General features: G+C 44.7%; 1 protein-coding gene across 1 annotated transcript; it reads left to right on the top strand.

Moving 5' to 3' along the window:
* The first annotated feature begins 48788 nt into the window (after positions 1-48788).
* LOC120686585 lies at positions 48789-50103 on the top strand. The gene is made up of 8 exons (XM_039968796.1): positions 48789-48863; positions 48939-49013; positions 49084-49155; positions 49316-49372; positions 49450-49494; positions 49586-49633; positions 49711-49950; positions 50027-50103. The coding sequence occupies exons 1-8, from the start codon at positions 48822-48824 to the stop codon at positions 50045-50047; spliced, it is 600 nt and encodes a 199-aa protein (XP_039824730.1). The 5' UTR covers positions 48789-48821; the 3' UTR covers positions 50048-50103.
* The last annotated feature ends 21986 nt before the right edge of the window (positions 50104-72089 follow it).

The raw sequence follows: 72089 nt of genomic DNA, 5'->3' as shown, positions 1-72089 counted from the left end.
AGGGGGAGCCTCCCCGGAAGAGAGTTCCTGCGAAGGTCATGTGGTATTCGCCTATAATACCACGTTTGAAGCGTCTGTTTAGAAATAAATATAATGCTAAGTTGATGCGATGGCACAAAGAGGAACGCAAGAAAGACTCGATGTTGAGACACCCCGCTGATGGGTCGTAGTGGAGAAAAATAGATAGAACGTACCCTGAATTTGATTTGGATGCGAGAAACATAAGGTTCGGTTTGAGTACGAATGGCATGAATCCTTTTGGTGAGATGAGCAGTGGTCATAGCACTTGGCCTGTGACTTTTTGTATGTACAATCTTCCACCATGGCTCTGAATGAAATGAAAGTTCATCATGATGCCAGTGCTTATCCCAGGTCCAAAGCATCACGGAAATGACATTGATGTGTACCTAAGACCATTGGTCGAATAACTCTTATTGCTCTGGGGCGATGAAGGTGTACGGATATGGGATGAATACAAACAGGAAAACTTCAACCTACGAGCATTGCTGTTCGTAACGATCAATTACTAGCCTGCTCTTGTAACTTGTCAGGACATTCGAACAAGGGATACAAAGCATGCACACACTGTTTAGATGATACCGATAATATATGGTTGACTCACTGTAAGAAGGTTGTATACATGGGTCATTGTCGGTTTCTTCCCATTAGGCATGCGGTACGAAAGAAGTGAAAGCATTTCAAAGGCCAAGCGGACCACCGAACAAAACCGATGCACCGTAGTGTTAAAGACGTCTTCAACATGGTAAAAGATCTAGAAGTTATTTTTGGAATGGGATCTGGTAGCCAACCTGTTCCGAACGAAAACGGAATGGCACCCATGTGGAAGAAGAAATCTATATTTTGTGAGCTACCATATTGGGAAGTCTTAGATGTTCGTCATGCAATTGATGTGATGCATCTCACGAAGAATTTTTGCGTCAACCTGATAGCATTCTTGGGAGTATACAGAAGAACGAGATGCCTTACATCCACAACAGCGAGATAATGGACGACAATACTTAAGTCCTGCCAGCTATACTCTTAGCATGGAAGAGAAAGAAACCATGTTTGACTGCTTGAGCAGTATAAAAGTTCCATTTGGATACTCATCAAATATAAAAGGAATCTTAAATTTCGTAGAGAAGAAATTTACAAATCTCAAGTCCCATGACTGCCATGTGCTTATGACCGAACTTCTTCTGGTTGTGCTGCGGGAGATTCTGCCTGATAGCGTCCGGTTAACCATCGTGAAGCTATGTACCTTCCTCATCGCAGTTTCTTAGAAGATAATTGACCCGGAGAATTTGATAAAGCTGCAAAACGATGTGGTGCAATGTCTTGTTGGCTTTGAGCTAATATTTCCACCATCTTTCTTTAACATCATGACACATCTTCTAGTGCACCTTGTGAAACAGATTGATATCCTCAGACCAGTATTTCTACACAACATGTTCCCATTCGAAAGATTCATGGGGGTACTCAAGAAATGTGTTCGTAATCGAGCTCGTCCAGAAGGAAGCATCGCAGTGCTTACGGAACTGAGGAGGTCATTGACTTTTGTGTTGACTTTATTGATGACCTTAAACCGATTGGAGTCCCTGAATCACGAAATGAGGGGAGACTGACTGGAAAGGGTACATTAGGAAAGAAATCTTATGTCTGCACATATGATTTCTCATTCAAGAAAGCGTATTACGGTTCTTCAACAATCATCCTTGGTTGACCCATATATCGAGGAACACAAGAAAATTCTGCTCTCCAATTTCCCGGAAAAGTCTGAGGCATGGATTACACGTGAGCACATGAACACTTTCTGCAGCTGGTTGCGGAAGCATCTAATGCATAACATGGATATAAGTGAACAACTGTTCTTATTGGTTAGGGGACCATCTTGGAATATCTTAACATTCCAAGGGTACGGGATAAATGGAAACACATTTTATATGATAGCCCAAGATAAAAAGAGTACCAACCAAAACATCGGTGTTCGTATGGATGCCACGGACAATAATGGAAAAAAGGACACATATTACGGCTACATTAAAGAGATATGGGAGCTGGATTACGGTCCCAATTTCAAGGTGCCTCTATTTCGTTGCCAATGGGTTAAGCTATCTAGAGGAGGGGTAACAAAAGATGAGTATGGGATGACAATAGTTGATCTCAACAATCTTGGGTATAGAGACGAGCCATTTGTCCTGGCCCAGGATGTCGCTCAGGTTTTCTACATTAAGAACATGTCCAGCAAGTCAAAGAAGGGGATAAACAAGCAAAAGAATGAGCCTAAGCGACACATAGTTCTATCAGGAAAGAGAAACATCGTTGGAGTAGAGGACAAGACAGACTTGTTAGAAGAATATAATAATTTTGTTGCCATTCCACCTTTCGAAGTAAATGCTGATCCATGCATCCTGCTAGCCAATGATGATGCTCCATACTTGCGCCGTGATCATAATCGAGGGACATTTGTGAAGAGAAAGTCTGTTACCGCTAATCCTTCATGTACTTGAATCATTTTATATTATTGTATAAAAATGAAATCGCATTTCGAATACTTTTATTATATATGTACTGTACAATTATACTTTATGTGTTATATATATCATTTTTTATATTTTTCACTTAATTACCAGACTCAATTATAATTTTCATTCAATAAAGGATTACTCAACTAATTTTATTTATTTCATGAAATTACGTTCACATTAATACACTATACTCTCTCACTAACACACACAATCTCACTAACACACACACTATCTCTCAAACTCACACACTATTCATTAATATCATGAAATTACTTAATTTTATGTAAAATTCACTTTTTAAACGTTACTATCGTGATAGAATCCACTTTCTGTCGAAAAGCAACAGTTTGAAAAAATTTGTTAACCTAATATATTTTTGCATGGTCAAAATAACAAATAAGATTTCAAAAAGGTTAGATATTTCGTTGACCCAATAACTTGAATGAAAATTAATTATTTTTTTTGCGTGTATCAAGTTTACATAGAGATGAGAAATTTTGTTCCATAATTTTTTGGAATGAAAGCCTATTTTAAAAGAGAAGTAAAAAGAAAAAAAACAAACATAAGATTTGGCGGGAATGAGGGAAAACGGGACCCTTTTGTCCCGGGTGGTAGATCCACCCGGGACTAAAGGTGGGCCGCGGGCTAGGAAATTTCCCGGCCCGCCTAAAAACACCTTTTATCCCGGGTGGAACCACGACAAAAGACCGGGTCGTGGCTTCACCCGGGATAAAAGACAACCCCCCCCAAATATATCTCCCTTCTTCCTCCGCCTTCCCCCAACACTGTCAGTTCTTGATCTGCGCCCTTTGCCGCCGCCGTCCCCTACTCCCATAGCCTCCTGCTCGCCGCCGTCGTCGTCCTCGAACGCCGCCTACCTCGGCCGCAAGAGGAAGCGCCACCCGAGCTCCGCTGCCCCACCGCGCGGCGTCGTCCCCGTTCGAGCTCCTCCCCGCGAGCGCCGTCGTCCACCATCGCCGGCCCCGGCCCGCGAGCCCCGTGCCCTCCCCGGGCGCGCCATCGTCCTCATCCTCCACGTCCCGACGCCGCACGCCGCCACGTCGTCGTCCTCCTCCCCGACCTCCGCCTCCGGCCGGGCTGCCTGGCGCGCGCCTCGATCGTCGCCTGTGCGCCTCCGGGCCGCCCCGCCGTCGCCTGTGCGCACTCTCGCTGTATGTGCGCAGCGCGCCGCCCTGGCCCTGCTGGCAGCCCGGCCGTGCGCTGCGGGCCGGCGCCGCCCTCCTAACCCTAATGTCTATTTTTTAGTGAAATTTGTAAATATGGATTATATGAGTTCAAATTTGTTTACAAATTATGTTGTAACATATTGATTATTTGTTAATTTATTTAATTGTGATGACAATTAGAGTGAAATCATAATTATTGATGGCAACTAGAGTGAAATCACAATTGTTTAAAATATAGATTATTTGTTAACTTGTTAATTACTTTAGAAATTATATTATTTAGAGTGACATCATAATTTGTTGTGTAAATTTGAAAACATATTGGTGTATGAATGTGAATATGAGTTCATGTTATTTAGAATGAAATCAAAATTTGTATATTTAATTTTTAAATGTATGAATGTGTATGTATGTTTGTATGTGTGCGTAAAGTGTATTTAAATTTATGTAGGCACGGATGTCCGATCGATCATTACCCAGCACTAAACCATCCGCCCCCCTTCTGGACCTCGTTCATCGACCTTCAACCCTCGCCGACATCTAAATGTAACATATATTTGATAGAACATTACTTAGTGAAATTATTGATAGAATTTCATGTATTTCATGGACTGTGAAATTTTGTGTACATATATTTGAATTACTTATTGAAATGTCTATAATATTTCATGTATACTTTTTGAACATTGTTACTCATTGAATATTGTGACTTATACATTTCATATATATTACATAGTGACTACAAAATATTTCATGTATATTTCTTGAATTACTTTGAGAATATTTCTCGACCTCGCCCATCTATAGGCAATTAGTGATTTTTCTTATATGTTTTAGTCAAGATGGACCCACGAATTCCGATCAAATGCTCGCAAATATGTGGATTATTTAGAGAATTTTTTAAAGGGTTTTATTTGTATTCATATTTTAATTACGATGGACCCGCGACACACAGACGCGGAAGACGAATAGTTCCTGTTCAATATGATTGCCGAAGTTCAAGGTGATGTCCCTGAACAAGCTGATGATGGCAGCAATACCGACATATATTTGAATATGTCCAGTGATAGAATTGAGCCACCATCTATTCAGGATGACGCTGCTGGTGAACAAAGTGCTAATGCACATATCACAACTATACTTATTTGTAGTGAAAATCATATTTTCATATGAATCTATATGAATACTATGAATGCTTTTTTATAGCCGTCTGGATCATCATCGCAGCAGAAACAGACGAAGCGAGGCCCGACAAAAAAACTGGAAGGGCGGTTCATTGTAACAGAAGTTGGTCCAGATGGCGAACCGATCACTCCAGAAGCTGCCGCCAAAAAATTCATAAGACAATCCGGATGTATTGTCAGGGACCACATCCCGATCAGCTTCAGGCTCTGGAAAGCTTCCAATCCAAGCGAGGAACGGGATGCGGTACCCGAAAGAGAAAAATAATGGTGCTGACGGGAGCTTAAGAAAAAACTTCACGGTTCCAGCTGAATCCGAAGAGATATGCAAGCGCTGGACCCTGAGTAAGATGGCCGAACAGCTGCAATCATTCAAGAAAATTTTGACGAAGAAATATATCAAGACCGGGACCACACCCGTATTTACCGGCGAGCTCGAAAAACTCAGGGGTCAATGGGATGCATTTGTGGAATACAAGTCTTCAAAGCTTGGGCTTTAGAAGGTGCAGAAAGCCAAAGACAATGCCTCGAAGAAATTGTACCATCACACTCTAGGCCAAGGAGGCTACAAGCTTGCAATACCCAAATGGGAGAAGATGGAGCAGGATCTGTTTGACAGAGGCATCCAACCTGCGACCATGAACTATCCTGAAAGGTCAAGGACCTAGTTTTATGGTCACGGGGGAAGCTTGGTCCCATTGACTGGGGACTGCATCTATGGGCCAAAGATCCAGCTAGCAGCCCAGAGACTACAGGAGGCCATACAAGCAGCGGCCGAGGGAACATTCCAGCCGGATAGAGAGAGGGACGAGCTGACTTACGCCCTTGGGAATCCTGAGCATCCGGGCCGCACAAGAGGCAAAGGCGTGGTTCCGTGGAAGTATGGGTTCAGGGATTACATTGAATCATATAGAAGCCGGCAAAGAAGAAAGAATGATGAGCGGGAGCACTTGCGAAGGCTAGAGGAACGACTCATGTCACACGATCAAAGACTGGAGGAAGAGGTTCAATGCCAAGTGGCCATAGCAATGAGCCAGCAACAGCAAGCGCAGATGGTGCCTCCAGAGCCTAATGTCGCAGCCGATCATATGTCTCAGTGGAAAAGCAGCTGCGCTTCCACAGACGTCGCCATCGAGCCAACGGGGATCCAGGCCGCAGTTGAAGCGAGGGCCCCGCAGCAATTTCCAGTGGATGAGATCACCCAGCGGACACCTTGTGACATGCAGACTGCCATTAAGAACTTAATGTTCACTGTTGCGTACGGTACCACCATGCCAACCTATTGGCGCTTCTTAAGTATCCATTTTATCCCCTGTTTAACTTTGATAATGGCATGAATTTAATATCAAAATCATTAACCATCCTAACCTCGGCCCAATTATTGGTCGTTTTCACGTTTGCACATATATTTTGGAGGTACTTCGTTTTTGAAGGTTTTTGACCAATTTTGGAACATGAAATGGCGAGGCCCACGATCACGCGATGACACGAAGAATGACGAAGGCCAAAGCCCGAACAAAGGATCGAAGGCCATGATGATTAGAGGCCCGTTCATGCATATCCACCCTCCAATGAAGCCCAAAAGACAAAGCCCACAAGATAAGATCAAGATACTTCGGGGCTAAGCAAAGCAAAGAGATATTTAAGGAAGGATTTTCCATCCTATCCTTCTCCTTGAAGAAATCTCGAAGATAACGACGTCTAATGGTGTGCAATCATTAAAGACATAAACTCTAGAAGATTCCAGGAGACTTGGGGAGAAAGATGAACACGAGCCGGCGAAGGAAAGACCCAGGCCGGCCCGGCCTTTTTTTAGGTTGGTTCGACCTCCCCTTTGACCGAGGGTTCCCTGAGGCTATTTAAAGACCCCTCCCCAAGGTTAACGAAGAGATCAATTCGGGAGACGACGCCAAGGAGTAGAGAAGATAGAGGGACACCTCTCGGAGAGCCGAGGGTCGTGCTAGTTGTCTAGGGTTTGCCCTAGCCGACGTGGGAGCCTTGCAAGGAAGACCACGTCGGAGTTCTGGAGCTAGGATCATCAAGATCAAGGTAGGGCCCCGGTTGTGATCTTGTGATGTACTATCATTCATGGTGAAGTTATTTGTGATTCCGAATGTTTAGCGACTATGTTCTCTCTTTCGATTTCGTTCTTTTCTTTGGGTTCGCTTCATCCTAGATCTATTATCGAGATAGATGACTTAGCATGATCTTGTAGTCATGGTGGCTAGAGGTTCATGGTGGAACTACCAAAAGGGGTTCGACTTGCTTCAGGGTATCTTGTTGAAAGGGGTGGCGTCGTGACAGGCCGTTGCCACTTAGTAGGTGGGGTATCGATGGATCGGATTGGAGATTTTGAGTTTAAAGATGCTTTTCATTGAGATTCACATCTATCTTACTTCACTTTATCTAGCTAGAACTACAACATATGCATGATCTATGTGATCTAGATTGGTTATCTCTAACTTTCTCTCACTACCTTCGGTGTTTGTCGTTTTTAGTAGATTAGATTCATTTTACACCACATCAACACAAAGGAATCTCTATGCTAGTAGATTGTTTCTTGTCTCTTTGGTTCCGTGGATTGATAAACCTTGGGGGAATACACTAAGGGAAAAGCTACACGAAACCGTGCACTTGCGGTATATAAATCGGGGGCGCTAAGGAGTGTCAACAAGCTTTTCTGGCGCCGTTGCCGCGGAGCCATCAATTTAAGATCCAATCTTACTTGCATTCGTAAATATTTCTTTTTCTTGATTTTTCTTTTTGACCTTTTTAGATCTCTTATTTTTCTGAGCTAACTAAAAACTAAAAAAACGGATCTATTCCACGAAAATCAATCTAATCTAGAGTTTTCTTTATTTTGCTTTATTTTTCTTTTATGTTTTAGATCTTGTATATTCATCTTTTAGATCTCGTATATATTTTTCTTTTTTTTCACTAACCCCTAACAGGAGATGGACAGGAGCCTCTCCAACAAACCCGAAAATTTTGTGGATGATCCAGAAAAAATTTACAGGCAAAGGAGATGAGAAGCACGATCAAGGAAGCCGGAACTAGTAGATCCAAAAGTTGAAGCCGACGATTCATCGTCTTCACCTCAAGCAACTCCACCAACAAGTCCAAAGGAGGCGCCACTTCACCAAGGGATGGCGCTACCGGAGCCAAAGCGTACGATCGGAGAGCTATGCACTCCGGACATTCGGGACTTGCCGATCCAAAATCTCGACAACATCGGAGTTCCATTCGAGATCAAGACTTCAATTATAAGGATGGTGCAAAGCTCGCCCTTCACTGGAAAAGAAGACGCTAATCTACATCTTCAAGCGTTCCTCCAACTATGCCGCACCTTCGACATGCAAGGGATGACTCAAGATCAAATAAGAGCGAGGCTCTTTCCGTTCTCTCTACTTGGGAGAGCGCTACAATGGTTTCATTCTCTACCACCGCGCACGGTGCAAAATTGGGAGTCCTTGATGAAAGAATTCATGACGGAGTTCTACTCGTCGGGCAAGACCCAGATTCTGCGCAACAAGATTGCAACATTCGCGCAAGCCCCGACGGAGACTATTGCAGAAGCCTATGAGCGCTTTAATGACTACATCCGCGCCGTACCTCATCACAAGTTTTCAAGGGAGGATGTGGTCCAGAAGTTCTATCAAGGCCTCACTACTGCATCAAGGGGGATCATTGACGCATTGGCCGGAGGTTCTATCATTGAGCTCACGCCTACTCAAGTTTTCAAGCTATTCAAGAAGGTGGCGGACAATGACGCATGGGCATCATCGGGGCGCCTACAACCACTCCAAGCCGTGGGCGCCGCGAAGAGTGTATTACAAGTGGAACGCGAAGAAGTGCTAGAAGGGAAGATCGACTCGCTCATGAGAAGGTTGGAGAAGATGGAAGTGGAAAAGAGAGAAACCCAAGCTATTGATTTAAAGGCGGCCGAAGCAAGGTCTACATGTGAAGAATGTGGAGAGTACGGCCATGTCCAAAAGAATTGCCCGGAGGAAGCCAAGATGCTCGACTACATGAAGAAGGGAGAATGGATTCCGCCAACCAACTTCCGCTACGGGCAAGGTAGACCCCAATTTAATGCAAGCTCTTCCATTCAAAACTCGGTACCTCTTCGTATACAATTGAAGGAGTTCATGGAGGAGCAAGGAAAGATCAATAAGGACACCGTCACCAAGTTCAAGGCTATGGACAAGATTTTGGAGAACATTGATGGCAAGGTGACGGAGGTCGGGAGCTCTAACCTTCAAGTACTCAACATGATGAAGATGCTAGAAACACAAGTAGCCCAGCTCGCCGGACGCCTATCTAGCAACGAAGGAAAATTGCCCGGACAACCTCGAAGTCCGGAGATGGCAAAGGCAATTCAAACTCGCTCGGGAAAGGAGACCGAAGAACCCGAACATGCGGCAGGAGCAAGGAAGCCTAAGCCAAGAGCTGAAGTGGAGACCATCATCAAGGAGAAGGCACCTACTCCTATGCCAAAGATAGTCACCAAAGAGCCGGAGTTTGAGCTAGATGATTTAGACACCAAGATTCTACCACCAAGGCCACGATACCGCAAAGGTAAACATGAAGATGAGCAGTTCAACAAATTTGTTGACATGGTACGCAGGTTGAGCATCAATATGCCGCTCTTGGATGCTCTACAAGTTTCGACTTATTCTCGCTACTTCAAAGACATCATGGGAAACAAGCGTGAGATACCGCCAAGCACTGTCAAGCTAACCGAGGAATGTAGCGCGGCAATCGCTAATGAAGCTCCTGAAAAGAAGAGGGACCCCGGATGTCCTACCATCCCGTGTTCCATTGGATCTCTTATGTTCGAAAGAGCACTTTGTGATCTCGGTGCAAGTGTGAGCGTCATGCCAAAGAATGTGTTCGAGAAGCTACGCTTACCGGAGCCGGAGCCCACCGCCATGTGCCTAGAGTTAGCGGACAATTCCGTTCGCTATCCTTTGGGAATCGCCGAAGACGTGCCCGTGAAGATTGGAGAACACTTAGTCCCCGTTGACTTTGTGATTCTCGATATGGGAGAAGGGAGCAAGGTGCCTCTCATACTTGGGAGGCCTTTCCTCAAGACCACAAGGGCGAACATCGACGTTGGCAAGGGGGAGATAACGTTCGACATCAATGGCACCACAAGCGAATTCAAGTTTCGTCCACGCCTCGAAGTATGCAACATGATCAATGTCAAATATGTTCCGCCTCACCGCCGTGTCACAAAGGAGAAGCCAAAGAAAGAAGAGGAGCCAAACAAGAAGGAAGCGAAGAAGGAGATAGAAGTCGTCGCGTCCATCGCGACAAAGAAGATCGTTGCACCCGTCAAGAAGAAAGCTAAAAGCCCGCCTGTGAAGACCAAAAAGAAGACTAACGTAGAAGACAAACCCGCACCAAGGATTGTGCGGAAGTGGGTACCCAAGACTGCAACGCCATCACCGAGCGTTGGTCCGAAGTGAAGAAGAAGAAAGTCTAGCTATAGACTATAAACGAAGCGCTTTGCGGGAGGCAACCCGTTCGTCGAGTCAAGAATAAAGCTGCCGGGAGTGCAACCCGTTCGTCGAGTCAAGAATAAGCTGCCAGGAGGACAACCCGTGAAAAGTTTAGGTAAGTGAGTCGAGAATTTTGCTACGCAAGAACATGATACACTTTTGAACAATTGGTAGTTCGGTCAAACAATTCGATTTGGATTTTATTCGCTCAGTCATTCCGATGTTATCTCTTATTTTAAACCAATGACATGAGCCATCCTATGATTTATTTGCCTCTTCTTGAGAAAGCCACATACAAAATTCCATACCTATTTTTGGCGACCGTCCTGTCCATGACGGCCGGACCAAGTTGAGATAAAACACACGAGTAGAGCCGCGCTATATTTATATTACTTAAATTCTTGATGCGTAGGTTCGCACAAACATAGAGAGAATTTTCAGTTTTCATCACCATAGGACTAGATTTTTCCAAACTTTAATTATTCTCTTTTTCAAAATTCTCTCCCTCATTTTGGCAAAAATTAGAACCTAAACCCAAGACCCACGGTTGAATTCGAGATTGTTCACTATCAATTCTTGAAAGTGAACGGTTCCGGTGCAATCAAAATTAATGTAGTCAGGAAATATTTTTTTCGACTTACAAATGTAAAGATGTTTCAATTCCCCTCTAATTATTCATTTAAACTCATTGCATGCTTTGAGTCAATTCTGAAATTTCGAAGTTAGAGAAGGATTAAACATCTAAGCATGATTTGGAAAGGGTTTATGTGCTTGATTAACATCCATTGATCAAAGTGAGTTCACGGGAAAGAGTTGTGCTCTCTACCTACCACCACATGCAAATAATTCAAAGGAGAGAGCAGCCATGCATGGGAAGGACATGTGATTTTCAGCAAAGGTGGCACCATGTGATGCATGATGAAGCATGGGACAAGGTGAATGACACAAAGTGGAGAAATAATATTGCAAGTGGACATCAAAGGCAAAGAAGGAGTGGTTCACAGGATTTTGGATGGTGCAAAGCATGCAAGATGTACTGGACAGAAGCGAATAATTGCACCAGGAAGCCACTAGAGAAAATTGAAGTGGAGAGGAGCCAGGAATCCCCTAGGCCGGCCGGCCCCAAGGCCCTAGGCTGGCTGGCCTGGCACCTATTTAACCCCTCTGGTGCTCCCATTTGGCAGGTATACTCCTCACTCAGTTCCTTGCTTATGTTCTTCAAGTTCTTCGCCCAGAAACATCAGTTAGAGCCCTGAAAAAATCGTCCACCAAAATCTACTCCAAAAATCTCAGAAAATTCACCACAATTCTTAGTTTGTTCCACCCTTCGATATATTGTTCTTCCGCCGGCAAGAAACCCCCGGTGTGTTTGTTTTTGAGTGTGTGCAGCAAGGAGTCACCATGAGTGGCCTCATGACATTCATCGCCATTAGGAGAAGGATGCGTTCATCAACATCCGACGCATCGGCAAGTTCTTCGCGGAGGCACTCGGTCTCCAAGTCTCCGCGGAGCATGGAGGAAGACAACCCCACACCGAGGAGCGACATGTTGCTCCTTGGTGGGATGAGAGACCCGAGAAGCTCCTCCATGAGATTCACCGAAGGGATGCCACCTCCTCAACGACGTTCGACAAGGTCATCTGCACCACCACCATACAAGCCCAAGAATTCAGAATATGGGTTTATTATCTTGTCGAAGAAAGAAGAAGAAAGGCTCAAGTTCATGAAGGGAAGACTACGAGCAAATTATGATTTTGATGATGAAGTATTGGTGAAGCTGGGATTTCATCATGACATCTATGAGCTATTGGAGAACATCGGTTGGAAGTTATTTTCCGACGGTGTCACGGTTGATATGCAAGAAGAAGTGGCTCTTGAGATGTTCATGACATTAGAAAAATCAACGGAAGTGGTGGATGATGAAGAAGTTCCATGTCTGAAATTTAGGCTCAAGAATGAAGAGAAAGTAATCACCTATGGAGAAATAGGAAGCTTGCTCGGATTCAAAAATAATGCATATGAAATGGTGCAAGTTGAAGATGGTGAGCTTGATGAATTTTGGACAAAAATAGCAAAAGATGTCAACCGCCAAAGAAAAAATATAAGCAATGTGACCCTCCAAATATTCCACTCTTGGTTGAATAAGAGAATTCTCGGGAGGATGAGAGAATCGAAGGTCACCGACCAAGAAGTAAATTAGATGTATGCTGCATTGGTGAAGAAGCAAGTAATTGATCCCACCTACATCATGGTTGAAAGGTGGCTTTGTGAAGCATCACCCGGCACGGGAGAAGTTGGTTCGGGATGTTATCTCACAATTATAGCCTGAGCCATGAATCCGAGGTTACGAGTGATCCAAAAATTTTATGTCCCGGGAAGAGATATTGGGATTGATCATTTGAGGCAAGGCCATTATATCGGAGGGGATGAAAAGAAGGGATTTACTATTTTTGAGATGGATATTTCCCTCCCCGATCAAAGGCTGAAATTATTTGCAAGAGGGAGGACTGATTGACGAGTTGAAAATATTGGAAAAAAGGTGAAGAAATCCAAAAGAGGAAGGTTAATTGAAGGGACATCGGCATCGGCACAACAAGAAGACTTGCAAGTAAATCTTCCACCGCCAAGTTCCGCTTATTGGAGGAATGAATTTCAAGGTGCATCAAGTGGACAGGGATACCCACAAGGATGGACGAGTCAATGGGAAGGAAGCCAAGAACAAGCATGGGGGCACGCTGCGGCAGCACCCCCACCATTTAGCAACTACGGCTACCCACCCTCGTCATACCAAGGAGAGATGCCCGACCCGTCATTTGGAGCACAATATTTTGACCTCCCTCAACCGGAACAAGGAATGAGAATCATGGGTGCCTATGTGAGAAGAAACATGGAAGATATAGACGCCATCCGGAGGTATACAACCCAACTTGAAGATGGAACTGCGGGAATTGCATATCAAATGAGACTTTTAGGCCTGGCGCCACCGGAACAATTTAATGGAGGAGCATTTCAACAGTATTATGATCAAGGATACAACGCAAGAGCCAATCAAGGAGATTGATCAACGGCATGACCATGAATAAAATGCTCGCACGTGTGGTTTGGATTTTTCTATTTCCTTTCATCTATTTTCAGCATGTGTGCAAGCTTGTGTGTGCGTAGCAATTTTCTGTTTTATTTATTTAAGCATGTGTGCAATTTGCTTTCTTTTGTCTTCATCACCATGATAAATAAATGCATCACCTACGCTTTAATGTTATGGTTAGTAATGATGACAGAAAGTTTATGCCATGATAAAATATGATGATCGTTGCCGCTTTGTCTACTTTCTTGTGCTTGGTTTATGCATGATTAAACTAATGCTCTCTCTAACATGATCTAAAAATTAATTAAATGCCGGCTAATTCAATTGTGGAGGTTATAATAAATTAAGACCCATATCTTTTATTCTTGCTCTCTTACTTAAGCTAATCAAGGAAAATTTAATTTGGATTTAATTTTGAGCTCACCTTGTCAATGATATCTTTTGCAATTGCTCTACCCTTCTACAAGACTAAATGATATATCATAACAAACCATAGAGCAAGAATTATTTTCAGGTGAATTAATTCAGGATTTATCTTTTTTGGTACGAGACTAAGAAGCTGACCATTCCGTATTTTTGCGTACCTCTCTTTTGCTTGCCATTCTATCCATGCATTGTGAGTTTCTATACCGGGAACATCGCAAACCTCGCTGGATATCCACCCTTAACCAAAAACATCCTTTTGTGAAACACCTCCTTGACCACAACCTATATATTGAGTATATATTTATTTCGACGGAAAAACAGTGGAATCAAGAGCAAAATTCAGTAAAACATAAGTTTGGGAAGCATCAAAGAGTTCGCAGAAGAAAAATCCGAAGAAGTGGAGGCCTTTTTCCTCCTCTGTTGGCTTCAATCTTTCACGAGGAGATGCTCCATTAAATTCTAAAGTTGAGTCCAAAGAATTAATAAAGGTTTTGTGCACTCACTCCATCAAGTTATCATCACTTCATTGCTTGAGAACAAGCAAACGTTCAAGCATGGGGGGGAGGTGGAGTAAGTGCATTGTGTTGCCAATGGTTCTGAGGAGCAAAAAGAAAGAAAGAAAAAAAAGAGGAAGAGAGAAAAGAAAAAAAATGAATGATGATGAAAAGCTCCTCGGTTCCTTTAGCTTCATTAAACTCCAGGTACTTTGAAGATTATTCTATACTCAATTATTCCAACTATGTGCAATCCGATAACAAGGACTTCAGTTGTGCCTTGGGATCAATCGTTGCCATTTGTACAAGTCCACCATCTAAAGTGTGTGTTCCATTCTCTCCCTCTCCACAAAGAAATTATTTTCCAATAGTCTTTTTGACGAGTCTCGGTAAATCCATAAGAAGTGTTTCTTGTTTTGATAATATCTTGATTATAATATCTTTTGTTAGGACTAACCTTTCCAGAGCTCCAGATAAAGCCTCACACATACATATGAGAGAAAGAAAGGAGAGAGATCTAGCAAGATTGAGAGACAAGATGAGCTGAGAGTTTCCATGAGCAAATTGCAATGAGGTTTGAATTATTGATCTTGGTTTAGCTTTACTTATGGAACTTACTTTCTTAATTCTGAGACTTGTTTAATTTTGAGAGCATGTGCTTAATAATTGTGGGGAAGCATTTAACTTGTATCTATCTTCCACATTGGAAAAGTTGGTTACAACTTGAACTATTAACAGCAAAAAAAAATTTTTGGGAGCATTTTGTTTTCTCATGTATGATCAAGTGCAGGGATTGGACACTGAAAGGCAGCGCTGATTTTTATCAAAGACTTACTCGAGGACGAGCAAGGTTTAAGCATGGGGGGAATGTTGGCGCTCCTTAAGTATCCATTTTATCCCCTGTTTAACTTTGATAATGGCATGAATTTAATATCAAAATCACTAACCATCCTAACCTCGGCCCAATTATTGGTCGTTTTCACATTTGCACATATATTTTGGAGGTACTTCGTTTTTGCAGGTTTTTGACCAATTTTGGAGCATGAAATGGCGAGGCCCACGATCACGCGATGACACGAAGAATGACGAAGGCCAAAGCTCGAACAAAGGATCGAAGGCCATGATGATTAGAGGCCCGTTCATGCATATCCACCCTCCAATGAAGCCCAAAAGACAAAGCCCACAAGATAAGATCAAGATACTTCGGGGCTAAGCAAAGCAAAGAGATATTTAAGGAAGGATTTTCCATCCTATCCTTCTCCTCGAAGAAATCTCGAAGATAACGATGTCTAATGGTGTGCAATCGTGAAAGACATAAACTCTAGAAGATTCCAGGAGACTTGGGGAGAAAGATGAACACGAGCTGGCGAAGGAAAGACCCAGGCCGGCTGGCCTAGGCTCATTGGGCCGGCCGGCCCAAACTTTTTTTAGGTCGGTTCGACCTCCCTTTTGACCGAGGGTTCTCTGAGGCTATTTAAAGACCCCTCCCCAAGGTTCACGGAGAGATCAATTCGGGAGACGACGCCAAGGAGCAGAGAAGATAGAGGGACACCTCTCGGAGAGCCGAGGGTCGTGCTAGTTGTCTAGGGTTTGCCCTAGCCGACGTGGGAACCTTGCAAGGAAGACCACGTCGGAGTTCTGGAGCTAGGATCATCAAGATCAAGGTAGGGCCCCAGTTGTGATCTTGTGATGTACTATCATTCATGGTGAAGTTATTTATGATTCCGAATGTTTAGCGACCATGTTCTCTCTTTCGATTTCGTTCTTTTCTTTGGGTTCGCTTCATCCTAGATCTATTATCGAGATAGATCACTTAGCATGATCTTGTAGTCATGGTGGCTAGAGGCTCATGGTGGAACTACCAAAGGGGATTCGACTTGCTTCAGGGTATCTTGTTCAAAGGGGTGGCGTCGTGACAGGCCGTTGCCACTTAGTAGGTGGGATATCGAGGGATCGGATTGGAGATTTTGAGTTTAAAGATGTTTTTCATTGAGATTCATATCTATCTTACTTCACTTTATCTAGCTAGAACTACAACATATGCATGATCTAGGTGATCTAGATTGGTTATCTCTAACTTTCTCTCGCTACCTTCGGTGTTTGTCGTTTTTAGTAGATTAGATTCATTTTACACCACATCAACACAATGGAATCTCTATGCTAGTAGATTGTTTCTTGTCTCTTTGGTTCCGTGGATTGATAAACCTTGGGGGAATACTCTAAGGGAAAAGCTACACGAAACCGTGCGCTTGCGGTATATAAATCTGGGGCGCTAAGGAGCGTCAACACAACCCAACCAGGCGACGTGTACCACGGGCAGCAAATTCAGGTAGGATGTACAAGAGTTGGCATGGAGCAGGTGTGCCAGGGTTGGGAGACGCTCGAGCTTGATATTCCTGGAGGCGATGGGAAGAGGACACTAGCAGAAGCCATTCATGGCTACATCCTATGGGATAAGCACTACATTGTCCTAAAGTCGGATGATCGAACACCAAGACCGGCATCTCAGCATGCCTCTCCAAGGCCATCATCTTCGCAAAACCCCCCAAGGGCAGCACTGTCTTAGCAAGGTTCACCGGCACATTCTCCATCACCATCATCTCATGCGCCGATGAATACTCAAGCGTCACCGTCGCCTCGATGGTCACCCCCTCCGCCGCCGGCAAAGAAGCAGAAACAGCCACCGGCAAAGAAGGTAGCTGCACCGGCTAAGGAGCCTCCAAAGAAGAAGGAAAAGAAGAAGAAAACCAAGGAGGCTCCTATTAAACCCTGGGACATGAGCCTTGAATAATGCGATCGGATAACTCAAGAAAGAGTTAAAGAGCACTTCAAGCCGAAGCCGAAGCCGAAGCCGGAGCTCGAGAAAGTGATAAATCCGGTACATTTGAATTTTTTTTAAGGGAATGTGCGAAACAAATAAGAGAAAATTCATTCCGATAGATCCCCCTTCAGACTATGAACACACAATTATCAAAACTACTGAGAAAAAGAAGAGACAATCAAAGTCATCGTCGTCCGACGTTCCACAGCTCGGAGCCCAAAAGAAACAATTAATAGAGCCTCTCGTAGTGGGACAGACGACGCAACAGCAAGACTTAGATTGCAGGGGGAGAAGATATTCCAAAAGCCGATGTGGTCGTCAAATGGACGTATGAGCTGGGCAAATCTCTTGTACCCCCCGAAGTAGTGTCCGTGCTTCCAACGCAAATGTATAAGCTGCACCAGCACTACATGCGTGCGATGGCCGATTGCATCTTCATGCAGGGCGCAAATGTATAAACTGGGAAGAAATTTACCAACTATTCCATCAGGAGGACCTCAACATCTCTATGGTCGGCTTGTGGGTTCTGTAAGTATTTTACTCTCCTTACATATTGTTTTACATGATCTCAACATACTGATCCCTTGATTTATTCGGTATCATGTAGAATGGAGATACAAACTTGCAGGAGAAAGGGATACTCTCACCTCAGCTTCATCGACCCAATTACTGGTAATTAGAGGATTCTACGCGACACTTCCGATGAGCTAATCCAAAACTTGTTCAAGTACATAAGCGTTCGTCACAACAAGCAAATGATATTATTTCCTTACAACTTTGCGTGAGTGATTCCTTCCATCTAACTCTTTCTATTCTGGAATCGAATTGTTTAAACTTTAACTACCAAGAACTGCCTCCGTATAATCTTTCAGTGAACACTGGGTCCTAATTGTCATAATTCCCGAGAAGAGCCTACTCGTGGTTATGGACTCATTGAGGGGAAATCCAGAACAATACGAAAATCTTCTTAACATGATGAAAAAGTAATTCTACCACTACTCCGTCCATGACCGATAATTTGAATCACTTTGTTACTTGACTATAAATGTTCTAATCATGCACATGATTTGGAAACAATTCGCTAAAAATCATTCAGGCAAATTTGACAAGGAATTGAAGATCAAGACAGATTTTGCGGTACGCACTTGGATGATTCGTTGCACGATTCATTAGTTTTATTATATATTCATGTAAATACCTGATAATTTCTTTTCTCTTAAAGTGTATGAGGCAGAAACAAGGCACTAATTTATGTGCATACTATGTATGCGAGAACATCCATGGTCTGGTAGGTCCTCCAAGGGCCTGGATAGATTGGGAGGAGGAAGTAAGTAAAAAACTTGTTAATATTTGAACTCGTATTTTAATTAGTCGAAATTAATTATCCCCATTTTCCATAGGTCGAGGAGATGCGTGATAAACTCATACCGGAGGAAAAGATTATGGCGATTCAAGAACAATTGTCCGGATTTATTGTTGAGCAAGTCCTCGATCCAAAAGGTGAATTCTACTATGATGGACTATCTAATATTGAATATCGCAGTAAATATGATAATATACGCATATATATGTAATTAAGAATGAATATACCTATGTAAATATATATGTGTGTATGTATTAAATTTCTATTTATGAGTATGTATGTATTATATATATAAGCACTCCAATAATATATATGTGTGTGTCTATATATATATATACATATAAGTAACCATATATATTAATTTATATATGAAAACTATAAGTGAATTAATTTATATATATGTATAGATATGTGTATATATATACATATATATATACATATATATATATAAGTGAATTAATTTATATATGAAAACTATCTAGGACAAATATTATATAAGTAACCATATATATATATATATGTATGTATATATTAGTGGAGATCATACACACTGAATTCCAATACATAAGTTTAATTGAAATGCAAAAGTATAATTGAAATAGAAAAAGAATTGAGAAAAGAAAAACAGGAAAAAAGGGACGTGGCGCTGGCAGCATCTTTTGTCCCGGTTGGTGTTACCAACCGGGACAAAAGGTAGTTTTTTTTGTCCCGGTTGCCAGACCCACTTTTGTCCCGGCCTGGCGTTCCCGGTTGAGAAACCGGGACAACAAGAGTTTTCGAACCAGGACAAATTAGCGTTTCTATAGTAGTGAGTGGCATGCCTACCCCTCCACGTCGTCCCCTCGATGGGGCCCAGCCATCCCGTTGTTGGTGCTGCCGCCGGCCCACTGCACGGGACTTGCTCGCCATTCCTCCGCACCATCCTCGATCTCCTGCTGCTGCTAGCTGTCGCTTGCGTCCTGCTGCTCAACCTCGACCTCATGCAGTCATGCTGCTCGCCCCAGGCCCCGGCAGCCCAGCATCGTACGTGCGGCAAGTAGCAACTGCGTGAAACTCTGCTGCTAGCGGCAGCAAGTATAGCCGGCAGCAGGCGTATCATGTATTCATGTTTGAGCTTCGTTCCTGCAGCTGTACGTGTGTGGATTTGCGTTCCTGCTACTGCTTGCTATGAATAGATAAACAATAATTGATTAATCTTGCTTGTATATGTGGGCAGTGGCTATATAACAATCATTATCTATAATGGATAGTTTCTTCAAAATAAATTGCTATCCAATCATGTCTCTTCTCTCCCTTATTCCTCTTCAATCCTCTCTTTTTGTCTTGGTTTTCGTGTAGACATAGTTTCTTGCATTGGACCGGGTTTCTTTTTATTTTATCTTCTCTCCTCATTAACTTTGCTTCCACCTCAATTTTTTGCTTACATGGCAACATATTTAACGCTATGGAAACCAGCTGAGTTGGAGGGTTGGGACTTCTCTTATACTTCTCTTCTATCGGCCACTAGATACAACAACTTCTGGGATGCAAACAAGTGCCTTCGAGAAGTCTAAAGGACTGAGGGAAACTCTTGCCGCCACGATGCGCCTCCCTCCCACTGCCGAAGCTCCACACGCCGCCAGGACACGTAGTAGCAGGTCCGAACGCGCCAAACCCTAGAGGTCGTGGCCGTGGCTTCTAGGTGGGGGCCGTGGCTGCGGATCGGGAGCGGGTTACCTCGGCATTCTTTACACCTTTCATCCACGCTGTCGTTCAGTGTGTCAAGATGGTAACTAACTAGCATCCTCGCTTCCTCCTTGAATGTCATGCTGGAAAGTGACAACGGCGCGACAACGGCGTGATCGACTACAGTTAACGTAGCGTGGGAGTTTGCCCACCTACGTGTGGTGCGTGAGGGCCTGTTGGCCAGCGTGTGATCGGCTGATATAAGCCGCGAGTGTGTAAGCAGAAGACATGTTGAGTTTTAATTCTAAATAGACCAGCAAACGGGAACAGGGGGTTCTTTCCTCCTCCCCAAGTTGTCCTCCGAAACTGATCTCTCTGTTCTAGCTGATGGCGCCGATTCGCCGGCGGCCACGGGTGTGACAGGTGGTATGGTATCAGAGACGGTGATCCTCGGCGTTGGGTGGACGTTTTCATCGCGGGTTCCTGCTCCTCACTGCGGCGTGCTGCAATTCGGTGGTCACCTCTGCTCACCGAGTTCTTATGTGCTTCTTCCCCGATCGGTGCGTGCTTTCTTCTGATCCGGTTTCCTCCCCCTGTCAAGATCGCTTCATGGGCGTCCTTGACTCGCCCCGTCGTTGGTCACTCCGATCGCGACGTCCTCAACCCGCCCACCGCGTTCTGTGGCAGAACCACCCAAAACTACTGGCCCCGGGTGCACTGATCTTTGTTGCTAAGCAATTCTGACCCAAATTGGCACTCACCGGTAGTTCCTCGAGTGAAGCCTCGATAAAAGCCATGCTATTCCAGGATCGCACAGACAACACTCACACGAAGGTGAGCCCAGAGATTACAGCACAGAACATTTCATACATCTCAGAGTTTGCAGCGGAAAGGAAATTTATTACAAACCATGTTCAGAGTAGCAAAGTACTACAGAAGTCCGAACTACACAAATTATTCCTGTCTTATTATTGCAGCGGAAGGAGTAAACGACTACTAGCGAAAAGTGTGACGCATCGATAAAGCCCGTACGAAAAGCGTCACTCAGTGGGAGGGTGGTCAGCACCAGTTGAAGGGCCATCCCACTCAACAGACCAGCCCGGAGGCAAGGTACACGCCCAAGTAAGACTCGCAATCAGATCTTCGATGTTAGTACCTGAAAATAGTGCCACAAGCAAGACTAAGTATACTAATACTCAGCAAGACTTACCCGTCACCGGATATAACATAGTCCGATAACTAGACATGCAAGGCTTTTTGGTTGGTGGGGTATGTTTTGCCAAAAACTCCACTAAGAGTTGATCCTTATTTTCAGATTTTAACTTTACCATATTCTAGTTGAATTAACCGTTCTAAGTTTGCATCTAACTCTATACATACATGGTAGAGCAATCATTTAACCATATAGCAGTATTATCATCATCAAGTTGCACTTGTTACTCCATGTGTCCGAAAACGTTAAGCAATCTCATGCCGTGAGAGGTGGACGATTCTGAATCGAATTTCAACCTGGCCAGGGGAACCTAACACACACGCATGGGGATCGACGTCGCTTTCACCCACGCAACTTTCCCCTTTCTTTCGAGTCCGTGGATCCGGGTCACCCTCCCCGACTACAGAGTCCGACCACTCTGCACCCGTACGTCCGGACAAAAATAAAACCTACTCCTACCAAGAGGGTGAATGGTCGTTCCACTTGCCGGTCCAATCAGATATTTAAGCTTACCAATTACCATATTTCTCGGCATGTGGCTAGTACTTTCAAACGCTTAACGAAATGAGCCACACACCGCAACCTTAACCATTTTCGACTACACCAGCGGGGTATCACAACTACACAACCCCGCCTGTTATCCTTATATTTCAGCAGGAATTAAAGTCAGTCAACTCCTATAATCTCGCGAAAGGCAGGAAACCTCTCAACTTCTACCGTACCTAGTTAGCGGGGCACCTAGTCGAGAAAAAGATCCGGATGTCAAACAGAGGTTCCTAGGGATCATGCATCTAAGGTTTTCGATCAACGCCTAGAAAACGTAAATGCGCAAATAAAATTATTACAACATATATGAACAGTTAGATGAAAAATAATACGGAAAATAATGGGTTGTGCACCAAGGCTTGCATTCTTGGGCACTGTCAGGCAGAGAAACCTCTGGGGCTTGGCCTAGGTCTTGAGATAAGTTAGCACAGTTCAAATTAACCTCCTGATCAATACGAGAGTCCGCGGACACCAATTCGTATTCACCGTCCACGAGATTAACCGTTTCTATATGCAATGCAAAGATGTGTTATTATGACATGATATGATTTTTCTTTCCTTCACGATGAAGTTGTAGTCCAACAAAAGTTAATTAAATGATGATCTCAAAATTCATTCCATGGGCAGTCATTTATGGAGTAGTACTAATTACTTGGTTTCTTCGTAAATGAGTGTGGGGTTTGATTTTCATTTTTATCATTAAAACATAGCAAGCTTTCACTATTTCATAACAACAATTTACTCATGAGCTAGTGATGAAAAATTAATGTAACACAGATTAGATACTCTAGCATCTATGGTATAAATTTCAGCATCTAATCATAAAGCAATTAACCATAACAATTCATGTAAGTAGATTACTCTAGTTGCTTCAACTTTTTGCACAGAATGTTCTGGTGCTACAAATTTTACGGGAGCATCTACTCAGTACTGTAATTTTTCAAGATTTTATATACTTATACATCAGAGGTTACAAAATGAACAAATTTAACAAGCTATTAAATAAGATTAATTCTACAAAGAGTTATACTAGGGATATGGTTCTCAAAATTTGACCAGAGCTTAAACATGGACTAAACATGCTTCAGTAAAATTTTCAGGTATTATTTCTAGAAGATGAATTACTCATGCATTAAACTAGATATGAACATGCATATTCATTTAGACTTTAGTATGACCAGTACTGCATGTGAAACTTTTACCATAGCAAGTGTCTACTCTAAGTAATGTCGTGTCCAAAACTCATGATCAGATAAGGTATATTGTACTAAAAAAAATGGTAAATCTACTTAAGAGATACTACACATGATTTTTATCTAAAGCAATATTCATTAGTTAGAGCTCAAACTTGACAGGCATGCTTGCAGAACCAAAATGAGACTTCAGAAATAAATGTAGATTTTTCTGAGCATAACAATTATATAAGATGAATTAAGTTGGTTAAACAAGCATTAACCATTGTATATAGTAAATGAACTCTAACAGTCCTGAAATTTATGGATTAACATGGGTTCAGTTACACATGCATGTAGTAAAAAATTTCAGAGCAAGTTCATGTATATGTTTTCCAGTATTAAATCTTGAAAGTTATTAATAGATTTGAGAATCTTGATTGTTCCAATAAGTTAAAGTTTTAGTTGAGTACCATCTTTTTACTGTGAGCCTAACATTCCATTAGGAACAACATATCCAAAAATCAGAGTCATTTGTTGAGTAGAACTTCCTGAACATGCATTAATGGCTTTTCTTATTCTTTTCCACAAATAAATATTGGTTGAGTTTCTGCAGATTTGGTTTTTACAAAACTTGTAGATCTTATTACAAGGATTCCAGATGAGTCGAGTTTACATTTTTACGATTTTTCTGTGATTTGTTATGCATTTTAGAAGTTCACTGCCAAACACTGGAAAACTTGCAAACACACCCTCGAGCAAAAAAAATAAATTACAACCGGGTCCTTCGCTGGCCTTCTCTGCCGTTGCATCTTGCCAGGGGTGTTCTGCTAGGCAGGGCTTACCGGGGCTGTAATGGGGAGGCGCGTGAGAGAGAAGGGTTCGAGGAACACGCACCCTTGTTGACGTTCAAGTGGAAGATGGCCGGAGATGAAATCGTCGGCGCTAATGGCGGAGAAGAAGTTCGGTCGCCAGTGGTGTAGGCAAAGCAGGGCTCGGGGTAGACGAACGTCGCGTGCACGAACACCGCGAGAGTGTGAGGAAGCTCCTAGGGTAGCTCTTATACACGGTCTCCCTCTGGGTTGGCCGGTCCGCGGTGAGCCCGAGCTCGCCGGCGGTGGCGCGGAAGAGGAACGGCGACGGGGATGGGTTTGGGCTTGATTCAGCCCGCGTGGAGCTTAACTGGAGTGTGGCGAAGCTCTGGGGTGGTTGGATGGAGCAATGCGGGGCTGTGGTGGCCGGTCCGAGCGAGATAGATCTCGCCGGCCATGGCGGACGGTGGAAGAAGGGAGAGAGAGAGGAAGTCGCGCGACGGCGGGGTTCTGGGGCTATTTATAGGCGAGAGGAGTCCTGAGCGAGGCAAGCGGCGTCTGGGGAAGGTTGATTTGGTCCGGGGCGACTCGACGGCGAGCGGGCAGAGGGAGTAGGCGGCGAGCTGCATGGCGGGGTGGCGTGGTGGCTCGGGAGTGCGCCGAGGACGCGTGTTAGCGTGGGGAGGTGCCAAGAGGCAGGCCAGGTGGAGCTGGAGAGCTCCCTCGGGTCCACTTGGCCACGGACGCGCCGTGGATGAGGTCCACTGGTGGCGTACGGCGGGCGGCGGGCGAAATAGAGCAGCAGAGAGGGGAGAGATGGAGGTGAGGGCCTATCTGTGATTTCTGAAAATTCAGGGACCTCTCGGTAAACTAAAATTATCTCCTTCTTAGAGGGCTCAAATAAAAAAGTGTTGAATACCAATTTTGCAAAACTTTTCAAGATCTACAACTTTTGTGTTATGCAAATTTTCATTTGAAACTCACATTTTGAACTATTGTTTAAATTTTCAAACTTGCACAAAAGGGCTTTGGTTTTATTCAGTTTTTGGGTGGTTTTTGGCTGAAGTTCAATTGAGCACATGTCATTTATAGTACCTCTCATGAGCCAACTAAATTTTTGTACACATTTTTGAATTGGATTTTGAGTAGCTTTTCACTCCTTTTTCTTTCTCTTTTAATTTCTTTTGTATCCTTTCACTTTTATTTGACCTCTCCTCTTTGAATTAATTTCCCACATTTTTCTTTTAATTTTTAATTGGGTACAGTGATCTGTATTTAAGTGTACTGACACCTGAGGTGTCACACATTCAGTCGACGGTGGCCACTGCAAAGCACCAGTTAGCTGTTCCGGCGCCGTCGCCCACATACTGTTCGTTCGCGCCGCTTAGGTTGTAGTCGGGGGAGTGGTGCGGTTCTCTATCGCACCTCTGTTTTTTCCTTCTCGGATCTACTTGCTACGGTCCATCACAGCGCCTCCCAAACCATCAGTGTAGACGGCGTTCATCCTTGACGCCATGGCCGAGCACTCTCATCACGTGGATGAACACTGGGAGCAGATCCGCGCAATTTTGGACCTCTTGTTCGCTCGGGTCAGTTTAATTGGCTCGTCTCAACAGGAACTCTGGGATCAGATGGCACGTACATCAGAGACCGTGGATCGTTATACTCAGGAACAGCAGATTTTTAGCCAAGCAAGTGGAGGCCACAGGTCAGGCCGTCGCCCGCATGATTCTCGACATGATGTCTGATAGTGACATGGATGATCAATCTGTGATTTCCGGGACTGGTATGCCTCATCGTCCTTCCAAACCCACTCCAGCCGGTGAACCTTCCCACCGTCGAGTTCCTGCTCGTGCTCCCCGTCCCAACAGAGATGGCGCTCCACTTCCCAAGTCAGTTATGCCCAAACTGCAATTTCCCTTGTTCACTGGAGAGAACTCGAATATTTGGCGTGACAAGTTTGTGGATTATTTCCATATTTCCAACATTGAGGAATCCATGTGGGTTACTGCTGCTGCCCTACACTTCGACAAGAATGCAGACAAATGGCTACAGGTGTACAAGAAGACCAATCCTGATGCCACTTGGGACCAGTTTGCCGATGCAGTTGAAAGTCAATTTGGTCAGTATGCTCTACTTGATCAGTATGCTCTACTTGATCCGAAGCAATGTGGATCAGTGCAGGAGTATGCAACACAATTTGAGGATCTGTATTACAAGATTAACATGCATCACAGTGGCTATGACCCTGTCTTTTTCATCTCCCAATTCATCAATGGTCTGAAACATAATATTCGGTTGGCAGTTCAGACTCAAGTTCCACCAACATTACATCGTGCAATCATGCTAGCAAAGCTGCAGGAACGTGTTCTGGACAGAGGGAAGGATAAATTTCAGAAGTCCCAGCTGACTTCTGTTGGCATTTCTTATGCCTCAAAAGAATAGATATTCCGCAAGCGCACAGAATCACCGCTGTAGCACTTCACCTTGGAGTATTTCAGGGTATCGTATTTTTCCTCAGAGAACCACTATGGTAAAGAGTATCGTAAATTAAATGATAACTGTACTAGCTTAATCAACCGTCTAACTAAACGGCGGTAAGCCAGATAGATAGGTAAGATAAATGGTCAGATGATGACCAAGTGACACACGGAGGTTCAACTCCTTAGAGAGGTAGTAGCTGGGAGGACAACGAGCGAGATAAGACACCTAGTACACTTCTGAACTATCGAGCTAGCCTCTCTAGATCAGACTAAACACATAACTAGTCTTCGGGAAAGCAGAGCTTACTTCGGCGGCTGGAAGAGGAAGGACTTCAGAAAGGGATGAGAGGGGAGTCCAACAGCAATCTGCACTACTGGACTTCAGAAAGGGATGAGAGGGGAGTCCAACAGCAATCTGCACTACTGCTATGAAAACACCCGAGCGCGGTGGACTACAAGGAACAGATAGGGATGTCACCACCTACCGCCTACCACAACGGTTCCGTGGGGTGGAACACACTTTCTAGCTAACACTAAGGTCAGACACCACGTCTGCACTCGGTGTTAGGATTTCTCTCAAGGCCTTCGAGATAAATCCCCCTCAACCTAGAGCACTAACTTGAGATACTCTAGTCCGGGCGAGAAAACCCATAAGATAAGATCCCGTCTACTAGAGAGATAACTTAGCCTAAGGTAAAGGAAAACTTCCGTGCTCGAGCTGAACACTCGAACTCGAGAAGATAAAAGACAGCGGAAAGTAAAGCTAACATAGAAAGTAAAGAACATAACTTATATTGATAATATCAAAAGAAAGATATAAGTGCTATACTAGACTTCCGACGACTCCGGAATCCCGAGAAAGCTCAACTCGACTCTAACTCCCAAGCTACTAACCTACTCTACAAAGTAAAAGTGAAGAGAGAAGAGCTCCAATGGTGTGTAACCAATGCAACGCGAAGCGGAATATTCAACGTAAGAATTTTCTGGAATTTGGGAAGAAAGAGATTGAAGTAACCCTGCCTACACGGAAGTTGTAGCGAAAGAAAGTGTTGCCACCAATGTTTCCATCAGAGGACGATGACCAAACCCAAAGTATGGATAGTCTTGCTCAGGACGAGAAACTCGAGCCCTTGCCATGAGGTACGTGGTAGTTATCCATTCCTGCATTTGCTCAGGACGAGAAACATCATGACATGTTTAAATTCTTGCAAATGCATTCTTTTCACTTTACATTGCATACAAAAAAAATCGACCAAGATGGAAGACCTACTGAGCTTTATTAAAGCTAGGGGGTGCCCATGTATCCAGGTAAGTCATCCGACCTATCCTTTCGTCTTGTGTCCTAAAAAAACATAGTTAGTTTAAATCATTCAAAAACTCAAAAAAAGTAACAGTATAAAATATAATATAATATAATAAAATAAAATCAAAATAAATAATTAAAACACAAAAAAAAAGTTTAATGCTTTGAATAAAACTCCCAACTCATATGTGTGGAAATCCGTGTAAGCTCTTATCATGGAGATGATGTATAGTTGCTCTATCCATGCTTTGCAAGTGCCTTGTATACAACTTTTTACTCTCCTAGTACTTGAACTAGTTGGCACATAAGTAGTTGCACTAAAATCTGGTTTGAGTGGGAGCATGAGCTTGATTTCCAAGTCTAAGTTGTTGTAAGATTTGAGATGGCCCGAATCGGAATAAAACTGCATGCTCTAGTAGGGAAGCTCTCGGAATTTCTTTAAAATAAAATATGGTAAAAAATTCCCCTTTGGTTTACATGTCCTACCCAAAGCCATAACGTTTTATCATATGAACCGATATAAGCTATCTTGAGTTATTTTCAGCTTTGCCGAATGGTGAGTTCGTTCGAGGAAGGTACTTGTCATCTAACGATCTTTCACCTTTGCGTAACCATTGTTTTGCTAGCCTCAAAATGTCTGGCATGTCAATTACCTACTCCAGGTATTGATATCCACCTTCGCCAGACAATTCCCTCACAACAAAAACCCAAAATCTCCACAGTGAAGCTATCCATCTCGAATGGTCTATCCAAGCAATGCTCTCTTCCAATAACTCTATCCTCATGGAGTATGGGTCATCTTCCTTAAAAAAAACTAAAGCAGAAGCAATGAAAAAAAAAGAAGACAAGACCCATACCTCCACTCAAAAGAGTTGAAATAAGGGGCTCAAAAGACCAAATTCTCTAAGTGTGAGTCTATTTCCTCCCTCTCCCATGAACATTTTACCATCCATAAGATCGGGATTTGATCGATTAACAACCTCTTGCGAACCACTATTCGGCTCGGCAACACAACAAGGTATGCTACACTCTTTCTACCCAAAACTCCACATATCAGCCTTAGTGTAGAAAGAAGATGGTTAAAATTTCCGACCACGGTGAGGATTATACACCTTGAGCGATTTGAGAGCACCATTGGGGAATCTTAAACCATTTTTGAAAAACTTGCAAAACTCCGAGATAGGAACCCAAACAGGAGGCAGCAAATATTCCGGTGAAGGTTGTTCAATCTCTCAACTGCCCAAGACAAGGGATGAAATGCGAGTAAGCCCCATCTCCAGAAACCAAGGTATGAGCCAACTTATCCAAAGAATATATGGGTTAGAGTAATATGTTGTGCATAAGGTTTCTACAAGGTTTGAGCATTGATGCAACTCCTGATCCACCGAGCCTCAACTTTACCTTTGCTCGAGGATGAGCAAAAGTTTAAGTTTGGGGGGGGGGTGTTGACGGCCATTATTTCCCATTTTGACCGTCAACTTCTCGGGAATAAATTGAGCTTCACACTATGTTCCAAACATATTTTGCTTATTTCTAACAAGTGCAACAAGTTTTGGATGAGTTATGGTTGCAGGAACCAATCTACCAAAAATAAAAAAAATGGCCCAAATCCCAGGCCGACCGGCCTCCCCTAGGCCGGCCAGCCTGGCACCTCTACACACTGTGCTATGTCTTTGATCCAGGAGTGAAGTGACATCCTCACATTGCCTCTAAACCATGGATTGCAAGTTGGTTCGATCAAATGGACCGAAAGGCCTAGCACATGGATTGAAAGGCCCACCTGCAACACTTACCGAGATCTTTTGGGCCGAAACACCACTATAGACTTCATGCACCCTTGGATCAAGATGTCGGTGAAACGGGAGGCCGAGATGTGCCGAACCCAGGCCGACTGGCCTACAATTTTCAGCATTGAAGCCACGTAACCCACACCGTCATCTAGAGAAGATCAGGAGCGTCCACGAGAAGGTCGGCGCCAAACGGCAAAAAACCCAGGCCGGCCAGCCTAGGGGAGGCCAGCCGGCCCCACTTTATGGCGTCTTGAGCTCATCTTCGCGTGGAAGCTACGTCAACCAACCTTATTACGTACAATCGACGCCTCAGCCAAATACCGACCTCTAGCTAGTATAAATATGACCTCATCCCTCACTTGTGAGACACACACAAAAGAAGCTGTCTTCTCTCATCCTTAGTTTCTGGAGTAGGTTAGGTAGTTTGGGAATCAGAGTCGAGTCGAGCTTGTCTCGGGATTCCGGAGTCGTCATCAGAAGTCGGGTATAGCTCTTGTATCTTTTTCCTTTGACATTTATCAATATAGTTATCTTCTTTATCTTTTCGAGTCAGCTTTACTTTCCGCATTCATTTACCTTTCCAAGTTATCTTGCTTGTGTGCGGAAGTTCATTCCTCTAGCTTAGGCTTTGTACCTATCTTATTTATCGGGATCTTACCTTATGGGTTTTCTCACCCGGACTAGGGAGGCTCAAGTTAGATCCCTAGGTTGATGGGGATTTCTCTTGTAAGCTACAAGAGAAATCCTAACACCGAGAGCAGACGTGGTGTCTGGGCTTAGTGTTAGCTAGAAAGTGTGTTCCACCCCACGGGACTGTTGTGGTAGGCGGTAGGTGGTGACTGCCCTGTCCGTCCCTCGTAGTCCACCACGTTCAGGTGTTTTCATAGCAGTAGTTGCAGGTTGCCGTTGGATTCCCCTCTCATCCCTTTCTGAAGTCCTTCCTCTTCCATTCGCCGAAGTAAGCTCTAGGTTCCCGATAACTAGTTAGAAGCAAGGTTTAGTCTAGAGAGACTAGCTTGGCCATATGCGCGGAGGAGCTCAATTCGGTGGTTGTCGAGCTCAACTCTGCGGAGCGGAACTCGATTTGGTGGTCCTGGAGCTCTGTCAAATTGTGAGCTTGAGCTCCTTTTGGTTGATGATGGTGCCTTGGAGCCTGTCGTGCCTAGCAAACTGTGCTGGTGGCAGGTGCTAGAGACTGGATCGTCATGAAAAAATTTATCAGCCATAGCAAAGCACGGGCATTCAATTAGTAGTCTACAGAGAGTCAATTTTACCCCCGTAAACTTGTCATTGAATTTGAAAAAGACCCATGATGAACATAAAAACTGGAAATCTTGTATACCTAAATTCTCAATACCGGTTAAATGACCCCTTTGACCAGATAAAAAATATTTTACAGGAGGTTTTATTGCTGATGTGGAAATAGGGTCCATATGTTAGAAATTTCTCCCCCCCCCTACCCACCTCTCTCATCGCCCAATTCCCTTGTCGTCGTCGCGCCGCTGCAGGCCCCCACCGCACACACCTCCCCTTTGCAAGTCATAGGCAGCAATGCAGCGGCGCTACGGCACCCCACGCCAGAAATGGGGAACAACCCCGTGGGCAAGCGCAAGAGCGCCAAGGTGATGTAGCGGGATTACACCTCCTTGTGCATCAAGCTCCCCGCCACCGTGGCCGATGTGCTACAGGACCAACCAGGCTTCCAACTGCTCGAGTCGGAGGAGGTCAAGCTTTAGAGCACTCACGCACGGCCACTGCTGTGAGACGCACTGCTCCCCTAGGGAGGCTCTACTTCCTCGTCGTGCTGATCTCGTGCCATGCACGCACCGATGACGAGGCCATTTGTCGCACCTTATCAGGCAACATCAATGTCGGGGCTTGCGAGCGGCTCGAGTCGCTCATGCTCGCGCAATGCTCCACCTCCGACCTCTCCTCACTCCAGGCCCACACATTCACCTCCATGTCCACTTCTCGCTCCCGACGCGGGTAGCGCCATGCCTGTGCGGTTCCCCAGGTCGCAGGTGGAGAAGCACATGGGTGAGAGAAAGGAGTGGGGTCCAGCCTCATGCTATTGTCGCCACTGGCTTCCAAGATGCCGCAGTGGTGGCCCACGGTGCCATGCAGCGACGGCATTGAGTGCCTTGGCACCACCATGGGAGGGAGGAGAGTGGTAGAGGGCGAATGGATAAATTCCCGATAAGGCTTAGTTTGGTAGCCCACATCCCCACGGGGATCCTCGTCGCTTCCCCGGGTTGGCAGCCCACGCGGAATTCACCCACGTGGAGTCCAGTATGCACCTTTGCAAGCCCGCTGCAAAGGGATTTGCGGCCTGGGTGAGGTCAATTTCCCAGTGGAATCACCCCCGGCCTACAGACATCGGGCAGAACTCCCCGTCCCCCGCTCGTCGCTTCGCTCGACTCTCGCCCTGCGAGGTCAAGCGGGGGAGCGCCGCCGCCGCCTGATCTCCTCCGACGACCTCGCAATAGGAAGCTTCTCCTCCGCCAGTTCCCTGCAGCCACCTCCTCCGCATCAGGTGATGCCCCCTTCCCATCCCCTGCATCTCGTTGCCCCCTACTAGGGTTTCTCCTCTCCTCTCCTCACACCGTTTCTTGTAGATCTTGCAGAAATTCGCGGCCGGGGGAGCCCTACGGCGGCTGGGAGGGACCTAACGTCGAGCTCCGGGGCCACTTCGTAGGTATGTAGGCGCTTCCTCCCTCTCCTCCGCATCCCCCTGACTGAGATCCCGTAGCATAGCACTTCGGTTCTCGTTGGCATCATGTGGGGGCAATTGATGTATTAAGCTATAGCTGGAAGCTTTGCTCGAGCATTTAGTACTTCTTTGGATCTGATTGGTAATGTGAGTGATCTTTGAATTGAGTGAGATCCAGCAGCAAAGCGTGCATTACTTGATAGAGGTCAAGCTATATCATGACTGTAATTCAGAGTGTTATTTCGTGGATCTGTTTGTGGCTTTTCAAGATCTAAATTTTTAGTAGTAGCATCCTTTGAATCCTGCTCCTGCAGGGCTTCTAAAACTTTTCGCTTTGATCTTTCTTTTTTCATGGGACCTCTATCTGTCTAGCGGAAGCTTCCAATCATTTTATCTGGTACACACAAGAGCAGCTTGTAGAAGAGGAAACACCCGTGAGTAGCTGCACTGGAACTTTCTGCACCTACATACATTTCGGAGGATCTAGGGCCATTTTGGTTTTGCTGGTTGCATTGGGAGCTAGCTGCTTAGGTTCTTCATATGCTAACCTAGAGCAGGTTCGACAACTAGCATTCATAAAAACTTGTTATTTCCGCAATCACACACAGGAGGTATGCAAAAAAAAGTCAAAATTTTAGTGAGTTGTTTATCATCATGTACACAACAAAAGGACTATCATGCTAGCACTAACTAGCGCTATCAACCAAATTACCTCAACTTTGCTGTGCCATCCATCCATCCGGAACAAATCTGTGTGAATGCTTGCTGCTTGGGCACTCATGGTAGGCGACAGTTTCAGTGTGCATCCCCATTTAGTTGTTTTCTCTCGCCATGTAGCCAATCTGCTACAATCGCATTGTGGTGGGACCATTGTGGTTGGTGGCTGATGCCCTAGTCACTGACCGAAATAACATCTGAATGCTTTGGGTAGGGCATCCACAAAGCCTGGAAAGTTCTTGGGCTGAAATTCAGAGTGTTATAATGCTCTAAATTTGTGTGTTGTTATAGGATCCTTGTTACAGATCCTGCCTACCATACATTTTGTATATCAGCAGTATTGTTCTGTTTTTTTTTGAGGCATTACTTTAGCTATTGTTGCCTTGTACCATGTTAGTACTAAATAATATTATCTATATACTAGATCATGGACTCTTGGGATGAGGAAGCTTGCATATGTATATATGTTACTGTTCATTTATCTCCATGGTAAAACTTCTTTATGCATATTCAGTTCAGATGTGGTGACAAATATTTTATATACATATTCAGTTCAGTTGCATTTAATCAGTTGAATGCATAACCGTTATATTTTGTATTTAAAGAAGTAATATTGTTATGCATGGTGGTGGTGTGAAGCTGTGTCATTAGTTCTTCACCGGTGCTTTGGTAATTAAAGTAAACTTACTTTGTGTTGCTTTACAGAGCACTAGCCGGAAATGGTGCTTAGAAGGTAGAAGTTATTTTGTGCAGGAGTGGAGCAAATGGAGATTGGTGAAAGTTTGTTATTGTGTTGCTAGTGACTTTGAAATGACAGATATTATTGCTTGAACCTTCTAGGCTTCCTTGGTGTCTACGGTAAGCCAAAGGATACATTGGAAGCGCGGCAAGATCTTCAACGTCTGAAACAACGGGCCTCCCTACATCCAGAAAAAAAGGATAAATGACGTCATTATCTAGGTCCTGCGTGCTACACTCTTAGTAAGGAAGAGAAGCAAAGTATGTTCGACTGTTTGAACAGTATCAAGGTGCCATCAGGCTACTCTTCGAATATAAAGAGGCTACTGAACTTGAAAGAGAAGAAATTCGCACATGTAAAGTCACATGACTGTCACGTGTTGATGACGCAATTGATTCCAATTGCACTTAGAGGTATTCTACCAGCTAATGTTCGAGCAACAATCATAAAGCTATGCGCATTTCTCAACACAATTTCTCAGAAGGCAATCGATCCATCGAGTTTAAGCAGGCTACAAGAGGATGTTGTCCAAAGTTTAGTCAGTCTTGAAATGATATTTCCTCCATCATTCTTCAATATTATGACGCATCTTCTAGTTCACCTGGTCAAAGAGATTGGTATTCTCGGTCCTGTTTTCCTTCATAATATGTTCCCTTTTGAACGATACTTTGCAGTACTAAAAAAATACGTTCGTAATCGGGCTCGTCCAGAAGGAAGCATTGCGAAGGGTTACGTCACAGAGGAGGTCATTGAATTTTGTGTTGACTATGTGGAAGAACTCTGCCCAATTGGGATTCCAGTATCATGTTATGAGGGGCGGCTGATTGGAAAGGGCACACTTGGAAGAAAATCAGTAAATGCCACAGATCATGCCACGTTGAGCAAAGCACATCTAACAGTTCTGCAACAATCAGCATTGGTGGCTCCATACATGGAGGAGCACATGCAAATTGTGCGAAGTATATACCCTTTGAAGTCTGAGACATGAATTACAAAACATCATAACGATACATTCGCCACCTGGTTGCAGAAGGAAGTCATGGCCAACGATCAAATTCATGAGCAGCTAGCTTGGCTGGCCAGGGGTCCGGCAAATTCAATCCTGATGTACCAAGGATATGAAATTAATGGTTACACATTTTATACAAGAGCCCAAGATAACAAGAGCACCAATCAAAATAGTGGTGTCCGTATAGATGCCACCGACTCTAGTGGCCAAATGAACTCATATTTTGGTTACATTGAAGAGATCTGGGAACTCGACTATGGGCCGTTGAAGATACCTCTATTTCGTTGTCAATGGGTTAAACTCACAGGAAAAGGTGTCGATATCGACGAGTACGGAATGACAACGGTAGACCTCAAAGAGCTTGGCTATCGAGACGAACCATTCGTCCTAGCTAAAGATGTCACTCAAGTTTTCTATGTGCAGGACATGTCTAGCAAAACGAGAAAGGACAAGTCCAGGAATAAATCAAGTTTTGTAGGTGCCGGAGATGAGGCAAAGCGCCATATTGTTTTGGCAGGAAAAAGAAAAATTATGGGAGTCGACGATGTCACAGATGAAGAAGAATACAATAAGGTTGAAGATATGACTCCGTTCGCAGTGGAGGTTGACACAAGTATTCTTTTAGCCGAAGAGGAGGCTCCGTACGCACGTCATGATCATAATGAAGGGACGATTGTAAAGCGAACCATCGTTAATATTCCCTTAGTTGAATGATTATGTCTTGTAATATTTTCTGTGAACATTATTAGATTTCTTATGCAATGAATTGATTTATTGGACAATTAAATAATTTATTATGCAATTATTTGATTTATTATGATTTATTATGCAATTAAAATGATTAGTTATGCACCTAAATGATTTATCATGTAGTAATTAGAAATATTGTGAATTTAAATGATTTGTTATGTAATTATTTGATTTAATATGCATCTTATTATGTAGTAATTAAAATTATCGTGCATTTAAATGATGTAGTAATATTTTCTTAGCCAAATGATTATATCTTGTAATATTTTTCGTGAATATTATCAAATTTATTCGGCAATTAAATGATTTACTAGGCATATATCAGATTTATTATTCCATTAACTAATTTATTAGATGATTAAATGATTAATCAGATGATTAATATAATTATTGGGTAATTAATAGATTTACAAGAGAAAAACAAATGGGAAAAGAAAAGAGAACCTTTGGTACCGGTTGGAAATTACAACCGGTACCTTAGGGTCCAATTTGGGATTTTGGTAGAAAAAAAAAGTGGGCCGTCCAGCGGGGGAGTCGAACCGTGTCAGCGGAGTTTTCATTTCCCGCCCGTTGCCATTGAGATACTAAGGAGATTCATCCTCCTGGGTCAAAGAATTTATAAAATTAAAGTTTTCAAAGCCTTAGGTACCGGTTTTATGAAACCACCCGGTACCTTAGGGTTTTCATTTCCCGCCTTTGGAGGCCCAAGGAACCGGGTACACGAAAACCGGTACCTTAGTATTTACAATGGTACCGGGTGGAAATTACAACCGGTACCTTAGGGAAGCTTAGGTACCGGTTTTACTTTTCACCCGGTACCTTAGGCTCTCCCTATATATCAAAGGACGCGCCGGTTCTTCTTCTTTCTCGCCTTCACTGCGCGCCGCTCCCAGCTCGGCCACCCTCTCCGACGATCGTCCGCCTCGCCGCCGCCGCCCCGTCCCGCCTCCCTGCGCGCCCGCTGCCCCAGCAGGCCTCTCTGCGCGCCGCCGCCTCCCATTGGCCCGGACCGGCCCGCGCCGTCCTCGGTGGCCGCGCCTCCTCCTCTGTGCCCGCGCCGCCGCCCCGTCCCGCCTCCCACGCCGACGCCACCGCCCAACGCCGACGCCAGCGCCCCCGGCCGCCGCCGCCCTCCATCGCCACGCCGTCGTCCCACGCGCGGCGCCCGGCCGGCCTCACTGCAGCAAGCGCCGCCCCCCCCCCCCACCCCTCCTCTGCGTATGGATTTTTTTTTCTTAATTGTTTTATTTATTTATGTATTCTGTATAATTACTTTATGTATAATTAGTTTGTATAATTAGTTTGTATAATTAAATAGAATTTAGTTTGTATTATATATGTATATATATAATAATTAGTTTATGTATAATTAGTTTGTATAATTAGATAGAATTTAGTTTGTATTATATATGTATATATAATAATTAGTTTGTGTATAATTAGTTTGTATAATTAGATAGAATTTAGTTTGTATTATATATGTATATATAATAATTAGTTTGTGTATAATTAGTTTGTATAATTGTTGTATAATTAGTTTGTATAATTAGATAGAATTTAGTTTGTATTATATATGTATATATAATAATTAGTTTATGTATAATTATTGTATAATTATTGTATAATTAGTTTGTATAATTAGATAGAATGTATAATACTATAGAGATATGTATTGCACTGTATAATGTAATGACGACAATGAGTAATGACGACGACGAGTAACGACGACGAGTAATGACGAGTAACGAAGATGAGTAACGACGAGTAACGACGACGAGTAATTTTGTATTCGCTCTCTAACTCATACATTCGCCATCCCTCGACCCTCAACTCTAGACCTCGACCCTCAACCCCGTTCCTCGACCCGGTTCCACGACACACACACACTCTCTCTCTCTCTGACTAATACACTCTAACACACACATACACTCACACTAACACACACAGACACACACACACACTCACTCACTAACTCTCTCTCTTTCTCTGTCCCTCTAACATACACACACTCTCTCTCAAACACGCATATTCGTTCAAAGAATTGAATTCTCCTACTTCATTTAAGGATGGACACATACTCTAACACATTTTTACGGTTTCAGTTAAGGATGGACCCCTTCGGTGATGAGCAGGCTGCCGGGCAATACATGTTGGACGCAATAAACGAAGATACGAGGGCTAACACCACCCAGCCAATCGCTGAAGAAGATGCTCGGACAGCTGATTCGTTCCTGAATATGTCTGGAGATGCCGATGAAGAAGATGATGACTTTGCGCCGCCGCCCAATCAACAACAACATGTTCCAGTACGAATCTTAAAACTATATGCATGGTGACTTCGGTAGATTAGTTTTGCGATTAACATATCTTTTCTGTAATTTAGTCGACCTCCGCATCGACTTCGTTGAGCCAATCAAAAGGGAGACGCCGGCCAACCAAGAAAATGGAGGGAAGACAGGTCGTCACAGAAGTGGACGCAGAGGGCTGTCCAAGTGCTCCAGAGGCTGCTAGCACAAAATTTGTCAACCAATGTGGGGTTATTGTTCGGGCAAGAATTCCGATCACCACAAGACTATGGAAAACGTGCAAACCCGGAGAACAGCAACACGCCGTGCCTGCACATCAGAAGGAAATGCTATGGGCAGAACTCAAGGATATGTTCACTCTTCCTGAAGGAGTTGACCAAGAACTGGTGAAAAAATGTGCCTTGAAAAAGATGGCCCTTGCCTTTGCAACTTTCAAGAAGAAGTTGTACACCAATTACATCAAGAAGGATAAGGAGCCGAACTGGGACGATCTTCCTCAGGTTAAACCATACTGGGAGGAGTTCAAACAATACAAACTATCAGAGGAAGCCCAAGAAAAATCCGAACAGGCCAAGGTGAATGCAGCAAATAAGAAGTACAGCCACCACCTTGGGGCTGCCGGGTACAAGAAGTCATTTCAAAAATGGCAGAAGATGGAGCAGGACCTTATGGATAGAGGCATCAGGCCGACGACTTGGGATTGGCCGGATAGATCCAAGTGGTGGTTATTTGCTAATGGCGTGACACTAAACCAGTTGGATGGAAGTTTGGTCGTGCCCGAGCATATGCAAGAAGTGTCCCGCGATCTAGTCGCTGCAATAGATGAGACTCAACAAGGAACATTCCATCCTCAAAGGGAGAATGATGAGCTGACAAGGGCATTAAAGAATCCGGAACACCCTGGACGAGCCTGCGGCATCGGCGTGGTCCCATGGAAAGTTGCTTGGGCCGGAGATCCCTCTTACAAGACTCACCGAAAGAGTAGAGCCGAACAGGAAGAGAAACTTCGTGCCATAGAAGAAAAGATGAACAAGAAGGTTGCATCCTTGGAATCTCAGATGGACGCCAGGGTCAATGAGGCGGTGCAGCTAGCTCTGAGCCAAAGGGGCACTGCTGGGTCGCACCCGGATGTTGTGATAAGCCCAGCCTCTCAGCGACGCAGCAGCTGTGCTTCCACAGCGGCGCCCGACGTACAAGCGGAAAAGCAACCCCAGATTGAGCCAACGGCGGTAGATGACCAGAGGTATCCAGTGGATGATGTCACCATGCCGACACCGTGCGAGCTTCATGTGCGAGCAAGAAATATATCCATTCATGTCGCATACGGGTCAGCCCTGCCCCTGAATCCTTCTACTACAATTCATGGAAGGCCGATACCCCCTGGCTACACCTCCGTCACAGTCGAGCAGATAGTTGGAAACAATGACGATCTTGAGCTCGACTTCGTTGGAGGGGATGGAGAGAAGACATTGGGAGACGCACTGCACGGGGTCGTTCTATGGCGCAAGTCCGACATCAAACTTACTGAAAGACAAACGGCTCCCGGGCAGACTGATCGCCCGTCTCCGCGGCCTACCTCACCGCCGTCCCCACTGCCACCTCCTTCACCACCGTCTCCGCCGGCGCAAAGGGCCACGAGTACTCCAACTCCTCCTGCACCAGAAAAGGGAAAGAAAAAGACATCATCCCTCCCAGCGGCTGGACCCTCAAAGAAGAAGCAGAAAATGGTCGAAAGACAATTAACCTACAAGAAAACCGCTGAGGAGTTGGAAGAGGAGACTGCTCGATATATAAAAGAACAATTGAAGCCTAAAGTCCCCCCGCCGAGGGAAAAGGTACCTCTAGAACTAGGGAAAAAGCTTCTCGCAAACCTAGACAACCCACCAAAACCGAAAAGCTTACCCTCGGACTATGATCGTACTCTGACAAAGGCACACAAGGTGAGAAATCTGAAGAAAAAATGTGGCAAGACCATTCCTCAGCTTGGCACACAACAAAAAGAACTCGAGCCCCTCCGGGTGCCAGGGTTGCCACTCCTACACCCGACGGACGTACAACTCCAGGCGGACCTACAGGCCGCAATATTTCTTTCTGAAACTGGATTAATGCTAGAGGAGGCAACGGGGCATGTGGAGGCAAAAATCCCTATCACTCGCACTATTACTCCATTCCATCATGGAAAACCTTTTGTCACTGAGGAAGAGGAGAAAAGTCTAGGTACGCAGATGTTCAATTTGCATAGATGGTACCTGCAAATGGCGAAAGACGAAGGGAAAATGTTTGGAGTCAAGTATCGTGACCATGATTTCTTCCGCGGGGAGGACGACTTCTGGGTGTACTTCCAAAATTTATATGAAATTTACCATCGACAAGCCCTCGACGCCTCTATCATCACCATTTGGGTTTTGTAAGTATCACTTACCTCTACATTAATACTTTTTGTTAACAAGAACATAATTATATGTGTGCATTATAAAATTTTTATTGCATCGTTTAGACAGGAGATCCAAAGAAGCCGAAAACATGGATGGCACCATCAGATCGGCTTCATGTCTCCTTTGCTAGTCAACCAGAAATTGATCAACGAAAGTTACAAGGAAACGTGCGAAAACATGTACGATTCGTTGACTAGGCAAAGTTACAAATCCTATATATTCATACCATACAACTTTGGGTAAGCCTTGATCGACTCAAACCTCTGTTATATTACTAAATAAATACTAAGTTGTCTAATATATTTATGTATATATCATATCTATATCTGCAGTTATCATTGGATTTTACTCATACTTTCCGTAGAGACCGGCAATCTTATAGTCTTTGACTCAATGAGAAATCCAAAGTCCGCAATCCAACATATCCTAGACCCCTTGAACAGGTAAGTTCAGTTTGCACAATTAAATCCTTTTTTTGTTAATAACAATTCCTTAATATCAAACTTAACTTTGGGTGCAGAGTTTGGAAAAAATTTGTGAAAAATAACAAAGGACGTGGTCAATGGAGGCCCGAACTGAACGTTAACATGGATTATCCGATATGTTCATTCATAAAGATTTGTCTAGTTAAGTATATAATCCCAAATTGTTCTAAATTGAGTAATTTATTTGTTTCTCCTTAAGTGTAAGAGACAACAACAAGGAACTGATTGGTGCGGGTACTACGTATGCGACTACTTGCACATCATGACTCCATGCGGGAAGACTACTGATGAAGAAATGAGAGTACGTCCAAACCGTTGACTAGTATATTTTCATAATTGTACTAACACACATGATGTTAATCCTTTTTTTCTAAATAATAGATGTCTCAAATGGGTGATGAATGTTATTCTACTGATCGGATCAACGCCGTGTGCGAGCAGCTCGCCGGATTCATTTTGAACGAGATCTTGGATCCTAGAGGCGAGTTCTACCACGACGGTCACATCGATAGAGAATTTCCATCGACCTCCTGAGGGGACTAGTAGTTGGAATAACATGACTTGTACATTTGTAAATATTTTTAAAGATTATGCCTTGATGTTTGTAAATTTGTAAATATATTAGTTCATCTAATTAGCTTAATTATATGTTCGTATTTCACTTTTATTTAGTTTCAAATATTCTCTGAAAACGAACACGAACGACCAATGAACGTATAGTATTGTAGAGTTTGAGTGCGTTTAGCAAATATAAAAGAATAAATAGTAATAAATATAACAAACAAACCTGGATTTGGAAAAAAAGGGAAAAGGTAATTGGTACCGGTTGGAAATACCAACCGGTACCAAAGGGGCTGCCACCTTACGTCAGCGTGGCAGCCTCTTTGGTACCGGCTGGTCTTTCCAACCGGTACCAATGGAGGCCTAAGGCACCGGTTGAGAAACCCGGTGTCTTAAGGCGAGGCCATTGGTCGCGGTTGCGGGGCACCGGTTGGGAAACCGGTGCCTTAGGCCCTTCTCAGCCGGTGCCCAAGGCCCGTTTTCTAGTAGTGGTTTGACCAATAATGAAAGATTAGCTATGCAAGATTTCTGTTTTTTTAGTTAAGAGGTGTTTCTTAGATTCAATGACAAGTTCAGAGGGTAAAACCGATTTTTTTCTAAAGGTTACGATTACGAAGATGGCGAGGATGGTCCTAGGTGTATTTAGGTAGACGCGATGCATTATTTGGTTGCTCGTCTGCAAAAGTGGTCTACTTAATCTTTGGACCCCTGATTGATGCATACTACTTACGCGTCCTGATTAAAAAAAGTAATGACCCGAGTGCACTCGACAAAAAAATTGCACTCGACAAAAAAATTGTTTGCCGAGTGCAAAAAGAACGCTTGGCAAAGAACTTCTTTGCCGAGTGTCAAAAAAAAAGACACTAGGCAAAGAACATCTTTGCCAATTGTCAGAAAAAATTAGGCAAATATAATTTTTAAATCAAATTTTGAACCGCTAAATAAATTCAGATGAAAAAGTTTTCACCTACAAAGTTGTGTAATTTCTCAAGATCTATAATTTTTATATAGATCTTTTATTAATTTGACAAAGTGATAGTAAAGTTATTTACAAAAACTATATACGAGATCTATAACATTTGTGAACAATGTTACTACCACTATGTTGGATGATAAAAAGACCAAAATAAAAGTTATTGATCTTCAGAAGCTGGACAACTTTGTAGTTGAAATTTTTTCATTTGAATTATTTTTTACAACGAAAAGTGCGTTTGAATTTCTAAAATTTGAAATTTGAATTTTTTTGAAGTACCTCGGATGGTGAAGCAACCAAAATGAAATTTGTAGATATCGAAAAGTTATGAAACATTGTAGTTGATAACTTTTTAATTTGAAATCATCTTGTCAACAAAAACTATGTTTAAATTTCTCAAATTTGAAATTCAAATTTTGTAAACGACCTCGGATGGAGAAAGTACCAAAATTAAAATTGTAGATCTCGAGAAGTTATGAAACTTTGTATTTGACAACTTTTTTATTTGAATTTGTTTAGGACCTCAAACAAACCATTTACAGTTTTACACACGAAAAAAATGAAAAAACATTTGCTGAGTGTTTTTATGCGGAATCGGCAAAGAGGCCATGTCATCGATCCACACCCATTGAATGGAGCTCTTCTATTAGTCCCCTCCCCCACCGGATCAGGCCGCTGCCTGCCTCTTATTTCTCTCCCTCCCCTCACTATCTCTCACTGCCTCCCTCCATCTCTGCTGACGGTGGGGGCAACCAGCACCGGCCAGCCTCGGTGGCGGCGCGGCCTCAAGTGCAGGCCGGCTGGGGCCCCCAGCGGCGACAGTGGCTTGTGGCCTCGAGCTCCCTGCTGCGGGGCGATGGCGCGCGGCGGTGCGGCGGTGCGGCGGGCGGCGTCGCGACGGCGGCGCAGGGCGGGGCGACGGTGGTGCGGCGCCGTGAGGCGGGGCAAAGGTAGTGCGGCGGCGCGAGGCGGTGCCTCTACGACGGGGCGCCAGAGCGATGATGGCGCTAGGCGGCGCGGCGAGATGGCGCCACGACGGCAGCACGCGGCAGGCCGATGGTGGGGCAGCGGCGCGGCGAGGCTGATCCGCCCCTGGTTGGTGGCGGCGCAGCTGGATCCGTCCCTTGCGGCGGCGGCGTGGGCTCCTCTGGCGGCAGCATGAGCTCCTCTGGCAGCGGCGCACGGCGGGCCGACGCCGGGGCGGCGGGCTGACGGCGAGGTGGCGCCGGGAGGCAGTGAAGCCGCAGCATCGACGACTAGTGGACGGCGGCGGCGACCAGTGGACAGGGGCAGCGAGATTTTTGTTTTTTTCTAATCCTTTCGAAAACTCTTTGCCGAGTGTCTGTTTTGCACTAGACAAACTTGCACTCAGCAAACTGTTTGCCGAGTATTTTTGGGGCTTCGCCAAGTGCCGCCGGCACTCAGCAAATTTGCTGTCTCCGATAGTGATTTTTTTCTTATCCGGAGAAAATAAGAAATGAAGAGAAAGATGATACTAGTAGCTGGATAATGTACTAATTTATTAGTACCGTAAGACTTTCATTATTGTGCTTATTTAGTACAGTACAGTTCATAGATTTTACAGAATCTAGATATCCAGTGCTAAAATTAGAGTACTGAGCACGCTGTCTCCAAACAATGATTTTTAGCAAGGCCCTCTTTTGCTTTCGAGCATTGTTCGTCTATATGGCCATTTACACCGTTTACACAATATGTAAATGCTAATCGATGGATAGCCGTGTAGGCCGATTAGCCGTGTAAAGCTGCGCAAAACCGTTTCAACCATTTAAAAGGCCGTTTACACGGCTGTGTATACCCAATTTTTACTAAACGATAAGTGACCGGCCATCTACCGTTTAACATTTAGGCAAACACTGCTTTCAAGTACGGACCAAAATATTGATCCAATCCTGTTGCTTAGAACATGGAGCACTCCTTAAAATCACACTTATTTGAATAGGGATGATCTACATGTCCGTATTAATTTCTAAGGTGGTCCATATTACGAAACCATCCATAGAAATAGGAAACATCAAGTAATGCAAGGCTTGAGTTCATGTGTTCCATTCTTAGATAGTGCATGCCACTATGTAAGAAAGTAACAAAAAAGACACATTCTGTTAGACATAGGGTCACCATATACCTGACTTGGCACAGTCCTGTAGGAGATACAGGATCTATACCCATACGTCATGTAACTACTCATATAGATCTTGTATTAGTCGGTGTAGATAGAAACCACACAAGTAGTACTCGGGAGGCACTCTAGGCGCGGTACCGATCTAGAGTTTCATGTAACTCTGTCCCCCAGGCTATATAAGTGCAGGTAGGGACCCCAGCAACGCAGAGACACCTCATTCATCAACCCTCAAGCAATACTAAAACCACTAAACAGGACGTAGGGTATTACGCAACTCGCGACCTAAACCTATCTAAACCCTCGTATTGCTTGCACCATCATGTTCCTAATCTCGGCGATCCCCTACGATCGATCTATTACCTTAGATCCCCTAGGTAGGCTTACCAGTAAAACACCGACACCTTAATTAGTGTAATTCATGAATAGACATCCAAGTCAACTACACGAGTTTGTGATGTGTTGGCCCCATGATCGTATGCATGAAGCGTCTCTGATGTGAAGCATTAGAGATGTTTTTTTAGGCGAAGTGTCTATGATGATAATAAGATCAGATAATAAAAGCCATCTGCTTTGTTCCTCCGTCCGCAGCTGCTGCAGCAGCACACTTTTGCTTTTCCGTCCGCAGCTGACGGCGGCGCTCGTCCACATCGTCCCCGGAGGCGGCGTTGCTCCCCTCTCCACGTCGGCCCCGTGGCCGCAGCAGTCACTACTACAGAATGTGTTTTTGTTCCAGGCCATTTGTCTCGGCAGTCTTTGTGCCCGGAACAATAGGTGGCTTTTGTCCCGGATCCAACGGCTAGCCGGGCCGGGGGGGGGACAGGGGCCTTTTGTCCCGGTTGGTGTCTCCAACCGGGACAAAACTCCTTGGCCCCCTTATCCCCTTCCCTCTCCCCCCGCCCGAGCCATTCAGCTCACTTGTTCTTACTGTTTTTTGCTCGGGAGAGAGGAGTTCTTGCTCATTGCTTCACCACATTTGTGAAGATCTTTGATTCCCCGTCCATCCATCGGCGCTAAATGTTTGGGGCTTGTTTTTCTCTTCTTCCTTGGCTTGTATACACTACAAGAGAAACCCCACTTTTGCAACACATAGGTGGCAACGCTTAATTTATTTGTTGCAAACAACATTTACGAAACTGAGCTAGCAACGCTTATGATTGAGCCTAACTAAGCCTATGCGCCAGCAACGCTTAATTCTGAGCTAGCAACGCTTATGATTGAGCCTAACTAAGCCTGTGCGCCAGCATCGCTTAATATATTGGGAAAATTCGATTCATGCCACCGCAACTCCGTGAAATTGGGTGTCATGTTGAAAATCATGCCACTCAATGGCATGATTTTCAACATGAGATCCAATTTCAAGAAATTGGAGTGGCATGGATCCAACTGACCCTAATATATTTGTTGCAAGCAACATATGAGACTCTGTGCGCAGTACTTAGTTTTTTCTTTGACAAAGCACATGTGCTCTCAATTAATAACTAATAAGCGTCAAAAAAAATAGAAGCGCGCACAAGTTCGAGTTCGAACCTGCAACCTCCTGCATTTAGGAAAGAAACTTGCCCACCCACCTAACCAGTCAAACGATCTCCAGGTTGTGCTTATTGCCTCATTAAAATTTACTTTACTTATAAAACAACAAGGGACTCGGTCGGCGGCCACCCCCACCCGGCCAGTCACTGTAGCCAGACAAGCCACAGGCAGGGCAGGCCCACCTGGTATTCAAGGGTATTCATTGAATACTCATTATTTTTACAAAAAAATTAAGTATACATAGTCATATACATGTATCAGTATTCAAAAAAATGAGAAAATTATACTACCTCGGGCTATTCACATCTAGCCCACTTCCCTTCTCTCGAAATGGGCCGAACAGCTAAAAAACGGCCCACTGGCCGGCCTTCCCCATCCCCCAAACCCCCACACGCAGACCCCAAGCCCCCACATGGCCACTCCGTGTCTCTCCCCCTGACCCCCTCGCATCGCTCGAACTCTACCCGGCGGCAACGGCAGCAGCAGGAGCTAGGGGTGGCGGCCGGCCACCGGGGCGCCGGGCAAGCAGGCCGCAAGCAGCGGTGTCTTGCTGGTGGGCAGGCTTGGCGGGGGCGCGCACGGCGCGAGGAGGGCACTGGGCAGCTGAGCAGCGGCCGCCGGCGGGCGGCGGGTCGGAGCTGAAGCCAGCCGCGGCTGCCGCTTGGGGAGACGAGAGCGGAGCGCCGGGGCGGCCTGCAGCGGCGTGGCGCGGCAGCAGCGGACAGTGGCGCAGGGCGGCACTGCGACACCGGGCACGGGCGCACGGCGACCGCGGCACCGCAGCAGGCAGCTCGCGCGTAGCCTCTGCTCAAAATTGGACAATTGCTAAGGTCAATTTCTCAAATTTCCTAATCCCATATTCCTATTTCTGCATATTAGGTTATTAGCCCGAGAATTTGTGCAGTGAGCAGTCAATTTGAATCATTTTAATTTGTACCATGTGAGTACATCTATGGCTGTATGATTAATTGATTATATCTATATCTTACTTTAGGCTGTTAATTTTTTTCACCCTTTACAATCTTGAATACCCAAACTCAAAATCCTGGGCCCGCCCCTGGCCACAGGTACAGCGGCCGGACTCCCCAGGGATTGCGGGCGCTGAACACCAGGCCATAGGTATGTCTTGAACTCTCCAGCTATTTAAGCGGTTAAGCCAATTTCTCTTTGTCGTTTAGATCGTGCAGTTTGACCCTCAATCATGAGTTGCAAGTACCCCATTCAATTAATTAAATCGAAATCAAGTGTCATGCTTGCCCGCATTAACTTGACTATTGTGTCCTGCTAGCTCTTTACTGAAGCAGTAATGTCAAAAATCAGTCACAGCATACCATACTGTTTGTAATGCTCAAGTTGCTATATGGGATTTTTAGCATTCAAATCAAATAGAATACCTGGCTTGGATGTATCTGAACCACAATATATAGTGATATTTTTTTAGTACATGTGTGATTTGCTAAACTGGTGCTGAAACTTAAAGAGCTGGAGCAGTCTGTTAACTGGAAGTGAAATTTGCTACACTAGCTAGACTCACTGAAATATGTATGATTTCCTAGAATCATTTTCTGCTCTAGCTGGAGTAGTCTGCTAATTATCTGACTGAAACCAAAATAGCAATCTTCCTCCCTCGAAGCTAGAAATCTTCTTTCCTTTTGGTTAACCTTTTAAATTGGCTGGTTTATAATTTTATGATTTTTATTACCAAAATAGTTGCGATGATGTAACTGAAAGGGATCCAAATTAAATGATGATAAATAAATATGAACTTATAGATGCTATTTATCTATTTATACAGCTAGAGCTTTTTATGGTTTCACAATGGATTTAAAGATCATCAAGGTTCTTTTGGGCTGTCCTAAAGGTTCTACTCGGTACTTAGCTGGTGTAGAAGGATTTGTTGAATTTGCCTTTAAAAATAAGCCTGAAGATACCAAGATTTATTGTCCATGTCATGCATGCGTGCATACTAGTCTCCTATCCAGGGATGAAATATATGAACATTTGGTCTGCAATGGGATACTTGAGAATTATGAGCAATGGGATTTTCATAGTGACCCTTCAGTGCATGATCTTCATGGTGACCCTTCAGTGCAGCACACTGTTGACCAACAGCCACAATCTCAGAATGAAGGAAGGCATGGCAACATGAATCAGCTGCTTCGTGAGACATTTTATCACATGTATGATGACATACCTATGACAGATGTTGGAAATCTTCCGAATCCACCTGTTAGCGGGCCAAATTTAGAAGCAGAAGAGTTTTATAAACTGGTTGAAGATTCACAAAAGCCTTTATGGGAAGGATGTGATTTAACACAGCTAACTTTACTTGTGCTTTTGTTCAATGCAAAATCCATGAACAAATGGTCAGATAAATCATTAGGTGATCTACTTGGTATTTTGCAGAAGGCTATTCCAAATGGAAAGGAACTGCCCAAAAATTTTTATGAGGCTAAGAAAATTATTTCCAAATTTGGCTTGGGCTATGAAAGTATTCATGCATGCCCAAATGATTGTGAACTATTTTGGAAAGACAAGAAAAATGATGATTTTTGCTCAAAGTGCAAGGCTTCTAGGTGGAAAGGTATGGAACCTGAGACCAAACTAACAAAGAAGCAAAGAAGGAAAGCAACGCCTTGTAAAGTATTAAGATACTTTCCTGTTAAAGACAGGCTGAAAAGGTTGTTTATGTGCAAAGAAACAGCCCCTCTCCTAAGATGGCATGATGAAGAGCGCATCAAGGATGGCATGACAGAAGGTATGCACACTAATATGGATGAGAGCGTTTTACTATGTTTGGCACTGGAAAGCTAGTAATGGTTGCCGCTTTAACTAGAATCTTATGTTGTCCTTTAACTGTGACTTGTGACTTGTGCTTGCAGAGGCAAAATCTTATGATGCAGAGAAAAATAGATGTTCTTAGCTCAAAGAAACAGGTAAGGAAGCTATTTTTCAGTGATGAATCATTATAAGGTTTTTTGGTTAAATATTCTTTTGGTTCCTCTGTAAAGAAGGTGGCTGAGCACTCATATGGAACCACAAATTCGGACTCATCTACCCCAGCCACAATAAATATTAGCTTACAGGTATTCATGAAGCACTGCCTGTAGATTTTGTTGGTGAAAGAATATATTAATTTATTCTTATTCACTATAGATGGAGCAAGATGATTATGTGGAGAATGAGGATCTGCCAGCACATTACAGAGATAATTGTAGTAGCGATAAGGTTTGCACACCAAACTTAACACATGGATGCAAAGCAATATATTCTATTCATGTTGCTAAATACCGTTATTGCCACTGCTTTCTGAGTTTTCTAATAGAATGGCAGTATACTGTTCTATGAACTTTATCAAATTGTTGTATTAAACAAGCATATATTACAGGTTGTCTCAAAGGAAACATATGCTACTCCCTCAATTTTTGAAGCATCTCAGTACCAAGTAAATATCTTTCTAGCATCGATATTTTTGTTAGCTTATTTTCCACAACTAAGTTATCGATTTTGACTTGTTACCAGCTGAACAAGATCTCAAAAAGGCCTAGTGCATCGGTACCTGCTAGTGTATAAGACACATCGCTTAAAACTTCATTTTATCCTTTTCTTAATTGTTCTTACAACTGGAGTCTAAGAATCCCCATATATACTTTTGTAGAAGAATCATCGTGGTACAACAAGTTTGTCAACTGGCAATACAATGAAGGTATGATTATTCAATTTCTTAGACAGACTATGATCTATTATGTGCTTATTTGTTGTATACATATATTTGTGAATCAGGTTGGCACCAAAGTATACTTGCAGAGATGGAAAAATCGAAACAAGACTGTCGCAATGGGTAAACTAGTGAGTTGTGATCCAAAACAGAAACTTGATGGTGTTCAGCTAGGCAAAGAATTTTGGATGGTTTCTGTTAGTTTTGTAATGGTAGAAGATGAACCATTGATACGACCATACAAAAACTACAAGGTTCTTAGAGATGTAGAAGGAGGAGCCCATGTTGCATGGCCTTCAACTTTTGTACGTCTTTTCTATAACCCATTGAGATTTCAATTCTCATGTGTGTCATATTATTTAATTTAATTTTCATTTGCAGATCGAGAAGATAGATATATGATCACAGCAGAGGAACACTTGACTGAGCTGAAGGAAGGAGAAAGGAGGACAACTAGCGTGCTAAGAGGGATCTTTTATATGTTTCATATTTGCTCACATAGTAACATGTCCTCTGTACAAAAAAATGTGTCATGAATTTGGATGGTACTTTGTAATGCGACAAATTATTTATAATAAATAAATATATATATGGCTCAGTGTGCTTATTTTTATGTTGGATGGTATTGCATTTTTTATTAAATTGTACAATATTATCTCTATTGTTGTCTCATAAATAAATAATTATATAATATTAATGAACGAATGGTTTAATCCTTACAACGCATATAAGTGTTGCAATAAACTAAATCTATACGTTACAACAAACCATAGAGGCTATTCACACATGGTCTGTACAAACACATATAAGTGTTGCCATGATCAAATATTATGCGTTGCAACTTTGCAACGGTTATTACTACATGTTACCAACACATAAATAAGTGTTGCAATAGATCCTTGCAACGCCACTTTAGGCAACGCATACAAGATGCGTTGGTATAGACCCTACCAACGTATATATGAACTTTTAGCAACGCATATTTGCGTTGCAAAAGGGGGTGTCAATTTGTAGTGATAGCTCATTTCATGCTTTAGAAATAGAGAAAATGTGTAGCTAGCTCATTTCTTGGACATTTAGATTGCATATGTAGGTGTGATTTTCTTTTAGATTTAGATGAGTATGTGGATAGTAGAAATTTTTAGAATGAGTGTAGACACTTCATGTGATGTACTTGTATATATGACCATATTGTGGATAGTTGATTTTTGTATTCATGAATGAATTAATGAAATGAGTATATTAGAATTTTTTGTATTATGAATGGATTATTTTGACACTCTAGTGATGTATTTATTCAGACTCACATTGAAACCATCTAGAAGCTAAAAAATCTTTATTTCGAAACAAGTATACGTCGTTAATCTCCATCCAATGGTGATGGCACTACCTTTCGGGGATACACGATGCGCTATAAGGACGTCGCGAATCGGCTGGTCGCATCACCAGCACTTCCGATTGATAAGAAGACAGCATTTGACACAGTCAGCATGGCCGTTGTTGTACTGAGAGCATATCAACGAGCATGCTGCCTGTGCCAAGTGCTGCGCCTATTAATCGTAAATGTTGGTGCTGCGATTGGTGATATCCTTGTACCGCACCGTGTCCCCTGAAAGACAGTGTCATCACCGCAGGGTTGAGGTTACTGACATATACATTTTCAGAAATAAAGGTTTTTTTTTCTTCTAGAGGGTTTCTAGATATTGAAAAGAGTGTACTCCTGGAACTGAAGGGTGTCAAAGTAATTAGAAGTTATAGAGATTTCTTTCAATTAATTAGATATTTCTTTCAATTAATGATAAATTTCGTCTTTTTTATATGATTTCATTGTTATTTGCAAGAGTTATTAATATGATCATTGTAATTGTAATAGTAAATAATATTTGCATTGTAATGGTAAGAATTTATAATTTTGTGGAAAATAAAGGTATTTTTCAGTAAAATATGGCTTCATCAGCTGGAGGGAGTGGCCCCGGTGGGGGTGATCGTTGTCCTTCTGGAGAGAAGGGCACAACTCGAGTAGGTCGTCGGTCCAAAAAACTTAGTGCTTTTCATAGGGTAGCGCTCCGTTATTTGGAAAAAGAACATAGAGAATGCATGGCAAGGGGCGAGGAACCTCTGTTTGATCTTTAGGATTTATTGCGGCGTTACGGTTCATCACCACCAAACTCAGAGGTTTCAGCTCCGCCATCTTCTTCTGCCCCAGCAAGAAATCTGTTAGAGCATTCTGCGTTCCAACGCAAGGACGGTTGAAATCCTATGTGTTGTTGTCCGAATTTTTAAATTTCATGTATAGTACTCCTTTGTTAAGTTCTGTAATGGATTAAGTACTCCATTTAATTAATCAAGATGTATGATGGATATTGCAGATCTTTTAATTATTTATGTTATGTTACATTTAGTTTAATTTAGGTTTGATACATTTTATTTATTCGATACGTGTAAAGAACTCAAATCGATTTATTTAAAATGCAGATGGACCGGCAATGGATGTACAATGCTGACCGACGTTGGAAAGAATTCATTAATAGCCTGCATTATTTTTTGTCTGTGGCTGAGGCAAACAAGCAGAATGGTTTTATGTGCTGCCCGTGTGTTCATTGGAACAATAACAAGGATTACTCATCTTCAAGAATCCTACACAGCCACATTTTCGCAAATGGTTTCATGGAGAAGTATGTTTGTTGGACGAAGCACGGAGAACTGGGGGTTACCATGGAAGACAATGAAGAAGAAGATTTTGATGACCACTCTCCCGGGATTGCTGGAATCGGTGCATTCGATGACGATATTCCCCTGAAGGTGCCCAAAGTAGATGTGGCAGAAAATGATCCCGGCGACGATCTGGGGCAGGCATTGCACAATGTGCAGGCAGACTGTGAGAGTGAAACAGAGAGGTTGAAGTTTCAGAAGTTATTAGAGGACCACCGTAAGTTGTTGTACCTAGATTGTCAAAATGGATTGAAGAAACTTGGCACAACCTTGGAGTTGCTGCAATGGAAGGCGACAAATGGTGTATCCGACAAGGGATTTGGTGAATTGCTAAAACTTGTTAAAAAATGCTTCCTAAGGACAACGAATTGCCTACCACAACGTATGAAACCAAACAACTTGTTTGCCATTTAGGATTGGAAGTGCAAAAGATACATGCATGCCCCAACGACTGCATCCTCTACCGAGGCGAATACGAGAATTTGGATGCATGTCCCGTATGCAGTGCATTGCATTACAAGATTAGAAAAGATGATCCTGGAGATATCGAGGGGGAGCCTCCCCGGAAGAGAGTTCCTACGAAGGTCATGTGGTATTCGCTTATAATACCACGTTTGAAGCGTCTGTTTAGAAATAAATATAATGCTAAGTTGATGCGATGGCACAAAGAGGAACGCAAGAAAGACTCGATGTTGAGACACCCCACTGATGGGTCGCAGTGGAGAAAAATAGATAGAACGTACCATGAATTTGGTTTGGATGCAAGAAACATAAGGTTCGGTTTGAGTACGGATGGCATGAATCCTTTTGGTGAGATGAGCAGTGGTCATAGCACTTGGCCTGTGACTCTTTGTATGTACAATCATGATGCCAGTGCTTATCCCAGGTCTAAAGCAGCCCGGAAATGACATTGATGTGTACCTAAGACCATTGGTCAAATAACTCTTATTGCTCTGGGGCGATGAAGGTGTACGGATGTGGGATGAATACAAACAGAAAAACTTCAACCTACGAGCATTGCTGTTCGTAACGATCAATTACTAGCCTGCTCTTGTAACTTGTCAGGACATTCGAACAAGGGATACAAAGCATGCACACACTGTTTAGATGATACCGATAATATATGGTTGACTCACTGTAAGAAGGTTGTATACATGGGTCATTGTCGGTTTATTCCCATTAGGCATGCGGTACGAAAGAAGGGCAAGCATTTCAAAGGCCAAGCGGACCACCGAACAAAACCGATGCACCGTAGTGTTAAAGACGTCTTCAACATGGTAAAAGATCTAGAAGTTATTTTTGGAATGGGATCTGGTAGCCAACCTGTTCCGAACGAAAACGGAATGGCACCCATGTGGAAGAAGAAATCTATATTTTGGGAGCTACCATATTGGGAAGTCTTAGATGTTCGTCATGCAATTGATGTAATGCACCTCATGAAGAATTTTTGCGTCAACCTGATAGCATTCTTGGAGTGTACGGAAAGACAAAAGATACAGTAGAAGCACGTCAAAAATTGCAACGTATTGAAGAACGAGATGCCTTACATCCACAACAGCGAGATAATGGACGACAATACTTAAGTCATGCCAGCTATACTCTTAGCAAGGAAGATAAAGAAATCATGTTTGACTGCTTGAGCAGTATAAAGGTTCCATTTGGAAACTCATCCAATATAAAAGGAATCTTAAATTTCGTAGAGAATAAATTTACAAATCTCAAGTCTCATGACTGCCACGTGCTTATGACCGAACTACTTCCAGTTGTGCTGCGGAAGATTCTGCCTGATAACGTCCGGTTAACCATCATGAAGCTATGTGCCTTCCTCATCGCAGTTTCTCAGAAGATAATTGACCCGGAGAATTTGATAAAGCTGCAAAATGATGTGGTGCAATGTCTTGTTGGCTTTGAGCTAATATTTCCACCATCTTTCTTCAACATCATGACACATCTTCTAGTGCACCTTGTGAAACAGATTGATATCCTCAGACCAGTATTTCTACACAATATGTTCCCATTCGAAAGGTTCATGGGGGTATTCAAGAAATGTGTTCGTAATCGAGCTCGTCCAGAAGGAAGCATCGCTAGTGCTTACGGAACTGAGGAGGTCATTGACTTTTGTGTTGATTTTATTGATGACCTTAAACCGATTGGAGTCCCTGAATCGCGATATGAGGGGAGACTGACTGGAAAGGGTACATTAGGAAAGAAATCTTATGTCTGCACAGATGATTTCTCATTCAAGAAAGCGTATTACGGTTCTTCAACAATCATCCTTGGTTGACCCATATATCGAGGAACACAAGAAAATTCTGCTCTCCAATTTCCCAGAAAAGTCTGAGGCATGGATTACACGTGAGCACATGAACACTTTCTGCAGCTGGTTGCGGAAGCATCTAATGCATAACATGGATATAAGTGAACAACTATTCTTATTGGTTAGGGGACCATCTTGGAATATCTTAACATACCAAGGGTACGAGATAAATGGAAACACATTTTATACGATAGCCCAAGATAAAAAGAGTACCAACCAAAACATCGGTGTTCGTATGGATGCCACGGACAATAATGGAAAAAAAGACACATATTACGGCTACATTGAAGAGATATGGGAGCTGGATTACGGTCCCAATTTCAAGGTGCCTCTATTTCGTTGCTAATGGGTTAAGCTATCTAGAGGAGGGGTAACAAAAGATGAGTATTGTAACACCCTAATTTTAAATTTCAGTATTTATTAATAAATTAATTGGCTTTAGTTAAATTTTCTAAGGTTTATTGTGTTTAGTTGGCATTTAAATCTAATTTTTGTTCAATAAATAATTAAAATTTATCATAGGTTTAAATTTTTGTTGCATTCATGCTGGTGCATACTTTTATTTGAGTGTGGTTGAATTCAAATTTGTATTTGAATTCAAACCTTGTTTGAATTAGAAATAGAAGAGAAATAGAAATAGAAATAGAAAAGGAAAAGCTAGACCCAACCCAAACCCCAAAGCAAGCCCAAAACCCAGCCAAAACCCGGCCCGTTCCTCCCTCTCCCTTCCCGCGGCCCAATCCCGCTCCGGCCCAGCAGCAGCCCAGCCTTCCTTTTCCTTTCCCCGGCCCGCTCCTTTCCTTCCCTGGCGGCCTAGTCCGCGCGCCAGCAGCGCCTCAGCCAGCCCGAGCCGGCCCATCCCGCCCGCAAGCGCCGCTGCCGCTGACGCCGTGGCCCCACACGCCAGCCCCCTTCTTCCCCGCCGCGCTGCCGAGATCCTCGCCGCAGTTTTCGCGCGGCCATCCCTCGGGCACGCACGCCTAGACCCACCCCGCCGCCCTATAAGTAGCACGCCACGACCCTCTGGGAACCCCATCCCCAAGCCCTGGCCGCCAACGAACCCTAACCCGCTGCCACCGCTCGCTCCGCCGCGCAGGTGAGCTCGGCTTCGCCGCGATTACTCGCCGCCGGCGACCCCAGAGCCTCCCTGACCGCCGTGGATCCCTCGCAGGCACTCCACGCGTCAATCCGTCGAGTCCAGGAGCACGGAGGAGATCTGCAGCGCCCTCCTCTGCGAACACCGCCCAGCGCCGCCGCGGATCCTCATCGCCGACCGCCCTGCGCCGCTTCCCCGCTCAATCTGAGCCTCGGTGAGCACCAGTTAATCCCCCTGAACCTATTACGCTATTTGGTTAGCCCTTAGCCCGCTCCCGAGGCCAGCACATCGCACGCCGGCGAGCTCCGTGGCCGCCGAGCCGCCCACGCCGTCGAGGGGCCCGTTCCCAGCCCCGAACTGCCTCCCTGTGGCCTCCAGTGCGTTACGCACGCTACGGCGGAGCTCCACGGCCACAGCAAACCCCGAGCGGACCCCGGGAGCACCGGATTGGCTTTCCCCGGCGAGCTCACCGCCGCGGGGCCGTGCTCCGGCGACCCAGCGCCGCCGCCCGCGGTCCAGCTCACCCCTAGACGTCCGATCTTGCGTGGGCGATCCAGATTAGATCTAGGACCAGTCTAATCCTGGCCCTCAGATCTAGATCCAACAGCCTCAAGCCACCCATAACGGTTCGGCCTGACCTTTTTGCTAAAGAACCCCTGCGCTTTATAGAATTCAACCCGCAGTCCTGGCGCGTTCAAAAATAATAGCGTTCAGGTCCTTTTATTTTCAAATAACCCCCTGACCTTCCTAATATTAGTACCCGCAGTCCAGTTAGGTCTTTTTGCACGCTAGCCCTTAGATTTAATGGTTAATTGCGTTTTAGTTCTCGGTTTTAGCAGAAAACCCCCTGGAACATCAGTTTTCTTACAAATAAGCCCCTAGAACTTGTTTTTAGCCTAGATTACGCGTTTTAGCTCCGTTTTTAGCGTTCTTTATATCCACGCGATCGTTGTAACGCGTAGAATAGTTTTAGACTAGTTTAATGTGCTGTTTTTATGTATTGATGTACTGTTTCTTAGTTTTTGTTAGTATTTGCTTGTATGCTTATTTTTGTGCATTGTTTTGGCCATGTGTTCGTGAGTAGACGTTGATCCATCTGAGGAGCCCCAGTACCAGTACCAGGAGCAGCCTTCTTCCGAGCAGTTCGAGCAGCAGCAGGAGCAGTACGAGGAAGGCAAGTATAACATGAACAACCTATCATCTTTAAATACAATTTCATACTGCATTTTAATACTGTATGCCTTTAAGGATTTCCTAGCCAGTTTATATCCTTTAAATATACCCTTGGGTTGCATTTTGGTTAGTTGTGCTAGGTTGCTACGCTATAACACACTCGGGTCCTTTTTAATTAATTTGATTAATGGTTTACTTGAACATAATTCTGAGAGTGGCACTCTGTGTGGCTTGAGTGGCTCACGTCTCGTTAAAATTGGCTTTTGTTAGAAACATGGTTTAGGGGGCCAGCACGGTGCTTAGTGCTTGGTTGGCCACTCTCCATAAGGACCGGTTCATAGAGCGACAACCTGGGACAACAGCGCTACCACAAGACTGGAATGGGACGGTCTTGGCTTACTAATTAGGCCATGTTGGTTCGGGAGTAACTTACCGACGGGGCATGGGGGGTGGTGAGCTTCAATGGTGGCCAGGCTACGAGGCTGGTCTGTGTGTCTTGTACCCCCTCGAGGTGGTTACCATCGTTGCGGAGCCTGATTCCTTAGCGGTTACACCTTGCCAATGTGTCCTTTGTAACGGCCTCGTAGTGAGTCGCTTGTCATCTCACCGAAGGAAGTGTGATGAACAACTGGCGTAGCTCACGACTTGTGGGTAAAGATGTGCAACCTCTGCAGAGTGTAAAACTGGTATACTAGCCGTGCTCACGGTTATGAGCGGCCCAGATCCTCCTTTTGATTAGTGAAGTTATCTCTTTCCGACGAGGGAGGTGCTTCTCGGGGTTTACCTTGGTGGTTTGATTTCGGTTTGGTTCCCAGTAGTAACATGAATAAACTTGATTAATTACTATGTAACTGGGTTAATGGTAATTCATCAACTAGTAGTAAATAGCTTAAATAAAATCTTGCCAACACTTAAAAGCTAATGCAGTTGAGTCAGCCAACCTAGAGCCTCATAGTTTGTGTTATACTTGTTGAGTACAAGTTGTGTACTCACCCTTGCCTCTTCTCTACTTTTTCCTCTTGGCTACGCTACTGCTGCTCAGTTCCTGCCGACGCGAGGGAGTTCGCTCAGCGCTTCCAGGACTACGAGGACTTCTAGGTGCTTCGTCTCCCAGTCGACGTCCCTGTGGCGCCCTGCTTCAGCTTCGGAGAGCTTTATTCGTATTTTGTACTTCGCTTCCGCTGTATCAGACATTTATGTCATTATTGTAATAAATAACATTCGTATTCGCTTTATTATGTCTTTTTACGTGATATGTGCTATGATATACTGTTCATTCTGTTGTATATACGTGTGACTTGATCCTGGCACGTATATGATTGCTCGGTTTATGTTCTTTTATAAACCGGGTGTTACAGAGTGGTATCAGAGCCATATCGACTGTAGGACGAAGCCTAGATAGAACTGGTCGAGTTTTAGGACTTCTTCTCACCAATCCTTGTCTGCTGAAACTATTTTACTATTATACCCCTTGACTTCTATGACCTTTACCCTTCTTGCCTTGATTTCTCTCTCTGAAGAATGGTTTTCGTAGATTTTGGCCTGAATCAGTCATCTGACCACCATGAGTTAGCTAGGTGACCTTTTTATAATAACACGATAGCACGTTCTGCGACGCGTTGTGTTGGTCGAGTCTTTTGCCAAACTCGGCTAAGTCGTGAAAATTGTCTGCTTGTTATTATGCTACATGTTTGATTTGGATTTTTGACTGATTGCATAGCTTAGTAGTTTAAATTTGTTTAAAGGAAATCACCCAGATGTTAAAGTTAACTAATTAATAAAATGAGTTAGATCGTTGGGGGTAAAACAGTCAACTCTATCCTGTCTACTTTATCATGGCTGAGTCTTTTTCCGCTAAGAGTTATCATATCTATCTGAGTTTATTCCTGCAATATCCTTACTCGTGAAATCTTTTGTTCAAATCAGATGGTGAACACCAGGAGCACCGGTTCAGGTTCTGGCCAGCAGCAGGGTCAGAACAACCAGGGTACTGGGATCCCGATGCCTCCACCCTTGACTCCGGAGCAGTACTTCCAGCTCCAGATGCAGATGATGGCTACCCTGAACAACACTGTTCAGGCTCTTCAGCACGCTCACACTCAGCCTCCGCCTCCTCCGCCGCCGCAGCCTCGCGACAGGCGTGCTGAGTTCCTGAGGGGTCACCCGCCGACGTTCTCTCACACGTCCGACCCTCTTCAGGCTGACGACTGGCTCCGTGCAGTGGAGCGTCAGCTGGACATCGCCCAGTGCGATGATCGTGAGCGCGTCTTGTACGCAGCAGGACAGCTGCGAGGGGCAGCTCTGGACTGGTGGGAGTCCCACCCAGTTCACGACCGCGAGGCTCTCACCTGGCTCCAGTTCAGGGAGCGTTTCCGTAGCCACAACGTCCCCGCGGGCGTTATGAAGATGAAGCAGAAGGAGTTCCTTGCACTGAAGCAGGTAATCTTAAGATAATCATTCAGCGTTTTCTTTTGAGCTAATGCCCCCTTGATCTATCCTGATGAATCTTGAGTTAATCTTCTGATATCTATCTGTCTTTGTGAATTCAGGGGACTATGTCGGTCACGGAGTATCGTGATCGCTTTCTTCAGCTGGCTCGCTACGCCCCTGCCGAGGTTGCGGATGACCGCAAGAAGCAGGAGCACTTCATGGAGGGTCTTGAGGATTACCTCCAGTACGCGCTGCTCAACCTCCGCTTCGACGACTTCAACCATCTGGTTGACAGTGCGCTCAACACTGAGCGTAAGCACCTGGAGATGGAGGACAAGAAGAGGAAGGTTGTCCCCGTTGCTTCCGGCAGCAACACTCGTCCACGACTCCAGCAGCCCCAGCAGTACCAGCCTCAGTACCGGCCTCCTCAGCAGTACCAGCAGAGGCCACCGCAGCAGTACCCGCCTCGACAGCAGCAGGCAGGTCAGGGCCCGAGGTTACCGGCACCTCCGGCTCGTACTGCTCTACCAGCTCCACCAGCACCTCAGGCTCCACGTCCGGCAGCTCCTACCGGACAGCAGGCTCCAGCACCTCCTCGCGTCTGCTATCACTGCGGCCAGCCGGGGCACTACGCCAACACTTGCCCCCGGAAGGCGCAGGCGGGACAGCAGGGGCGCCCAGCTCAGCCCAGGGCGCCAGCACAGGGCAGGGTGAACCACGTGACGGCCGAGTCAGCGGCCGAGGCTCCCAACGTGGTTATTGGTACGTTCATGGTCAACTCCCATCCAGCTTCAGTGCTTTTCGATACTGGTGCTACTCATTCTTTCATCACCAAGTCATTTGTTGAGGAGCATAGTTTCTTTACCACTGCATTAAAGAACTGTCTGCTAGTTTCTTCACCGGGAGGGGAGTTGAGATCCCATATTGTTTGCCCCCGAGTCAGTGTAGCCATAAGGGGGGCAATGTTCAGTGCTGATCTGAGGGTGCTGGACACCAAGGGTATCGATGTGATTCTGGGAATGGATACTCTTGCCAAGTGGGGAGTCAGAATTGATTGTGCTCATCGAGCAGTTCACCTGACAGCATCTGATGGCCAAGAGGTGACAGTTAGTGCTTCAGAGCCTTCTGGATTTCTTCACCATATGGAGGCTAGACCCACGGACGGTATTCGCGTGGTGTCTGAATTCCCGGATGTCTTTCCGGATGATCTGCCAGGTATGCCGCCTGAACGCGCCATTGAGTTTTGTATTGATCTCTTGCCTGGCACAGCTCCTATTGCAAAGCGGCCCTACCGCATGGCACCTATAGAGCATGAAGAAGTCAAGAAGACTATTGATGAGTTGCTAGCCAAGGGCTATATCCGTCGCAGCTTCTCTCCTTGGGCTTTTCCATTATTGCTGGTAGATAAGAAGGATGGCTCGAAGAGGATGTGTGTGGATTATCGTGAGCTGAATGCAGTTACTATCAAGAACAAGCATCCACTGCCCCGTATTGAGGATCTCTTCGATCTGCTTCGAGGTGCTCGTATATTCTCGAAGATTGATCTTCGTTCGGGTTATTTTCAGCTGAGGATCCGTCCTGGGGATATTCCGAAGACGGCATTCACCTGCAAGTACGGGCTATATGAGTATACAGTCATGTCCTTCGGCTTGACTAATGCCCCGGCTTTCTTCATGCATCTGATGAACATGGTCTTCATGGATTATCTGGATGTCTTCGTGGTGATTTTCATTGATGATATTCTGATCTTCTCCAAGACCGAAGAAGAGCATGAGGAGCATTTGAGGCTCGTGTTGCAGAGATTGAGAGAGCATCAGCTGTATGCCAAGTTCAGCAAGTGCGAGTTCTGGATTGACGAGGTGCCATTCCTCGGTCATGTTATCTCTCAGGGAGGCATTGCTGTTGATCCGAGCAAGGTGAAGGATGTGCTCGAGTGGGAGACACCGCAGACAGTGAAGGAAGTCAGATCTTTCTTGGGCTTAGCTGGATATTATCGGAGGTTCATTGAGAATTTCTCCAAGATCGCGAAGCCTTTGACTTCTTTGCTGGAGAAGAATGTGGCTTTTGTATGGACTGATGAGCGTCAGATGGCCTTTGATGAGCTGAAGAAGAGGTTGACTACGGCGCCAGTCCTGACTCTGCCAGACCAGACGAAGAGGTTCACGGTATATTGTGATGCTTCGAAGGATGGTCTTGGGTGTGTTCTGATGCAGGAGGGCAGAGTGATTGCTTATGCTTCACGGCAGCTACGCCGGCATGAGCTGAATTATCCTACTCATGATCTCGAGTTAGCCGCAGTTGTGCATGCTCTGAAGATTTGGAGGCATTACTTGTATGGGCAGCGGTGTGATATCTACACTGATCACAAGAGCCTCAAGTATATTTTCACGCAGAATGAGCTGAACATGCGGCAGAGAAGATGGCTAGAGTTGGTCAAGGACTATGATCTGGAGATTCACTATCATCCGGGCAAGGCCAATGTTGTAGCAGATGCTTTGAGCAGAAGAAGTTATGTCAACATGGCTGTGGCTTTCCAGATGCCTCCAGAGTTATGCGAGGAGTTCGAGCAGTTGAGTCTGGGCTTCTTGCATCATACCTCCAGTGCGGCATTTGAGGCAGTACCGACTCTAGAGGCAGAGATCCGGCAGCATCAGAAAGATGATGAGAAGCTGCAGGAGATTCGTGAGTTGCTTAAGAAGGGCAAGGCTCCTCATTTCAGAGAGGATGATCAGGGTACCTTGTGGTACAAGAACCGGATCTGCGTGCCTGATGTGCATGATCTCCGGAAGTTGATTCTGAGTGAGGCCCATGATACAGCATACTCTATTCATCCGGGCAGCACGAAGATGTACTATGATCTGAAGGAACGTTTCTGGTGGTATGGAATGAAGCGTTCAGTGGCAGAGTACGTGGCTATTTGTGACACCTGTCAGCGTGTCAAGGCTGAGCATCAGAGGCCAGCAGGTCTATTGCAGCCTTTGAAGATTCCAGAGTGGAAATGGGAAGAAATCACTATGGACTTCATTGTTGGATTGCCTCGTACTCAGAAAGGGTACAACTCTATTTGGGTAGTAGTGGATCGTCTGACGAAGGTTGCTCACTTCATTCCAGTGAACACTACTTACTCCGGAGCTAGACTTGCAGAGTTGTACATCTCTCGGATTGTCTGTTTGCATGGTGTGCCGAAGAAGATCATATCTGACAGAGGGTCTCAGTTCACTTCTCGGTTCTGGGAGCAGCTCCATGATTCTCTGGATACGAAGCTGCGTTTCAGTACGGCTTATCACCCTCAGACAGATGGGCAGACAGAGAGAACCAACCAGGTGTTGGAGGATATGCTGAGAGCTTGTGCTATTCAGTACGGTACCAGCTGGGATAAGTGCCTGTCATTTGCTGAGTTCTCATATAACAACAGCTATCAGGCCAGTCTGAAGAAGTCTCCCTTTGAGGCATTGTATGGCAGAAAGTGCAGGACTCCTCTCTATTGGGATCAGATTGGTGAAAAGCAGCTCTTCGGTCCTGAGATCATAGATGATGCAGAGCAGATGGTTCAGGCTGTGCGAGAGAATCTGAGGGTTGCCCAGAGCAGACAGAAGAGCTATGCTGATGGCAAACGGAGAGACCTGACTTTCAGTGTCGGTGATTATGTGTATCTGAAGGTGTCTCCGATGAGAGGAATCCGCAGATTTAATGTCAAAGGGAAGTTAGCACCTCGTTATGTGGGGCCATTCAAGGTGCTAGAGCGGAAAGGCGAAGTTGCTTATCGCCTGGAGTTACCTCTCAGTCTCTCGGGAGTTCATGATGTCTTCCATATATCTCAGCTGAAGAGGTGTCTGCGAGTACCCGAGGAGCAGGCACCCCTGGATGGAGTAGATGTCCAGGAGGACCTGACTTATACTGAGCATCCGGTGAAGATTCTGGAGACATCAGAGAGGGTTACTCGGAACAAGCGCATCAGGATGTGCAGAGTTCAGTGGAGTCACCACAGTGAAGCTGAGGCTACTTGGGAGCGAGAAGATGAGCTGATGAAGACATATCCAGATCTCTTTGCTAGCCAGCCCAGCTAAATCTCGGGACGAGATTTCTTTAAGGGGGTAGGGTCTGTAACACCCTAATTTTAAATTTCAGTATTTATTAATAAATTAATTGGCTTTAGTTAAATTTTCTAAGGTTTATTGTGTTTAGTTGGCATTTAAATCTAATTTTTGTTCAATAAATAATTAAAATTTATCATAGGTTTAAATTTTTGTTGCATTCATGCTGGTGCATACTTTTATTTGAGTGTGGTTGAATTCAAATTTGTATTTGAATTCAAACCTTGTTTGAATTAGAAATAGAAGAGAAATAGAAATAGAAATAGAAAAGGAAAAGCTAGACCCAACCCAAACCCCAAAGCAAGCCCAAAACCCAGCCAAAACCCGGCCCGTTCCTCCCTCTCCCTTCCCGCGGCCCAATCCCGCTCCGGCCCAGCAGCAGCCCAGCCTTCCTTTTCCTTTCCCCGGCCCGCTCCTTTCCTTCCCTGGCGGCCTAGTCCGCGCGCCAGCAGCGCCTCAGCCAGCCCGAGCCGGCCCATCCCGCCCGCAAGCGCCGCTGCCGCTGACGCCGTGGCCCCACACGCCAGCCCCCTTCTTCCCCGCCGCGCTGCCGAGATCCTCGCCGCAGTTTTCGCGCGGCCATCCCTCGGGCACGCACGCCTAGACCCACCCCGCCGCCCTATAAGTAGCACGCCACGACCCTCTGGGAACCCCATCCCCAAGCCCTGGCCGCCAACGAACCCTAACCCGCTGCCACCGCTCGCTCCGCCGCGCAGGTGAGCTCGGCTTCGCCGCGATTACTCGCCGCCGGCGACCCCAGAGCCTCCCTGACCGCCGTGGATCCCTCGCAGGCACTCCACGCGTCAATCCGTGGAGTCCAGGAGCACGGAGGAGATCTGCAGCGCCCTCCTCTGCGAACACCGCCCAGCGCCGCCGCGGATCCTCATCGCCGACCGCCCTGCGCCGCTTCCCCGCTCAATCTGAGCCTCGGTGAGCACCAGTTAATCCCCCTGAACCTATTACGCTATTTGGTTAGCCCTTAGCCCGCTCCCGAGGCCAGCACATCGCACGCCGGCGAGCTCCGTGGCCGCCGAGCCGCCCACGCCGTCGAGGGGCCCGTTCCCAGCCCCGAACTGCCTCCCTGTGGCCTCCAGTGCGTTACGCACGCTACGGCGGAGCTCCACGGCCACAGCAAACCCCGAGCGGACCCCGGGAGCACCGGATTGGCTTTCCCCGGCGAGCTCACCGCTGCGGGGCCGTGCTCCGGCGACCCAGCGCCGCCGCCCGCGGTCCAGCTCACCCCTAGACGTCCGATCTTGCGTGGGCGATCCAGATTAGATCTAGGACCAGTCTAATCCTGGCCCTCAGATCTAGATCCAACAGCCTCAAGCCACCCATAACGGTTCGGCCTGACCTTTTTGCTAAAGAACCCCTGCGCTTTATAGAATTCAACCCGCAGTCCTGGCGCGTTCAAAAATAATAGCGTTCAGGTCCTTTTATTTTCAAATAACCCCCTGACCTTCCTAATATTAGTACCCGCAGTCCAGTTAGGTCTTTTTGCACGCTAGCCCTTAGATTTAATGGTTAATTGCGTTTTAGTTCTCGGTTTTAGCAGAAAACCCCCTGGAACATCAGTTTTCTTACAAATAAGCCCCTAGAACTTGTTTTTAGCCTAGATTACGCGTTTTAGCTCCGTTTTTAGCGTTCTTTATATCCACGCGATCGTTGTAACGCGTAGAATAGTTTTAGACTAGTTTAATGTGCTGTTTTTATGTATTGATGTACTGTTTCTTAGTTTTTGTTAGTATTTGCTTGTATGCTTATTTTTGTGCATTGTTTTGGCCATGTGTTCGTGAGTAGACGTTGATCCATCTGAGGAGCCCCAGTACCAGTACCAGGAGCAGCCTTCTTCCGAGCAGTTCGAGCAGCAGCAGGAGCAGTACGAGGAAGGCAAGTATAACATGAACAACCTATCATCTTTAAATACAATTTCATACTGCATTTTAATACTGTATGCCTTTAAGGATTTCCTAGCCAGTTTATATCCTTTAAATATACCCTTGGGTTGCATTTTGGTTAGTTGTGCTAGGTTGCTACGCTATAACACACTCGGGTCCTTTTTAATTAATTTGATTAATGGTTTACTTGAACATAATTCTGAGAGTGGCACTCTGTGTGGCTTGAGTGGCTCACGTCTCGTTAAAATTGGCTTTTGTTAGAAACATGGTTTAGGGGGCCAGCACGGTGCTTAGTGCTTGGTTGGCCACTCTCCATAAGGACCGGTTCATAGAGCGACAACCTGGGACAACAGCGCTACCACAAGACTGGAATGGGACGGTCTTGGCTTACTAATTAGGCCATGTTGGTTCGGGAGTAACTTACCGACGGGGCATGGGGGGTGGTGAGCTTCAATGGTGGCCAGGCTACGAGGCTGGTCTGTGTGTCTTGTACCCCCTCGAGGTGGTTACCATCGTTGCGGAGCCTGATTCCTTAGCGGTTACACCTTGCCAATGTGTCCTTTGTAACGGCCTCGTAGTGAGTCGCTTGTCATCTCACCGAAGGAAGTGTGATGAACAACTGGCGTAGCTCACGACTTGTGGGTAAAGATGTGCAACCTCTGCAGAGTGTAAAACTGGTATACTAGCCGTGCTCACGGTTATGAGCGGCCCAGATCCTCCTTTTGATTAGTGAAGTTATCTCTTTCCGACGAGGGAGGTGCTTCTCGGGGTTTACCTTGGTGGTTTGATTTCGGTTTGGTTCCCAGTAGTAACATGAATAAACTTGATTAATTACTATGTAACTGGGTTAATGGTAATTCATCAACTAGTAGTAAATAGCTTAAATAAAATCTTGCCAACACTTAAAAGCTAATGCAGTTGAGTCAGCCAACCTAGAGCCTCATAGTTTGTGTTATACTTGTTGAGTACAAGTTGTGTACTCACCCTTGCCTCTTCTCTACTTTTTCCTCTTGGCTACGCTACTGCTGCTCAGTTCCTGCCGACGCGAGGGAGTTCGCTCAGCGCTTCCAGGACTACGAGGACTTCTAGGTGCTTCGTCTCCCAGTCGACGTCCCTGTGGCGCCCTGCTTCAGCTTCGGAGAGCTTTATTCGTATTTTGTACTTCGCTTCCGCTGTATCAGACATTTATGTCATTATTGTAATAAATAACATTCGTATTCGCTTTATTATGTCTTTTTACGTGATATGTGCTATGATATACTGTTCATTCTGTTGTATATACGTGTGACTTGATCCTGGCACGTATATGATTGCTCGGTTTATGTTCTTTTATAAACCGGGTGTTACAAGTATGGGATGACAATAGTTGATCTCAACAATCTTGGGTATAGAGACGAGCCATTTGTCCTAGCCCAAGATGTTGCTCAGGTTTTCTACATTAAGGACATGTCCAGCAAGTCAAAGAAGGGGATAAACAAGCAAAAGAATGAGCCTAAGCGACACATAGTTCTATCAGGAAAGAGAAACATCGTTGGAGTGGAGGACAAGACAGACTTGTTAGAAGAATATAATAATTTTGTTGCCATTCCACCTTTCGAAGTAAATGGTGATCCATGCATCCTGCTAGCCAATGATGATGCTCCATACTTGCGCCGTGATCATAATCAAGGGACATTTGTGAAGAGAAAGTCTGTTACCGCTAATCCTTCATGTACTTGAATCATTTTATATTATTGTATAAAAACGTAATCGCATTTCGAATACTTTTATTATATATGTAATGTACAATTATATTTTATGTGTTATATATATATATATTATTTTTTATATTTTTCACTTAATTACCAGACTCAATTATAATTTTCATTCAATAATGGATTACTCAACTAATTTTATTTATTTCATGAAATTACGTTCACATTAACACACTATACTCTCTCACTAACACACACAATCTCACTAACACACACTATCTCTCAAACTCACACACTATTCATTAATATCATGAAATTACTTAATTTTATGTAAAATTCACTTTTTAAATGTTAATATCGTGATAGAATCCACTTTCTGTCGAAAAGCAACAGTTTGAAAAAATTTGTTCACGTAATATATTTTTGCATGGTCAAAATAACAAATATGATTTCAAAAAAGTTAGATATTTTGTTGACCCAATCACTTGAATGAAAATTAATTATTTTTGTTGCGTGTATCAAGTTTACATAGAGATGAGAAATTTTGTTCCATAATTTTTGGAATGAAAGCCTATTTTGAAAGAGAAGTAAAAAGAAAAAAACAAACATAAGATTTGGCGGGAATGAGGGAAAACGGGCCCCTTTTGTCCCGGGTGGTAGATCCACCCGGGACTAAAGGTGGGCCGCGGGCTGGGAATTTTCAAGGCCCGCCTAAAAACACCTTTTGTCCCGGGTGGAGCCACGACAAAAAACCCGGGTCGTGGCTTCACCCGGGACAAAAGACCCCCCCCCCAAAATATATCTCCCTTCTTCCTTCGCCTTCCCCCAACACTGTCAGTTCTTGATCTGCGCCCTTTGCCGCCGCCGTCCCCTACTCCCACCGCCTCCTGCTCGCCGCCGTCGTCATCCTCGAGCGCCGCCTACCTCCGCCGCAAGAGGACGCGCCGCCTGAGCTCCGCTGCCCCACCGAACGGCGTCGTCCCCGTTCGATCTCCTCCCCGCGAGCGCCGTCGTCCACCATCGCCGGCCCCCGCCCGCGAGCCCCGTTCCCTCCCCGGGCGCGCCATCGTCCTCATCCTCCCCGTCCCGACGCCGCGAGCCGCCACATCGTCGTCCTCCTCCCCGACCTCCTCTCCGGTCGGGCTGCCTGGCGCGCGCCTCGTTCGTCGCCTGTGCGCCTCCGGGCCGCCCCGCCGTCGCTTGTGCGCACTCTTGCTGTACATGCGCCGCGCGCCGCCCTCCTAACCCTAATGTCTATTTTTAGTGAAATTTGTAAATATGGATTATATGAGTTCAAATTTGTTTACAAATTATGTTGTAACATATTGATTATTTGTTAATTTATTTAATTGTGATGACAATTAGAGTGAAATCATAATTATTGATGGCAACTAGAGTGAAATCATAATTGTTTAAAATATAGATTATTTATTAACTTGTTAATTACTTTTGAAATTATATTATTTAGAATGACATCATAATTTGTTGTGTAAATTTGAAAACATATTGGTGTATGAATGTGAATATGAGTTCATGTTATTTAGAATGAAATCAAAATTTGTATATTTAATTTTTAAATGTATGAATGTGTATGTATGTTTGTATGTGTGCGTAAAGTGTATTTAAATTTATGTAGGCACGGACGTCCGATCGATCATTACCAAGCACTAAACCATCCGCCCCCCTTCTGGACCTCGTTCATCGACCTTCAACCCTCGCCGACATCTAAATGTAACATATATTTGATAGAACATTACTTAGTGAAATTATTGATAGAATTTCATGTATTTCCTGGACTGTGAAATTTTGTGTACATATATTTGAATTACTTATTGAAATGTCTATAATATTTCATGTATACTTTTTGAACATTATTACTCATTGAATATTGTGACTTATACATTTCATATATATTACATAGTGACTACAAAATATTTCATGTATATTTCTTGAATTACTTTGAGAATATTTCTCGACATCGTCCATCTGTAGGCAATTAGTGATTTTTCTTATATGTTTTAGTCAAGATGGACCCGCGAATTCCGATCAAATGCTCGCAAATATGTGGATTATTTAGAGAATTTTTTTAAGGGTTTTATTTGTATTCATATTTTAGTTACGATGGACCCGCGACACACAGACACGGAAGACGAATAGTTCCTGTTGAATATGATTGCCGAAGGTCAAGGAGATGTCCCTGAACAAGCTGATGATGGCAGCAATACCGACATATATTTGAATATGTCCGGTGATAGAATTGAGAACCATCTATTCAGGATGACGCTGCTGGTGAACAAAGTGCTAATGCACATATCACAACTATACTTATTTGTAGTGAAAATCATGTTTTCATATGAATCTATATGAATACTATGAATGTTTTTTTATAGCCGTCTGGATCATCATCGCAGCAGAAAAAGACGAAGCGAGGCCCGACAAAAAAACTGGAAGGGCGGTTCATTATAATGGAAGTTGGTCTAGATGGCGAACCGATCGCTCCAGAAGCTGCCGCCAAAAAATTCATAAGACAATCCGGATGTATTGTCAGGGACCACATCCCGATCAGCTTCAGGCTCTGGAAAGCTTCCAATCCAAGCGAGGAACGGGATGCGGTACCCGAAAGAGAAAAATAATGGTGCTGGCAGGAGCTTAAGAAAAACTTCACGGTTCCAGCTGAATCCGAAGACATATGCAAGCGCTGGACCCTGAGTAAGATGGCCGAACAGCTGCAATCATTCAAGAAAATTTTGACGAAGAAATATATCAAGACCGGGACCACACCCGTATTTACCGGCGAGCTCGAAAAACTCAGGGGTCACTAGGATGCATTTGTGGAATACAAGTCTTCAAAGCTTGGGCTTCAGAAGGTGCAGAAAGCCAAAGACAATGCCTCGAATAAATTGTACCATCACACTCTAGGCCAAGTAGGCTATAAGCTTGCAATACCCAAATGGAGAAGATGGAGCAGGATCTGCTTGACAGAGGCATCCAACCTGGGACCATGAACTGTCCTGAAAGATCAAGGACCTGGTTTTATGGTCATGGGGGAAGCTTGGTCCCATTGACTGGGGACTGCATCTATGGGCCAAAGATCCAGCTAGCAGCCCAGAGACTACAGGAGGCCATACAAGCAGCGGCCGAGGGAACATTCTAGCCGGATAGAGAGAGGAACGAGCTGACTTACACCCTTGGGAATCCAGAGCATCCGGGCCGCACAAGAGGCAAAGGCGTGGTTCCGTGGAAGTATGGGTTCAGGGATTACATTGAATCATATAGAAGCCGGCAAAGAAGAAAGAATGATGAGCGGGAGCACTTGCGAAGGCTAGAGGAACGGCTCATGTCACACGATCAAAGACTGGAGGAAGAGGTTCAACGCCAAGTGGCCATAGCAATGAGCCAGCAACAGCAAGCGCAAACGGTGCCTCCAGAGCCGAATGTCGCAGCCGATCATATGTCTCAGCGGAAAAGCAGCTGCGCTTCCACAGACGTCGCCGTCGAGCCAACGGGGATCCAGGCCGCAGTTGAAGCGAGGGCCCCGCAGCAATTTCTAGTGGAAGAGATCACCCAGCGGACACCTTGTGACCTGCAGACTGCCATTAAGAACTTAATGTTCACTGTTGCGTACGGTACCGCCATGCCAACCCAATCAGGCGACGTGTACCACGGGCAGCAAATTCAGGTAGGATATACAAGAGTTGGCATGGAGCAGGTGTGCCAGGGTTGGGAGACGCTCGAGCGTGATATTCCTGGAGGCGATGGGAAGAGGACACTAGCAGAAGCCATTCATGGCTACATCCTATGGGATAAGCACTACATTGTCCTAAAGTCGGATGATCGAACACCAAGACCGGCATCTCAGCATGCCTCTCCAAGGCCATCATCTTCGCAAAACCCCCCAAGGGCAGCACTGTCTCAGCAACGTTCACCGGCACATTCTCCATCACCATCATCTCATGCGCCGATGAATACTCAAGCATCACCGTCGCCTCCATGGTCACCCCCTCCGCCGCCGGTAAAGAAGCAGAAACAACCACCGGCAAAGAAGGTAGCTGCACCGGCTAAGGAGCCTCCAAAGAAGAAGGAAAAGAAGAAGAAAACCAAGGAGGCTCCTATTAAACCCTGGGACTTGAGCCTTGAAGAATGCGATCGGATAACTCAAGAAAGAGTTAAAGAGCACTTCAAGCCGAAGCCGGAGCTCGAGAAAGTGATAAATCCGGTAGATTTGAATTTTTGTAAGGGAATGTGCGAAGCAAATAAGAGAAAATTCATTCCGATAGATCCCCCTTCAGACTATGAACGCACAATTATCAAAACTACTGAGAAAAAGAAGAGACAATCAAAGTCGTCGTCGTCCGACGTTCCACAGCTCAGAGCCCAAAAGAAACAATTAATAGTGCCTCTCGTAGTGGGACAGACGACGCAACAGCAAGACTTTGTTATATTTTTGAAAGAATCAAAACTGACGGCGGCTTAGATTGCAGGGGGAGAAGATATTCCAAAGGCCGATGTGGTCATCAAATGGACGTATGAGCTGGGCAAATCTCTTGTACCCCCCCGAAGTAGTGTCCGTGCTTCCAACGCAAATGTATAAGCTGCACCAGCACTACATGCATGCGATGGCCGATTGCATCTTCATGCAGGGCGCAAAGATTAAAGATGACGATTTATTAGGGGGGAGGCCATTATATGGACAAACTGGGAAGAAATTTACCAACTATTCCATCAGGAGGACCTCGACATCTCTATGGTCGGCCTGTGGGTTCTGTAAGTATTTTACTCTCCTTACATATTGTTTTGCATGATCTCAATATACTGATCCCTTGATTTATTCGGTATCATGTAGAATGGAGATACAAACTTGCAGGAGAAAGGGATACTCCCACCTCAGCTTCATCGACCCAATTACTTGTAATTGGAGGATTCTACGCGACACTTCCGATGAGCTATTCCAAAACTTGTTCAAGTACATAAGCATTCGTCACAACAAGCAAATGATATTGTTTCCTTGCAACTTTGCGTGAGTGATTCCT

This window comes from Panicum virgatum, chromosome 8N (genome assembly GCF_016808335.1).
Source record: "Panicum virgatum strain AP13 chromosome 8N, P.virgatum_v5, whole genome shotgun sequence".
NCBI classification, from domain to species: domain Eukaryota; kingdom Viridiplantae; phylum Streptophyta; class Magnoliopsida; order Poales; family Poaceae; genus Panicum; species Panicum virgatum.
The sequence above is the reverse complement of the archived record's forward strand: the minus strand, read 5'-3'. Positions and strand labels throughout refer to the sequence as shown.

Excerpts from the sequence above, each read along its gene's own strand:
- LOC120686585 (XM_039968796.1), top strand. The coding sequence starts at position 48,822 with ATGATGCAGAGAAAAATAGATGTTCTTAGCTCAAAGAAACAG. Across the intron at positions 48,864-48,938 it reads TTCTTAGCTCAAAGAAACAG|AAGGTGGCTGAGCACTCATA; the intron begins GTAAGGAAGCTA and ends TCCTCTGTAAAG. Across the intron at positions 49,495-49,585 it reads GTGCATCGGTACCTGCTAGT|AAGAATCATCGTGGTACAAC; the intron begins GTATAAGACACA and ends ATACTTTTGTAG.